We start from the raw sequence: 72,089 nt of genomic DNA, 5'->3' as shown, positions 1-72,089 counted from the left end.
GTGTGGTGATGGGGATGCTACCTCTTGGGCTGATCGTGGCCTTCCGCATCACGGTGTGGTGGTAGGATGTGGCTGCCTGACCCCTCCTTCGACCACGTCGCCCTCTCCATCGACTACGGCTTCGGTCACACTGCTAGGGTAAGCTCCGCTTTTCCCCTGCTATCTCTTCCATGTAGTGATGATGGTTGTACTGGTGGTCTCCTAATAATCTTGGTATAAACATGTGTGTGCTGGACACATATGTAGTTCTAGGTGTCACTGAATTGTGGTGCTCTGCCTATAGTGTGTAATGCTCCTGTTTGGATGATTTACGCATCCAAGAATCTAGGAGTCAGTGGTAATGGCTGTAGGTCTCTTGAATTGTGATAATTTTTGCTTATAAACTTGTGTAATGGTATGTCTTGATAGGTTCTAGTTGTTATTAGAGTAGATCAAATGTTCTACTAGATACAAGTGAGTATAACTAAGGAAATATATATGTAAGTGTTTGTAAAGTACAAGAGACGATCTTCTTGATTTAAAATCTGGTAAAACCATTTCCAGATGTTTTGGCAGATTTAAATTTTGAAGTTGGCAGTAGCTACTGGTTTATGAAATGATGCTATTGGTTTAAATACAAATGAAAATAAAAATGTTATGGTTGATGTAAAGCTAATGGTTTTAATTTTTAAGTTGGAAGTAGCAAATGCTGCAAATTTTGAAGTTGGCAGTAGCTACTGGTTTATGAAATGATGCTACTGATTTAAATGCAAATGAAAATAAATTTTTTATGGTTGATGTAAAGCTACTGGTTTAAATTCATGAAATAATGCTCATGCTCACATGTTGGCAGCAGCTACTGGTTTGAAGTTGGTAGTAGCCAGGCCTCATTGCTATGTACTACTTGGTTAGCTTGCTCTATAAGCTTGTATGCTTGTTTATGGTGGCCTGGCTGTTGGATATAGATGATCATTGATGATCCGACTTTTATTTATGTGTGGTGCAAGGTGGTGATATCGATTCCATGCATGGTTTAGAATTGATGTTGGATAATTACACTGATAAGAATATATATAGACTTGTTATCTTAGCCTAGCCCATGATGCATAGGATGAAGCACAAATTTGTAAACTAAAAATAAATAATATGACTTAGCTTTTAATTCTCTGTGATGATTGTGAACAGCACCTCTGTTCAAGACTGAGAGAAATAATCCTTCAAATCCTCCTAGGCAAGGTCTAGTTGAAGGGTAGATGGATTTGACTGCTTTTATTTATTCCCTGATGTGAGCTTGCTGGTTTGCTAGATGTGGCTTTGTTGTGGCTTTGTACTACTTGGTTGGCTTGCTCTATAAGCTTGTATGCTTGTTTATGGTGGCCTGCTTGTTGGATATAGATGATCATTGATCATCTGACTTTTATTTATGTGTGGTGCAAGGTGATGATATCCAACATGGCGTTCTTCGTTTATTTTTGGTCTTTCTTCCATTTTAGTGCCCATGATTAGAATGTTTGGTCACCTATACACTCGGGGGTGGTGCAAGCGAGCCTGGTTTCATAGTACAAATATAAATCTCTTGTGCATCCTACCTGGTCTCGCTTACACCATCCCTGAATGTTAATATTTTTTTAGACCAACAAAGTTTGAGACATATGCTATCTAGTTGATACTACTTGGCTCGTATTTGAGTTTGCATTCTTCATTAACTTTGGTCTTTCTTCCATTTTAGTGCCGATGATTAAAATTCTTGGTCACTCGCACACTTTGGGGTGGAGCCAGTGAGCCTGGTGTGATAGCACAGATATCAATCTCTTGTGCATCCTACCTGGCCTCACTAACTCCATCCCTGAATGTTAATATTTGTTTCGACCAACAATGTGTGAGACATTTATTTATTCAATCCTAGTTGGTCTTCTTTGTTTATTTTGGTCTTTCTTCGAGATAGTGCCGATGATTAGAATGTTTGGTCACCGTACACTCCGGGGTGGCGTAAGTGAGCCTGATAAGATGACAGAAATATCAAACTCTTGTGCATCGGACTTGGCCTCACTTACGCCATCCCTGAATGTTAATATTTGTTTTGACCAACAATGTATGAGGAATTTATTTATTTGATCCTAGTTGGCTCTTGTTTGTGTTGACCTTTGATGACCCACAAGTATAGGGGATCGCAATAGTCTTCGCGGGAAGTAAAACCCAATTTATTGATTCGACACAAGGGGAGACAAAGAATACTTGAAAGCCTTAACAGCGGAGTTGTCAATTCAGCTGCACCTGGAAACAGACTTGCTCGCAAGAGTTTATCACTAGTAACAGTTTATAGCAGTAGCAGTAGTGAAATAACAGCAGCAGAGTAACAAAGACAGCAGTGGTGATTTTAGTAAACAGCAGGATTAAAATACTGTAGGCACAGGGATGGATGAACGGGCGTTGCATGGATGAGAGGAACTCATGTAACAATCAAAGCAGGGCATTTGCAGATAATATTAAAACGGTGTCCAAGTACAAAGCAATCCATAGGCATGTGTTCCGTATATAGTCGTACGTGCTCGCAATGAGAAACTTGCACAACATCTTTTGTCCTACCAGCCGGTGGCAGCCGGGCCTCTACGGAATCTACTGAATATTAAGGTACTCCTTTTAATAAAGTACCGGAGCAAAGCATTAACACTCCGTGAACACATGTGATCCTCACATCACTGCCATCCCCTCCGGTTGTCCTGATTTCTGTCACTTCGGGGCCTCGGGTTCCGGACAACAACATGTGTATACAACTTGCAGGTAAGATCATAAAACAATGCATATCATGATGAAACAATAACATGTTCAGATCTGAGATCATGGCACTCGGGCCCTAGTGACAAGCATTAAGCATAACAAGTTGCAACAATATCATCAAAGTACCAATTACGGACACTAGGCACTATACCCTAACAATCTTATGCTATTACATGACCAATCTCATCCAATCCCTACCATCCCCTTCAGCCTACAGCGGGGGAATTACTCTCACATGGATGGGGAAACATTGCTGGCCGATGGAAAGGCGTCGGTGGTGATGATGGCGATGATCTCCTCCAATTCCCCGTCCCGGCGGAGTGCCAGAACGGAGTTTCTGGTCCCGAGATGGAGTTTCGCGACGGTGGCGGCATACTGGGAGGTTTCTGGCGACTTCGACTTCTCGTCTCGCGTTTTTAGATCGAAACCTTTAAGTAGTCCAGAGGAGGGCATCAGAGGGCAGCCGAGGGGGCCACACGCTAGGGCGGCGCGCCCCCTCTCCAGGCCGCACCGGCTTAGCGTCTGGGGGGCCTGGGCCTCCCACAGGCCTGCCCTTCTGGCTCCGTGATTCTTCTGGTAAAATAGGCCCTTTGGTATAAATTCCGAGGATTTTCCCAAAAGTTGAATTTCTGCACAAAAACGAGACACCAGAGCAATTCTGCTGAAAACAGCATTAGTCCGTGTTAGTTGTATCTAAAATACACAAATTAGAGGCAAAACAATAGCAAAAGTGTTCGGGAAAGTAGATACGTTTTCGACGTATCAACTCCCCCCAATCTTAGCTTATTGCTTGTCCTCAAGCAATTCAGTTAACAACTGAGTGCGATAAAAGAACTTTCACGAACACATTTGCTCATATGATGTAAATATTCTCATGACATGGAAAAGTGCTTAAGGAATTCATAATAAGATACATGCAAATAAGATCATCCAATAGCTATGTCGATCATGGAAAGGTACCAACAAATTAATAATAAGCATCATGAATCATGTCTGTCAGCAGGATTGCAATGTTCATAAAAGAGTATGATAAAGTGGTATCTCGCTTGCCCGTATTTGATCAGCAAAACATTAATGCTCAGGCACCTCTGAAGCTCATAGAAAGACTAGAAATAGAGATTATGAAAGATAAAAGCATCAAAGTTATACCACAGTCAATCATATTTTGGGACAAGCATATTATACTAAGAATGACAGTTGTGCTCTCAAGAAAGTGCTCAAAGAAAGGATGGTGACACAACATGAAAGTAAAAGATTGACCCTTCGTAGAGGGAAGCAGGGATTAACATGCGCTAGAGCTTTTCATTTTTAAAACAGGAGTAAAATTATTTTGAGAGGTGTTTTTTTGTTGTCAACGAATGGTAATGGGTACACCAACTACCTTGCCAACCAGACTTTCAAGAGCGGATCCCATGAAGGACGTTATTTCTACCAGCAAGGTAAATCATCCCTCTTCCCTTTTGTTTACACATGTACTTTAGTTTTTATTATGAGTGACACTCCCCCCAACCTTTGCTTACACAAGCCATGGCTAACCGAATCCTCGGGTGCCTTCCATCAATCTCATACCATGGAGGAGTGTCTATTTGCAAAATTAAGTTGCTTACTGATGAATCAGAGCAAAACATGTGAAGAGAATTATTAATGAAGTTATTAGTTGGGGCTGAGCACCCCGTTGCCAGCTCTTATTATGAAAGTCTGTCAAAAGTAAATGACAAGGTTGAAAGATAAACACCACATACTTCCTCATGAGCTATAAAACATTAACACAAGTTGAGAAGCATTTTGAAGGTTTAAAGGTAGCGCATGAGAATTTACTTGGAATGGTTTGAAATGCCATGCATAGGTATTTATGGTGGACACTTTGGAACAACTTGGTTTTCAGGTGTTTGGAAGCACGAGCAGCGTTCCTGCTCAGTACAAGTGAAGGCTAGCAATAGACTGGGGAGCGACAAATCAAGAGAGCAGTCACTGTCATAATCATGCTTGCGGCAAAATAAATTAACGGAGGCATAAAAGTGATACAAGAACTCTGAAGCAAAGTAAATCATCGAGGCTTAATTGACTTTTGTTCAGTCATATGCATGCGTGAGCATGTGCCAAGTCGATTCAAATGAATTATTCAAAGGAGGATACCACAATGTCATACCTATTTATGAATAAAACAATGCAAGCAAACATCCATGACATGCTGCTCATATTAATAAATTGGAGCTAAACATGAGAGATCATGAACTACTAGACTTTCTTAAATGACATATACCTCACATGAACCAACTAAGCATGCTCACATGGATGAGTATATGTACAAAAATGAAAACAAATAGAGTTCATACCAGCCTCTCACCACAGTCCAATTGTCGTAGATCGTCATTATTGCCTTTCACTTGTGTAGCTTGAATAATATGGAATGAAAACCATGCTCCAGCCACCGAAGACCATTGAACTCATAATGAACTTTACAAAACCAAAGAAGAACAGCAAATATTTTTGGTGTTTTCGAATTGGAAACAAGAACAAAAGGAAACAAGCAAACAAAGCAAAATCTTTTTGGATTTTCTTATAGCAAACCAACGATAGCAAATAAAGCAAAATAAAAGCAAGAAACCAAAATAAACACATGGTGAAGAGAAACAACAGAAATATTTTTGGTCTTTTTGTGTTTTAGGAAAGAAACAAAGCAAAAACAAGAAAATGAAAACTAGAAGAGTCGCATAAACACAAAGCAGCAGGAATTCGTCAAACTTGACAGCAGTACAGTAATCGATTTTTAAGAAATTCTTCCGCTTTTCAAATCGAAAAGTGTTCAACTAATGAAAGTTAGATAACAACCTGGGGAACGCGCAAAAAAATTGGCTTCGCAAAATAACGTTCTGGCTATTTTTGAGAATTTTTTTGGTAACAGTCCAGAATCTGTTTTCAGGCAGCATTTCCCCAAATATCATCTCCCTCTTATTAGAAAACCACTTAAAGAAACTAAACAAGTATATACAGTATCCAACAACTATAATATGCAAAGAATGAGTGATGCCGGTATACCTCACCCCAAGCTTAGGCTTTTGGCCTAAGTGGAGTTCAACCCCAGCGAGGGTCGCTGTTCCACTCCGGTGGATCATACATGGCGTAGTCATAGTGAGGTCCCGATGCAGAAGAAAAGGGTGAAGGCTCCACATGCCCAAAAAGTTGATGCGAAGAACTTGCTGCATCAGATGACGAGTCGAGGTGTTCCTCGGCCTCCTCCGTGTTGTCTCTTGCATGATGGCCTCCTCCCTCTATGTATGCATTCAGTGCACTTTCCGTGACTGACCAATCCTCCCTGCAATCAAGGTTAAATAGAACAGGTGCAGGCAATCCTACTAGTTTTTCAGTTTTCTTAGTTGTCCTCCAAGTTTTCTTGTAAAATGTTATCTTGTAAGACAGGCTACCCAAATTAGACGAATCAGAAACAAATTCATGTTTAATCATGGAGACTATATCAAGTTTCTCTATGGGAAGCTGAATATCAAGATGGTGAGGTTCTACACCATGCATAGTTAATAAACGAGAGGCAATGAGATCTCCACAAATTCTGCCCTTCTCACGGTTAGTAGCAAGTCTATAGGCTATAAAAGCACCCAAATTGTAGGTCTTATTATCTTGCAATGCAGCAGCTAGAAAAACTAAATCCTGGATAGATAATTTACTTGCATTCTTTCTAGCAAGAACACACTTAGCAATGAAATAAGCAAAGTAGTGAATAGCTGGGAGTTGAATGCTACTGATTTTACCATCATCCTCTGAGAAACTTCTTCCATGACAAATCATCTTGAAGAGGTTCAAGAGCTCTTGCGGCGATCCCTTTATCTTCTCGCATGATCCCCATTGCGGCACTCTAATTGCTGCACAAAAATCATCGAATGGCAAGTTGACAGTTTTATTATAAATTTTGTACCGAACCATGGGGTTAGATTGCGACCAATTGAACTTAAAATCCTGCACGACAGACATAGTCAATTTTGCATATTGGCATGGTTCTCCATCAACAAAATCAGCCAACCCTGCACGAGAAATTAGATTCTGAACATCTCCCAAGATTCCTGCACTTCTCATGAAATCTGTGCACGGGTAGTAAGAGGAGTATACTCCCTCTTCGCGGTTAACTCTCATGACTTGTTGCACCTCTAATTCTTGTTGGTTTAGTTGATGCCTATTCCACTCCATTTTCTGAAATTGTTCAACAAACAATATAAAATTTGATTTGGTGACATATACTTGAAGGAAACTACCATAGGAACTTGCTAGAGTACTAACCATGCATCAAAACTAGTTTCTACAACCTAGAACAAGCATGGAAGCTCACTAAACATGTTACCTACAGTAGCAAAATATTCAAGATATACTCAACCAAACAAAATTCTACTTGGATAATCGGAGGAGTCACATACCGGAGAGCAAATGTGCCAAATTTCAGACAGAAATCTGGGTTGAGCAAAGAGATCGAGAAATCTTGAGCTCTTGAGCAGAAACACGAGTGAGAGAAAGCTGGTGCGAGTTTTTTCGGGAGAGAGAAGAGAGTGGGAGGAAGAGATGAAAAAGTGGGGCAAAGGGGGACCCACACGCCAGGGTGGCGCGCCCACCTTGCTGGCCGCGCCGGCCTGTGGGGTGCCACCCTGGGGTGCCCCACTGGTCATCCCCAGGTGCTCCCAGGTGCGTCTTCGAAATATAAGACCAACGGTATAATTTTTGTGAATTTTTGAAAACTTTGAAAAATGCACATTTCTGGGTATTGAGTTTATTATTACTGGGCAGAAAAAGAATTTGAAATCTCTAATTAACTAAAGAACTTTGCAAAACAAAAATGCTACAGCAAGTAGAACAAGTGGAGGAAGAAAGAAATGTTGTTTACCTCCTCTACGCATATAAAAAGTATTTGTTAACAAGGTTGATCAAGTCTTGCCACCAAATAAATTTTACATGGCATAAGAAGAAATAAACCTCAAATCAATCATGTTACCTTGAATTGTATTGATATGGATCCAATCATAAGATTTTGATATCCTTCTTTAGGCTCATATATAGGACAATCAATAGCTCCCACTTTGATAGTTCTCACATTAGAAATAGTATTAACTCCACATACTTTATCAATCCTCTTGGGGAAATAGACAGTATGCTCCTTGTCATCAACATTGAAAGTAACTTTTCCTTTATTGCAATCAATAACAGCCCCTGCGGTGTTAAGAAAAGGTCTCCCAAGAATAATAGACATATTATCATCTTCAGGCATTTCCAACACAACAAAATCAGTTAATATCAAGCAGTTATTAGTAACTTGAACAGGAACATCCTCACATATACCAACAGGAATAGCAGTAGATTTATCAGCCATTTGCAAAGATATATCAGTAGGTATCAACTTATCTAAGTAAAGTCTCTTATAAAGAAAAAAATGCATAACACTAACACCCGCTCCCAAATCACATAGAGCAGTTCTAACATAATTATTTTTAATAGAACAAGGAATAGTAGGTATACCTGGATCGCCCAACTTCTTTGGAACTTTGCCATTGAAAGAGTAATTAGCAAGCATAGTGGAAATCTCCTCATTAGGAATTTTCCTTTTGTTAGAGACAATATCTTTCATATACTTTGAATAAGGAGGCAATTTAATAGCATCAGTCAAAGGGATTTGTAAGAATAAAGGTTTCATCCAATCGCAAAACTTATTATAGTGTTCTTCTTCCTTTGATTTTAGTTTCTTAGCAGGAAAAGACATTTGCTTTTGTACCCAAGGTTCCCTTTCATTACCATGTTTCTTAGCAATAAAATCTTCTTTAGTATACCTTTTATTTTTAGCATGCTTTTCAGGTTCATCTTCAACCTCTTCTTTATCAGAAGCATCGTTCTTATTATTATCATTATCATGTTCATTACCACTTTCAGTTTCAGCATCAGAAATAGAAATACTATTAGGATCATTAACAGGTTCAGAGGATTCTACAACATTTTTATGTTTCTTCTTCTTTTTCTTAGAAGGAGCACTAGGTTCAATTCGTTGAGAATTTTGTTCAACTCTTTTGGGATGCCCTTCAGGATATAGAGGATCCTGAGTGGAAACACCGCCTCGAGTTGTTACTTCATAAGCATGTTTCTCTTTAGAATTATTTTTTAACAAATCATTTTACACTTTAGTGAGTTGATCAATTTGAGTTTGCACCATTTGAAAATGTTTAACAAGCATCTTAACATCATTGGAGGTTCTCTCCACAATATCATGCAAATTACTAATAGCTTGAGAATTTTCCATTAGATGATTCTCTACTCTCATATTAAAATTTTCTTGCTTAACAATACAATTATCAAACTCATCTAAGCACTGAGCAGGAGATTTTGAATACGGAATATCTTCCCTAGTAAAGCGTTGAAGAGAGTTTACCTCAATCATGGATGAAGGGGGAATTATCTTACATAGATCTTCTATGGGAGGTAAGTTCTTCACATCTTCGGATTTAATACCTTTCTCCTTAAGAGATTTCTTGGCTTCCCTCATATCTTCATCGTTTAATTTAATTAAACCCCTCTTCTTCAATATTGGTGTCGGGGTTGGTTCAGGTGTAGTCCAATCATCATGATTCCGGCCTATTTTAGCCAATAATTCTTCAGCTTCGTCTGGAGTTCTTTTCCTGAAAACACAACCAGCACAACTATCCAAATATGCTCTAGACTCAATGGTTAGTCCGCTATAGAATATATCAAGTAAATCATGCTTTTCCAAATCATGTCCAGGTCGAGCTCTGATAAGAGAGCAAAATCTTGCCCATGCTTCAGGCAATTTCTCTCCATCTTCCTGGTCAAAGCTATAAATTTTCTGCAAAGCAGCATGTTGAGCACTAGCAGGAAAGTATTTCCGAAAGAAAACATCAAGCAAATCACCTGGACTTTTAATAGAACCAGGAGGCAAATTATTATACCAAGTTTTAGCATCATCCTTTAATGAGAAAGGGAAAATTTTAGCAACAAAATAAGTACGCATCTTGACATAATCAGAAAACAAGCTACTCATAGAAGAAAGTTCATTCATGTGTTCTACAGCACTTTCTTTTTCAGTACCACAAAAGGGTGTTTACTCAACAATAGCTATATGAGATAGATCAAGAGAAAAATCATAATCTTTATCCTGAATGTTTATAGGAGATGTGGCAAATTTAGGATCAGGAGATAGCTTATATCTAACAGTATGTTGTGCGAGAAACTTTTTAATTTTTCTTGCATCAGTAATAGCATTGCATTTATCAATAAAATCATCATTAAGTTCCACATAATCCTCATCAGGATCATCACTAGAATAATCAACAGACTCAGGTGAATTAACAGGTGTAGCAGCATTAGGAGTTTCAGCATTTTCAATTTGTCTAGACCTAGCAATTGTAGCATCTAGAAAGGATCCCAATGAACCACTATCATCAAGCACAGCAGAAACATTATCAATATTATGAGAGTTTTCAGATTCAGCAGAAGTACCAGCAAGTGAAGCTTGCGGCGGTGAAACAAGTTGACTTATCACAGATGGAGAATCAAGAGTAACAGAGGTACTCAGAGTTGTACCTTTTCTTGTAGTGGATGGTAATATGGCGACTTTAGGATCGCGAGATTTGCCCATGATGGAGAATTTGCAGCGAACAATATCAATCCAAGTGAACTTCCAAATAAAGCTATGCTCCCTGGCAACGGCGCCAGAAAATAGTCTTGATGACCCACAAGTATAGGGGATCGCAACAGTCTTCGCGGGAAGTAAAACCCAATTTATTGATTCGACACAAGGGGAGACAAACAATACTTGAAAGCCTTAACAGCGGAGTTGTCAATTCAGCTGCACCTGGAAATAGACTTGCTCGCAAGAGTTTATCAGTAGTAACAGTTTATAGCAGTAGCAGTAGTGAAATAACAGCAGCATAGTAACAAAGACAGCAGTGGTGATTTTAGTAAACAGCAGGATTAAAATACTGTAGGCACAGGGATGGATGAACGGGCGTTGCATGGATGAGAGAAACTCATGTAACAATCAAAGCAGGGCATTTGCAGATAATAATAAAACGGTGTCCAAGTACAAAGCAATCCATAGGCATGTGTTCTGTATATAGTCGTACGTGCTCGCAATGAGAAACTTGCACAACATCTTTTGTCCTACCAGCCGGTGGCAGCCGGGCCTCTAGGGAATCTACTGGATATTAAGGTACTCCTTTTAATAAAGTACCGGAGCAAAGCATTAACACTCCGTGAACACATGTGATCCTCACATCACTGCCATCCCCTCCGGTTGTCCCGATTTCTGTCACTTCGGGGCCTCGGGTTCCGGACAGCAACATGTGTATACAACTTGCAGGTAAGATCATAAAACAATGCATATCATGATGAAACAATAACATGTTCAGATCTGAGATCATGGCACTCGGGCCCTAGTGACAAGCATTAAGCATAACAAGTTGCAACAATATCATCAAAGTACCAATTACGGACACTAGGCACTATGCCCTAACAATCTTATGCTATTACATGACCAATCTCATCCAATCCCTACCATCCCCTTCAGCCTACAGCGGGGGAATTACTCACACATGGATGGGGGAAACATTGCTGGTCGATGGAGAGGCGTCGGTGGTGATGATGGCGATGATCTCCAATTCCCCGTCCCGGCGGAGTGCCAGAACAGAGTTTCTGGTCCCGAGACGGAGTTTCGCGACGGTGGCGGCATACTGGGAGGTTTCTGGCGACTTCGACTTCTCGTCTCTCGTTTTTAGATCGAAACTTTTAAGTAGTCCAGAGGAGGGCGTCAGAGGGCAGCCGAGGGGGCCACACGCTAGGGCGGCGCGCCCCCTCTCCAGGCCGCGCCGGCCTAGCGTCTGGGGGGCCTGGGCCTCCCCCAGGCCTGCCCTTCTGGCTCCGTGATTCTTCTGGTAAAATAGGCCCTTTGGTATAAATTCCGAGGATTTTCCCGAAAGTTGAATTTCTGCACAAAAACGAGACACCAGAGCAATTCTACTGAAAACAGCGTTAGTCCGTGTTAGTTGTATCCAAAATACACAAATTAGAGGAAAAACAATAGCAAAAGTGTTCGGGAAAGTAGATACGTTTTGGACGTATCAACCTTCTTCGTTTATTTTAGTCTTTCTTCCATTTTAGTCACTATACACTCAAGTGCGGTGCAAGCGAGCCTGTCGGGAGAGAGGAGGGATCAGAGGAGGAACCAGATGAAGACCACTTTCATCGCGATGATGCTCGTAGTGACTCTTATCTGTTTGTATCTCGAGACTTTGTATGAATTAAGACTTGTATGTAAAAATTTGTTTGAATCGAGACTATATGTGTATCTCGATCCGGCTCTAAGTAACGTGATGACGATGTTTATATTATATATGTGCAATGTACATGCTATTTATATTATATTTGTATGCTGATGTATATAATCTGTGTAGTATATGTATATTGTTGTATATAACCTGTATGTGTATAACAAGCAGTACAAAATCGTGTATACAGGTAACTAATTCTGTGGCGCACCTAAAACTAATTATGTGGCGCACCGAGAAAAGCGTGTGCCACAGAAAGTTAATATTCTGTGGCGCATGTGCTGGTGCGCCACAGAACTCCAATTTTTATGACGAGGATTATGTGGCGCATCATCCGTGCGCCACAAAATATGTATTTAGGTGTGACACAGATGAGACTTTCCCTACTAGTGATAGTGCGACGAGTGCGATATACAAGGGGTAGATGGTGTTGGGCATGGGAGAAAGTGATGGCCGTTGCGCGACAACATTTGTTTGCCATGGGAATTATCGTGAATTCATGTCGCAGCAGGTGATTGTGCCACGAAAAAGATTTGGGAAACTCTGGTTGCCACAATAGACATTTGTGTATATAATTTGCAGGAAAAGTAAACTGAAAGTAAATTGCAATAAAATAAATGGTCTTTTCATAGAAAGTTCAATCCTCTATTCATCAGAGGACAAACTTAAGTGAATGTGTTTGTGTACTTATATAAGACAAACATTCCCGAAGACGGCATGACTTTACTCATCATTTAGATTTCTAAGCAGCATGGTAAGCATCTCGTCAAGTTTCATTCTCACCGGATGGAGCCTAAATTGGGTGCAGCCATACGTATGAGCAAACACACCCCTTGCGATTGGTCCCAAGGTCAAATTAATGAACTAACTCAGGAATCATTAAGACAAATGTCCAGCCATAGCAGTAAGTTCTAAGGTCCCTGATATATAAATCCCTCTATTGCAACTCAAAGATGTGGTTTCGGTCATTCCATCCCTTCCTCCCACTCTTATCACTCTAAGGTGCAGCCCTATGAGCCTATAATGGTGAAGTAACATGCAGTCGATGTTCACACATTACCATCATAGAACCACATATAATATTAAAACTTTACCATACATTCATTGCATACTATATAGAAAAAATAATAACCAATTCATCCTATGTCCCCAGGAACATGAGGACTACTCATAGTGGGGAAACATGACACAGATCAGTGGCATATGGATTACAACACAATCTGAGAGTATAACTTCACCTCCAAATTAAGACAAGTTGTCAATCACACTCATGCAAATAACACTTACACAATATCTAGGGTTCAATCTACCACAAACTATGAGGGGAACGAGGTGGGTTTTGGAGATGGTGACGGCGCTGATGTAGATGACTCCCCCTACGCCTAGGAGGAGTGGTGACAACGATAGCTTCGATTCCCCCATCTCCGGAGTGCTCGGAGTAGCAGGATTTGCCCTCTTCCGGAGTAGGAGAGGACTTTAGCCTTCGCCGCTGCATCAACAAATATTGGAAAAAATATGGCTTGGGTTTTCTGGAGAAATGAAGGCGTCCATCAAAAGGAGGTCTGAGACAATGCTCGAGGGCCCCAAGTGCCTAGGTGGCGCGGCCTACAGGTGGGGCCACGCCACCTGGCGTCTTTTGGTCCTCGTGGCCCCCTTGCGTGATTTCAAAGTTGAGTGTCCTTCTCCTCCCGAAAATACTTACGTGGGTTTTTTCGAATTAATTGATATCCGGAAGGTCCCTAAAACATCAAAATAAGGAAAAGAGGTTTTCTGCCTCCCGGAAATTAAATACCAACGAAAGGAATTTTATAGGAAAGTCCCAGAAATCATTTAAAAATGCATGAGTAATGCTAAGACAATGCAAATAACCATAAGAACTAGTCCTGTATGATGCTATTATGATGATATAAAATGCATGTATCAATGACCATGTTCATGGCCATATTCATGGCATTGTTTGTGATAATGTGTTTATATCATACAATGTTGCCAATAAAAGTTTCTATTTTCTTTGCATAAAAAATAATTTCCCATTTTTTATGTGCATGATGACTAGAGTTTCTGCACCGCAATAGGGTAATTGCAGTACTAACATTAACAAATATATCCCTAAATATCGTTCACAATAGGTTCTACATCTTGAAACTACAAAATCCCGCAACTATGTTGTCATGACACGCAACCACTTTTCACACCCAAACAGTGGTTTGGAAATATCCTACTCAATAGGTTGCTATGGATTTACTGTAATAAAGCTGATAATTTATAACTAAGAACTAAGAAGAAGAGTTAAATAACAACTGAATGTAAACAATAAAGCCATGAACTAGCGCGAGAGAATTAATGTAATGATTACTCAAGGGAAGTGGTGTATATATAGATGATGACTCTCCAGAGTTATGCTCGTAATTTACTATACATTTGGTGGTCCCTCGAATACCATTGTTCCCTTGCCATTAGCTGCAGAGACAACTCAATTTTCCTCCCTCGTTACTTGTTAGAAACAAATCAATGAAAGATATTAAAATTATAAAGATCGGACCAAAGGCACTTAGTTCTATGGAATCCTAGGTAAATGAGCTCCTCATAAATTATCTTGGTTGTCATTGCAAGGTCAAATAATTCGTAACAAATACATATCTATACCATGTGTGGTCTGGGGAGTTGGATGTCTCCAACTACGTACAACAATGGATTAGACAACTCCAATCACTAAGATATAACATCAATATAAAATACATTGAATAAACAAATAACCGTAAGATTTTATTTCACAACACCATCCTCATGTACTAAAATAATCATAACATTAATAAAGAGGTTCAATCATATTACAATCCATCATGGAGACCGTGATGTAGAAAGAAGAAAGAGTAGCAGGGATGGCATTTGTGGCACGATGGTGGCGGTGGTCCATGGTCATGCCCCGGTGGTGGCTCCTCGGTGTTCTCATTCCACGTCCTTCCTTCAAAGTTGATGGAGATCTTGAGGTAGCACGTGGGCCATTGTGGAGGTGTGGTGGCTGTGAGGACGTTGGAGATGGAGGCAGTGAAGATGTATTGTGAGGTGTTCATTATGGCTAGGTATTCCCCACTTTATATATGCTACTAGAGGTGGGTTTGAGTTCATAGGAAGCTCCACCGCGAATAAGCACATGGGCTCTTCAGAAAAGAGACTCAGTTTGATGTTAAAAACCCAACGGAGGGTGGTATAGATATCTGGTACGATCATCATGGCCGTACGAGTGCATGTTAAAGTATCTGATCTCATTTACTATTTTAGGCATCATTTTCTTATACAAACTTAGATTTAGGTGTTATTAGATAGTGACTAGTTTTTTGATTTATATTTTGTGGGAGAAATTCATTTCCCAAGTTTCAAGGGATGTACTGAGCATTTTAAGCATGAGCAAATGGGTTCCCTGTAGAGTTATTGCGCGAGTACTACCTTTACCCTTTACCCTTTTGGTATCAATATTTGATATGTCCTAACTATTACAAGCAAACATGTATTGTGGTTATATATAAGTGAAAGTATGGTTTGGTTATCTGCATTTTTAGCCCCATTTTGCATTCCATAGTGGGGCCTCAAAATTCTAAATACGACGACTATCCAGTCGGTAGGAGAGTGGAGCACATGTGAAATGATTGTCGAAAGATCTGTGGGTCATGGAATCTAGTTTGTTAGTAAAAAATGACTGGTTCCACTGAGATTTTGGCAATGTAATATTGGGAACTATGTTTTAGTAACAACAAATAACAATATATATATATATATATAGGGTGGGAATATTCTACAACCCCCCTTAAGAGGTTGTAGAATAGTTATTCTACACCCTCCCCCCCACTAAAGACCTTCTAAACCCGACTCACCCACCAACCGATTATCCCAGCTCCACCAACACTACCCTACCCATCATCCTACCGACCCCACCCAGCCAACCCCACCACGCCTCCCGCCGACGTGGCCCCGTCCCGCTTTCTCCCGGCACCACGCCACCTATCTCAAGTCGACCCCACCCTACCCCGCCTCCCGCCGACCCCACCCCAACCCACCTTCCACTAACCGCACTCCACACCACATTTTGTTGAATCCACCCCACCCACCTCCCTCCGAACACACCTCCCGCCAGCACCACCCCACCTCAAACCGATCCCACGCTACCCCACCTCACGTTGACCCCAGCACACCCCTCCGAGCCCAACCCTCCCACGATCCGCTGACCCCAACCTATCTCCCATCGACCACCCATCCCATGTCGCGCTAACCCCACCCAGCCGACCTTGTGCGAACCCCACAAAACATTTCGCTCACCCCAACACCACCCACCTCCCACATACCCCACCATACCCCATCCCACCTCCCACATACACCACCCTACCGCCCACCAATGGAACCCCATCCACCTTCTGCCAAGCCCACACCACCTTCCATCGACTCCACACCACCCCAACTCTCTCTGATCTCACCCCACTTCCCGTTGACCCCATTTGACCCACTTTTTTTTGGAAATTCAATTCATTTTTTGAAGTTTACTTCATTTTTATGAAAGGTCTTACCATTATTGTGAAGTTCACTATATACTTTTTTGGAATTTCACTTTTTTTGGAAGTTCACTTCATATTTTCGGAAGTTCACTTCATATTTTTGGAAGTTCACTTCATTTTTTGGGAAGTTCACTTCATCTTTTTGGAAGTTCACTTATTCTTTTCTGGAAGTTCATTTTTTTTTGGAAGTTCACATCATTTTTGGAGTTCACTTCATATATTTCGGAAGTTCGCTTCATATTTTTGGAAGTTCACTTCAGTGCATGGGAAGTTCACTTCATTTTTTTGGAAGTTCACTATTTTTTGGAAGTTCGCTTCCTTTTCCGAAAGTTCACTGCATTTTTCGAAGTTTACTTAATTTTTTTTTTCAAGTTTGCTCAATATTCGGAAGTTCACTTCATTTCTTTGTAGGTTCACATTTTTTGGCATTCAGGTAATCTTTTTTGAAAGTTTTCCTCGTTTTAAGGAAGTTCACAACCAAAAAATCAAAATTCAATACTAAGAACTACATCGCGATAGGAAGTTCACTAGCGTATACCATGGAGTTCACATGAGTGTATTCAAAAGTTCACACATGGTTGCAGAATATTTATTCTACAACTGCTTATGAGTCAAAGTTCAATAAACAAAAGTAAATAACGATCGGAAGTTCACTAATACATATAGGGCGGTTCACACATGTGTATTAGGAAGTTCAAAAGTGGTTGAAAATAGTTATTTTAGAACAACTTAAAATGAAAGTTCAATTCCCAAAACTAGATCGCGACACGAAGTTCACTAACACATACCTCGTAGTTCACATGCTTCTATGGGGATGTTCAGAAGTGGTTGAAAAATAGTTATTCTATGCTTAAAATGAAAGTTCAATACAAAAACGACATCTCAATCGGAAGTTCACTAGCACATAAAAAGGAAGTTCACGTGCATGTATGGGGAAGTTCACTCTGGTTGAAATAGTTATTTTACAACTGCTTAAAAATCAAAGATCAATACCCAAAACTACAGCGCGGTCGGAAGTTCACTATCACATATCGAGAAGTTCACACACATGTATGAGGAAATTTCTCAAGTGGTTGAAAAATAGTTATTCTACAAGTGATTTAAAATCAAAGTTCAATAACTGAAACTACATCGTGATCGGAAGTTCACTAGCACATACCTGGAAGTTTCACATGCATGTATTGGGAAGTTCAGAAATGGTTGAAAATAGTTATTCAACAACTGCTTAAAAAACAAAGTCAATACCCAAAACTACATCGCGATCAGAAGTTCACTAGCACATACCTGGAAGTTCACGTGCATGTATGGTGAAGTTCACAAGTATTCAAAAATGGTTGTTTTGCAACTGATTAAAAACCAAAGTTCAATACCCAAAACTTCATTGCGGCCGGAAGTTCACTAGCACATAGCTGGAAGTTCAAATGTGTGTATCGGGAAGTTCACAAGTGGTTGAAAATAGTTATTTTACAATTGGTTAAAAATCCAAGTTCAATACCTAAACCTATATCGCGCTCGGAAGTTTATTTCAACATATCAGGAAGTTCACGTTTATGTATTGGGAAGTTTACAAGTTTTTGAAAAATAGTTATTCTGCAATTGCTTAAAAATGAAAGCACAATACAAAAATTACATCGCGATCGGAAGTTCATTAGCACATATAGGGAAGTTCACATGCATGTATGGGGAAGTTCACAATAGTTGAAATAGTTATTCTACAACTCCTTAAAAATCAAAGTTCAACACCTAAAACTACATCGCGATCAGAAGTTCAATAACACATATCGAGAAGTTCACACACATGTATGGGGAAGTTCACAAGGTAGTTACTCTACAAATCGATTTTAAATCAAAGTTAAAAACCTAAAACTACATCGCGATCGGAAGTTCACTAGCGCATACCTACAAGTTCACATGAATGTATGGGGAAGTTCAGAAATGGTTGAAAATAGTTATTCTACGACTGCTTAAAAATGAAAGTTCAATACCCAAAACTACATCATGATCAGAAGTTCAGTAGCACATACCTGGAAGTTCACATGCATGTATGGGGAAGTTCACTAGTTGTTGGAAAATGGTTATTCTGCAACTGATTAAAAACCAAAGTTCAATACCCAAAACTACATCACGATTGGAAGTTCACTACCCCATACCTGTAAGTTCAAATGCATGTATTGGGAAGTTCACGGGAGGTTGAAAATAGTTATTTTACAATTAGTTAAAAATCTAAATTCAATACCTAAACGTACATCGCGATCAGAATTTCACTTCCACATATCACGAAGTTCACGTTTATGTATTCGGAAGTTTAGAAGTGGTTGTAGAATAGTTATTCTACAACCGGTTGTACAATAGTTGGATTATATATATATACATATATATATATTGAGAAGATGATAGCGAACTGAGTGTCCGACTGATCAGAACTAATAGCCTAGGCTCATTCACTAGTAGGGAAAGCGTCATCACTGGCGCACCAAAATACCTATTATGTGGCGCATGGGCGGTGCGCCACAGAAACTTCGCCACAAAAATCAGGTTTCTGTGGCGCACCAGTGCTTTGGTGCGCCACAGAAACATGTGTGCCACAGAACTAGTTTTCAGTGCGCCAAAGAATTTTCTCATATTATACACGATTTTGTGCTGCCTGCTATACACATACAGGTTATATACAACAATATACATATATTATACATATTATATACATAAATATGCAGATATAATATAAATAGCATGTACATTGCACATATATAATATAGACATCATCATCACATTACTTAGAGCCCGATCGAGATACATATATAGTGGCAAGTGTCAGATGTTTTACATACAACTCTTAATTCATACAAATTTCACCATTTCGAGATACAAAGTGGTCTTCATCCGGTTCCTCCTTTGCTCCCTCCTCACTACTCGCCAGGCTCGCTTGCATCGGGGTCTTCATCCGGTTCCTGGAAGAAAGACCATATAATCAATAAATGCCTCATACATAGTTGGTCAACACAAATATTAACATTCAGGGATGGCGTAAGTGAGACCAAGTCCGATGCACAAGAGATTGATATTGGTGATATCTTACCAGGCTCACTTACGCCAACCCCGAGTGTACGGTGACCAAGCATTTTAATCATCGTCATTTTGAAAATACCAAAGAAAATGGAATGACAAGGACCTCATACATTGTTGGTTGAAACAAATATTAACATTTAGGGAAGGCGTCAGCAAGGCCAAGTAGGATGCACAAGAGATTGATATTTGTGTCATCGCACCAGGCTCACTGGTGCCTCCCCCAAGTGACCACAAAATTTAATCATCGGCATAAAATGGAAGAAAGGCCAATGCAATTAAGAAGTGCCAACTCAAATAAGAGGTAAGTAGCTAATATGAATTAAATGGAATGCCTCATACTTTGTTGGTCGAAACAAATATTAACATTCAGGGATGGGGTCAGCGGAGCCAAGTAGGATGCACAAGAGATGAATATTTGTGCCATCACACCCAGTTCACTGGCCCCACCCTAGAGTGCACAAGTGACCAACCATTCTAATCATCGGCCAATGCAATTAAGAAGTGCCAACTCAAATAAGAGACAAGTAGCTAGTATGAACTAAATGGAATGCCTCATACTTTGTTGGTCGAAACATATATTAACATTCCGCGATGGTGTCAGTGAGGCCAGGTAGGATGCACAAGAGATTGATATTTGTGCCATCACACCAGGCTCGCTGGCGCCACCCCGGAGTGTATAGGTGACCAAACATTCTAATCATCGGCACTAAAATGGAAGAAAGAGCCAAGTGGTATCAACTAGATAGCATATTCCTCATACTTTGTTGATCGAAACAAATATTAACATTCAGGGATGGAGTAAGTGAGGCCATGTAGGATGCACAAGAGATTGATATTTGTGCCATCACACCAGGCTCACTTGCTCCACCCCCGAGTGTACGAGTGACCAAACATTCTAATCATCGGCACTAAAATGGAAGAAAGAGCCAAGTGGTATCAACTAGATAGCATATGCCTCATACTTTGTTGGTCGAAACAAATATTAACATTAAGGGATGGCGTAAGCGAAGCCAAGTAGGATGCACAACAAACTGGTATTTGTGCCATCACACCAGGTTCACTCACGCCACCCCAGAGAGTAGTGATCGACCAAATATTCTAATCATCGGCAAGCACAAAAACACCACCAAACCAGCAACCATGGTGACATAAGTCAAGATGCTCAAACACACATAGCATGGAGCAGATGCTCCAAAGGGATTATTCATCACTTGGTATAGACCAAGTGATGCTGGCAAAAGAGAGGCCAAGCAAGAACCAGTAAATCCAGTAAGTGATAGATATGCCACAAGCAAGAACACATAGCATATCTCAGCTAACCAGATGAGACAAGTCTTGGTAGCCAGCTGAATCACCTAGCACCACCTAGCCTTTTAAAGCCATCAGAAACTGTCCAGTTTCTTCAAAGGATACCACAGTGACATTTATTTACATGATCCCCTAGTGTGGATATCTCTATTTTCATCAAAACCAACCAAATGTCCAACTTTGAGATGCAACCCGCAACACAAACAAGGAAGCAATACCAAGTGAGCAAGTCTTCATTACCTTGTACAGGTTCAGAAAGAAATTAGTAAAGGACCTATTTTTATTTGTAGAAAACCATCAGATAAATGAACCTGGTATGATTAAATCATACCACTGGTTATTTTTTTCAACATCAGAAGCATCAGTGTCAATCAAAATATTGATCACCTACTGATTAACAGGCCACTTTCCAAACCTACACTACCAACACATTTGGAGAGCATAATGACATACTGCGCAGTTCATTGTATCCAGATAATCCAATGGCAATCTTGGTGATCAACCATTGTCATTGAAAGCCATGCCAAACTATACTTTAAAATCCAATTTGAAGAGCAAACAAGCAGTAGCAAGATATACTACTGAATATCACTCAATCCAATAATATAGAGGAAACCAACTTAGCACATGCATATTTAATCATTACATAAATAGTTCATATAAAGGCAGTATCATTACACAGTTAAGCATCACATCATTACTGCTTAAGCTAATGAGCAAGAGCATTTGTTCTTGCTAAAGCAATAGTTCCAGCAAGAACCACATGCACAACACCCACATTAGCTCACAGAAACTATCCATATGCAGGCAACAAAGTAATTTATTCAAATACTGCACATGAGCAGCATCACTGAATCGAAGAAACTAGCAGCAATGCATCCAGAGCAACAACATCAATGCATCCAGAGCAGCAGCAATGCATCTAGAGCAGCAGCAGCACAACCTAGAAGCACGAGCATTTCGTCGAGCACTTTGTGCTCGCGCAGGAGAGGAAGAGGGAGGGGAGGGGAGAAAGCTCACCGACGACAGGGGTGGAGGAGGACGTTGATGACAACGGAAGGGGTGGAGGATGCGGCGGCTCCTCCTCCTTGACGTGGCGTCGACCCCTCCTCCTTGATGCGGCAGCCCCTCCTCCTCCACGCCGGAGCGGCTTGTGCTGCTGGTGGCGGGGATGGGTGGAGCCTGGCGGCATGCGGCCCTCGCGGAGGAAGGCAGCGGCAACGACAGCGCTCACCATGGAAGGCGGGGGCGCGCGGCGGTATAGGGAGAGGAAGAGAGGGGTACGCGCGAGTGAGGGGTACGGCAGCTATATAAGCGCGCAATTTCTGTGGCGCACCAGAACCTGTGCGCCACAGAATCACTTATTTATGTGGCGCACCAGAAGTCGTGCGCCACGGAATCACTTATTTCTGTTGCGCACCTTGTCCTATGCGCCACAGAAATAACGACACCAATTATTGGTGGTGGCATGATGTGGGCCCCACCTTATTTCTGTGGCGCATGGACTAGCAGTGCGCCACAAGAGTAAGCTATTTTTGTGGCGCACTGTGACTCGTGCGCCACAGATATTGTTTCTGTGGTGCATATGAAGATGGTGCACCACAGAAATAAGATCTCATCTATAAGGTTTTTCCTACTAGTGATTTTTTCGATAAAGAGTATATATTAAAATAGTGGAGATACCAACTACATGCAACACTGCATTGCCCTAGTGGCATTAAAGATGCACACATCAAAAAAAAAAAAACCTACAAAAAAGGTCTTGTTAGAGTGATATATTCCTTAAAACAACAATACTAACACCACCAAAACCATCAAGATAACATCAAAGGTCCAGCTTCTCTGTAAGAGACGCCTCCAAGAAGGAAACGGTGCACAAGCACCGTCGTCGTCTGATTATAGATCTAAGGTTTTCAGCTTGAAGAAAGTCCTCGCTCTGAAAATAATTCCTTCAACACAAGGATACTGTCAATCACAACCAAGTAAGGCCATACCTTGGATTTTCTCCCTGAAAGGTAAGACTATGAACTTCTCATGTGCAGTCGCCCCACTTGCATGCCGCTGCTCAAATTCTTGAATCACCAATCCAATTTCTCATTGCCACCGAGACTCGAACCACCCTTTCTAGTCCTGAGATCTCCGCATCCTTGGCATTCTCTGCCAGCACCATGGAACAAGAATGTGCCCCATGATATTAGCAGCCATCCGAGCTTCAAAGTGTTCCGTCTGAACCCAAACAGTTAGAGTAAAACACTGGTGCACATGTGGCCCAATTTCTCCCAGTCTAGCAATCTCCAGGCATGAATCGCCCAGTGAAATTCGCCTGCGGAGCTTTCCCGAACATGCCACTGCAACTAGATCAATTAAGATATGCATCGGGCAGATCTTTGTCTTGACGTGAGAGAAACCCTAAGACCACCTCCTTTATTCGACCCAAGCCAGTAGCCCCCACGTCACTATCCGGAAGTATAGGAGAAGATGGTCTTGCCCGCCACACAGTAGTAGCCCGCGAGGATCAAAGCACGCAGCTGCTGCCGCAGCCACAGGCGCAGATCAGATCCAAGCTAGACCTGCTGCAGCCCCCGTCCACCATGGCAGCAGTACATGCGCCGCCCCCACGACACCTTCTCCTCCACATGCCGCCAACCGCATGCGCCCGCTGCCATGAGCCACTACTCCGCCTCACCGCCATTGCATGGCTCTTGAGCCCTCTACCGTTTTGGCGAGACGGGTGGCGACGGCCAGGGGTGCGGCCTGAGAGTGTGGCGGCTAGGGTTTCGGTCGGAGCATCCGCAATTTCCCAAGCGGGAGCGACATGGGAGGGTCTCCTGTAAACATGCCAGGGATGTTGAGTTGTTGTAGCTCGCTTTATCACGAATAGTCCCCTAGCCAACTAATGGTGCAATAATCATGTGTCGATGAGAAAAAATAGTCATACCTCCAACGAACCCACTTTCCCCCCGCCGTCTTCTCCATCGGTCCATCACGTAGGCGTAGCATTGGGCCTTTCGATTCTCCTCTCCTTCTCTGCCTCTTTGCTGTTACACGTACCGGTGTAGACGTTGCTTCCGCTCCTTGCTCCCGCAACGCACCCAGCTATTTTTAATCCCACCTGCTCCCGTAAACGGAATGTATCTTGAGCCCCAATCCATTGCAGCGCACACAGACAAACACTGACACACATTCACTCTTCACTCCTCGGCTAGCTTGCTTGAGGCCTACTTGATCGTGTCTCCATCGTCTTCGCCCTCCCCTCGTACGTGCGCAGTTCTCGGCACGCTTCCCCATATATACCCCGGCCGGCCTCCGCGACCAGGATAGATAGATACACAGGCAACGAACCAACTATCACACACTTACGAGGTAGTTCTATCGCCAGTTGCTCGTTCGGCCGAGCTCGACTGCTCGATCGAGCCAGTGCCGGCCAGGCCAGGCGAGCAAATGGGACGGCAAGCGGGCACCGGCGGCGGCCAGCAGAAGCTGCGCAAGGGGCTGTGGTCTCCCGAGGAGGACGAGAAGCTCTACAATCACATCATCCGCTACGGGGTCGGGTGCTGGAGCTCTGTGCCCAAACTCGCCGGTACGTTCAACTCTTCTGTCTTCTAGCTCTTCAGTTTCGTGAACGTGTGATCGGTTCTCACCGGCGTTGGTGCCCAATTCAGGTCTGCAGAGGTGCGGCAAGAGCTGCCGGCTGCGGTGGATCAACTACCTGCGCCCCGACCTGAAGCGGGGAAGCTTCTCGCAGCAGGAGGAGGACGCCATCATCGGCCTGCATGAGATCCTAGGGAACAGGTACATTAATGTTTAGCAATGTGAAATTGGACAATTATCGAGTCGACAGGTGGCCTGATCGACGAGTTAAACGGAATCAATGCAGGTGGTCGCAGATTGCATCTCACTTGCCGGGCCGGACGGACAATGAGATCAAGAACTTCTGGAACAGCTGCCTCAAGAAGAAGCTGCGGCAGCGCGGCATCGACCCGAGCACCCACAAACCCCTCTCCGGCGCGGCTGGGGCGGAGCTGCACCAGGCGTCGTCGAAAGACCAGAAGCCACAGGCCGCCGCCGCCGACGGCTTCGCCCTGAAGCTGCAGCAGGTGTTCGACCCGTTCCCGGCGGCCGACGCCTTCGGCGGCGGCTTCGTGGGGCTGTACGACGAGCACCTCGGCGGCAAGGTCGACGCGGCCGGGTTCGTGGACTACAGCAGCGTGCTTGACGTGTCGGAGAACCTGGGCTACGGCGAGAGCTCCAGCAACAGCAGCAACTGGAACTGCCAGCCGGAGGCGAGCAATGCGCTGGAGCCGGGCGAGGCGCTGCAGTGGGCCTCCGAGAGCAAGGTGGAGCCTTTCATCGGCAGCTACGACGACGCCGCCGGCGAGGAGGGCGCGCTGGAGCACAAGTTCGAGCTGCCCGGCCAGCAAGAGGCGCATTTTGACTTCAACCTCGAGTACTTTTGAGCGAGGCGTCTCTGCGTTTAGCCGTTGCCGTATATATACACACATAATTTTTACTGCACAATTGCGCGCATGCAAGACCAACCCGTGGGAGATTAGAGGCTGTACTTTGTTAATCTTCTCTAGTCCCTGCTCCTTTAACAATATTGTCCCTTTGAGGTTCTCTCTCTTTTTTGTGGCTTTTCCATGGCTAAAATAAGAGGTTATAGAAATGTGAAGGCTGTGTAGTTTACTATATACGAGATTATTTTGTAAGAAGAAGTCTCTTGCTCTACTCTTTTGCTACCACTTGGAAGATCGTGTGCTGTGTTTTCCTCTCCTGAAGAAGAAACTATCATTGGCTCTTACCAATTGCTTTGGCAGGTCGCCATCCTGTTCCTAGCCTTTTCTTGATTTGTGTCTCACGAAACTACGAAAGCAAATGAGAAAGAAAGATGCTATACTCGGAGGGTGCCATGCGGGTCAACTTCAGTGATTTGTTTGGGAACAGTAAATCTCGCTCAATGATTTCGTGGCGTTATTAAATGCTGCTGTTAGCTTCAAACCCAATTTTTCTCTAAAGGGTCCCCTTCGCTAAAAGGTGCTTACTTACGTGAATAATTAGCCCCATGACACCGAATAATTGATCAAGCGGTGTTGGTAGAGAAAGAGGGAAACAGAGGGACGAGTGGAACTAAAGAAAGACGCTAACCACCTTGCTGCCCATCAACGAAACCGGACGTGCCAGTTTATCATTATTTAATTTTGTACCGACAGTTTTCGGGCCGTAATGCAGAGGTAGGAGAGCATCCCACCGTCGCCCCAAATATTCTACAATAGCTTCTGGTGCCTATACGAAAATAACAGTGGAGCGTCCTGAATATTCGACCAGCAATTTCACATCAGCCCCGATCCATATGGACGGCCGGTATAGGGGGAAGAAAATCTTATGCGACCCGGGTCGTACAGCCCAGGTCGCTGGACCAACTCCCAGGTAAGACACGTGGCTTTTCGAATCTTAAAGCAATGCTGAACTGATCCCCTTGTTAGCAGACTCGATTCTGGACTAGCTAGGCAGACCAACTCGCACGTCAGAATCGATTTCCCTTCAAAGCAATGCGGAAGCATAGACACCATGGAAGCTCGCCCCGGGAACGGATCCACCGGCGCTCCACCCTGTCATCCACTGACCGGATCGTCATGCCGCCGGCAGCTCGCCCCCGGCAACGCAACCACCGTCATCCACTGACCGGCTCGTGCCGCCGCCGGCGTATAGGGAACCCTCCTAGGCGTACCTGCTCGTTGCATCGCTGGCCGGGCGGCCACCCTCATCGACGCCGGCTGAGCGCTCCCCTGTGCTTCCCTCGTCGGCCCTCTAGGAAGGAATTCTTTCGGGAACGGAGAAGTTCAGGAATAGATCGGGAATCGCAGTTTTGGTAACTGCTACGGCTTTTCAGAATCAGTTCATCGTTGCTTTGAGATTAGCACATCCACGTGTCATGTTGGGGAGTTGGTCCAGCGACCTGGGCTGTACGACCCTGGTCGTATAAGATTTTCTTCCGGTATAGGGCACCGGCAAGCGCGACAGAGGGAAAATAGGCAGACGGATGTCACACGGCAGCGACCTAAACTACTAACTTGCCTCTCATCACCGGCCGTCTTCGCTCTTGCTCGCCTCCTCACTCGCAAATCACCCCAAAAATCATCGTCGCCGCCCCTGTTCCGCCGCACCGACACTTTCGAGTCGTCTACAGATCACCTGTGCTGCCATCCCACTTAGCCTACTGCTCGTGATGTCGTTCGGAAGCGGTCGCCGCTTTGGCCTGGTCTTTAGGAATGACGGTGAGACGGCCATCAAGTCCTTTCCTAGGCGATGCGACTCTTTGCCAATTTGGTGCCTTTTTCGCCGATCTAGTGTAGGATTTATGGTTTCACTAGCTTAAATTGGTACCATTTTGCCTGATTTGTAGTATTCTAAGGTGGATTATACCCCTAAGACCATCACCAATCCAACATTCTGCGGGCTCGCCGACGAAGTTGACGAGTGTTGCCGCATACACCGGCGTCTCCCGGAGAAAGCCGACACTAGTAGAAACAAGGGCTTTGGTTTTTTGCTCCAAAGAGCTTTTGCACCGGATTTGGCACGAACTGGTGCTAAAGGGGTCATTAGCACTGGTTCGTGCGGTCTGGACGTCCAGGGGACTAGCCGCGGCATTAGCACCGGTTTGTGTAGGACCTTTTGCACCGGTTCGTAACACGAACCGGTGCAAAAGGGTTGGCGTCAGCCGCGAACTCTTTTGCACCGGTTCGTGTTACGAACCGGTGAAAGGTCTACCCTTTTGCTCGTAACACAAACCGGTGCAAAAGGTTTTTCTGCTCCCCACGCACCTTGATACGTCTCCGACGTATCGATAATTTCTTATGTTCCATGCCACATTATTGATGATATCTACATGTTTTATGCATACTTTATGTCATATTTATGCGTTTTCCGGAACTAACCTATTGACGAGATGCCGAAGGGCCAGTTCCTGTTTTCTGCTGTTTTTGGTTTCAGAAATCCTAGTAAGGAAATATTCTCGGAATTGGACGAAATCAACGCCCAGCATCTTAGAATCCCACGAAGCTTCCAGAACACCCGAGAGCCGCCAGAGGAGGGCCCTGTGGGCCCCTGACGACAGGGTGGCGTGGCCCAGGCCTTGGCCGCGCCCCCCTAGTGTGTCATCGCCTCGTCAACCTTCCGACTCCGCCTCTTCGCCTATATAAAGGTCCCTGACCTAAATCTTCAATACGAAAAAAGCCACGGTACGAGAAACCTTCCAGAGCCGCCGCCATCGCGAAGCCAAGATCTGGGGGACAGGAGTCTCTGTTCCGGCACGCCGCCGGGACGGGTAAGTGCCCTCGGAAGGCTCCTCCATCGACACCACCGCCATCGTCATCACCGCTGCTGTCGCCCATGAGGAGGGAGTAGTTCTCCATCGAGGCTCGGGGCTGTACCGGTAGCTATGTGGTTAATCTCTCTCCCTATGTACTTCAATACAATAATCTCATGAGCTGCCTTACATGATTGAGATTCATATGATGATGCTTGTAATCTAGATGTCATTATGCTAGTCAAGTGGATTTTACTTATGTGATTTCCGGAGACTCCTTGTCCCACGTGTGTAAAGGTGACAGTGTGTGCACCGTGTGGGTCTCTTGGGCTATATTTCACAGAATACTTATTCACTGTTATGAATGGCATAGTGAAGTGCTTATTTATATCCCTTTATGATTGCAATGTGTTTTGTATCACAATTTATCTGTGTGCTACTCTAGTGATGTTATTAAAGTAGTCTATTCCTCCTGCACGGTGTAATGGTGACAGTGTGTGCATCGTGTAGTACTTGGCGTAGGTTATGATTGTGATCTCTTGTAGATTATGAAGTTAACTATTCCTATGATGGTATTGATGTGATCTATGCCTCCTTTCATAGTATGAAGGTGACAGTGTGCATGCTATGTTAGTACTTGGTTTAGTTGTGTTGATCTGTCGTGCACTCTAAGGTTATTTAAATATGAACATCGAATATTGTGGAGCTTGTTAACTCCGGCATTGAGGGTTCGTGTAATCCTACGCAGTTAGTGGTGTTCATCATCCAACAAGAGAGTGTAGAGTCTAGCATCTATTTATTTATTCTGTTATGTGATCAATGTTGAGAGTGTCCACTAGTGAAAGTATAATCCCTAGGCCTTGTTCCTAAATACTGCTATCGCTGCTTGTTTACTGTTCTACTGCATCTATACTGTCCGTAATATTACCACCATCAACCACACGCCAGTCCTGGGCAGCAAAGCACTTTTCTGGCACCGTTACTACTGCTCATACTTATTCATACCACCTGTATTTCACTATCTCTTCTCCGAACTAGTGCACCTATTAGGTGTGTTGGGGACACAAGAGACTTCTTGCTTTGTGGTTGCAGGGTTGCTTGAGAGGGATATCTTTGACCTCTTCCTCCCTGAGATCGATAAAACTTGGGTGATCCACTTAAGGGAAACTTGCTGCTGTTCTACAAACCTCTGCTCTTGGAGGCCCAACACTGTCTACAAGAATAGAAGCTCCCGTAGACATCAAGCACTTTTCTGGCGCCGTTGCCGGGGAGGAAAGGTAAAAGGCACTCATACTCCGGTTCCGGGTAACAGTACTTTTCTGGCGCCATTGTGTGTGTGCTCGAAGCTATTTCCTTTAGATCCTGCAATTGCATCTTTTTGTTTCTTGTTTACACTAGTTAGGCATAATGGACAACAATGAGCTTCTTATTCTATTTCCTGATTTAAGACATGGATGGTTTGATGCGAAAATTAAAAAACCCATGGAATATATTAGTATGAACACTTTGAACACTATTGTTGCTAATGCTATGGAAAATTCTAAGCTTGGGGAAGCTGGTTTTAATGAGCTTGATATTTTTAGTCCCCCAAGCATTGAGGAGGAAATTTACTTTGATGATACTTTGCCTCCTATTTATGATGATTATAATGATAGTAGTCTTTTGGTACCGCCTGTTATGGAGGATAAATTTGATTATGATTACAATATGCCTCCTATATTTGATGATGAGAATAATAATGATAGCTACTTTGTTGAATTTGCTCCCACTACAATTAATAAGAATGACTATGCTTATGTTGGGAGTAGTAATAATTTTATGCATGAGACTCATGATAAGAATGCTTCATGTGATAGTTATATTGTTGAGTTTGCTCATGATGCTACTGAAAATCTTTATGATAGAGGACAATATGGTTGTAGAAATTTTCATGTTACTAAAACACCTCTCTTTTTGCTGAAAATCTTGAAGCTGCACTTGTTTTATCTTTCTATGCTTGTTGCATTATGCTTCTTGAATTTGTTTATGTACAAGATTCCTTTTCATAGGAAGCATGTTAGACTTAAATTTGTTTTGAATTTTCCTCTTGATGCTCTCTTTTGCTTCAAATACTATTTCTTGCGAGTGCATCATTAAAACTGCTGAGCCCATCTTAATGGCTATAAAGAAAGAACTTCTTGGGAGATAACCCATGTGTTTATTTTGCTACAGTAATTTTGTTTTATATTTGTGTCTTGGAAGTTGTTACTACTGTAGCAACCTCTCCTTATCTTAATTTTTTTGCATTGTTGTGCCAAGTAAAGTCTTTGATAGTAAGGTTCATACCAGATTTGGATTACTGCGCAGAAACAGATTTCTTGCTGTCACGAATCTGGGCCTAATTCTCTGTAGGTAACTCAGAAAATTATGCCAATTTACGTGAGTGATCCTCAGATATGTACGCAACTTTCATTCAATTTGAGCATTTTCATTTGAGCAAGTCTGGTGCCTCAATAAAATTCGTCTTTACAGACTGTTCTGTTTTTGACAGATTCTGCCTTTTATATCGCATTGCCTCTTTTGCTATGTTGGATGGATTTCTTTGTTCCATTAACTTTCAGAAGCATTGTGCAATGTCCAGAAGTGTTAAGAATGAATGTGTCATCTCTGAACATGTGGATTTTTGATTATGCACTAACCCTCTAATGAGTTTGTTTTGAGTTTGGTGTGGAGGAAGTTTTCAAGGGTCAAGAGAGGAGGATGATACAATGTGATCAAGAAGAGTGAAAGCTCTAAGCTTGGGGATGCCCCGGCGGTTCATCTCTGCATATTTCAAGAATACTCAAGCATCTAAGCTTGGGGATGCCCAAGGCATCCCCTTCTTCATCGACAAATTATCAGGTTCCTTCTCTTGAAACTACATTTTTATTCGGTCACATCATATGCACTTTACTTGGAGCGTCTGTTTGCTTTCGTTTTTGTTTTTGTTTGAATAAATGCTTGTGTGGGAGAGAGACACGCTCCGTTGGTTCGTATGAACACATGTGTTCTTAGCTTTTAATGTTCATGGTGAAGGATGAAACTGCTTCGTTAATTGTTATATGGTTGGAAACGGGAAATGCTACATGTAAGTAATTGGTATAATGTCTTGAACAATGTGATACTTGGCAATTTTTGTGCTCATGTTTAAGCTCTTGCATCATATACTTTGCACCTATTAATGAAGAAATACATAGAGCTTGCTAAAATTTGGTTTGCATAATTGGTCTCTCTAAGGTCTAGATAATTTCTAGTAAAGAGTTTGAACAACAAGGAAGACGGTGTAGAGTCTTATAATGTTTACAATATGTCTTTTATGTGAGTTTTGCTGCACCGGTTCATCCTTGTGTTTGTTTCAAATAAACCTTGCTAGCCTAAACCTTGTATCGAGAGGGAATACTTCTCATGCATCCAAAATCCTTGAGCCAACCACTATGCCATTTGTGTCCACCATACCTACCTACTACATGGTATTTCTCCGCCATTCCAAAGTAAATTGCTTGAGTGCTACCTTTAAATTTCCATTCTCTACCTTTGCAATATATAGCTCATGGGGCAAATAGCCTAAAAACTATTGTGGTATTGAATATGTACTTATGCAGTTTATCTATTATTAAGTTGCTTGTTGTGCGATAACCATGTTCCTGGGGACGCCATCAACTACTCTTTGTTGAATATCATGTGAGTTGCTATGCATGTCCGTCTTGTCTGAAGTAAGGGAGATTTACCACTAAAATGGTTAGAGCATGCATAATGTTAGAGAAGAACATTGGGCCGCTAACTAAAGCCATGATCCATGGTGGAAGTTTCAGTTTTGGACAGATATCCTCAATCTCATATGAGAAAATTAATTGTTGTTGAATGCTTATGCATAAAAGAGGAGTCCATTATCTGTTGTCTATGTTGTCCCGGTATGGATGTCTAAGTTGAGAATAATCAATAGCGAGAAATCCAATGCGAGCTTTCTCCTTAGACCTTTGTACAGGCGGCATAGAGGTACCCCTTTGTGACACTTGGTTAAAACATATGCATTGCGATGATAATCCAGGTAATCCGAGCTAATTAGGACAAGGTGCGGGCACTATTAGTATACTATGCATGAGGCTTGCAACTTGTAGGATATAATTTACATAACACATATGCTTTATTACTACCGTTGACAAAATTGTTTCTTGTTTTTCAAAACCAAAGCTCTAGCACAAATATAGCAATCAATGCTTCCCTCTGCGAAGGGCCTTTCTTCTACTTTTATGTTGAGTCAGTTCACCTATTTCTCTCCATCTCAAGAAGCAAACACTTGTGTGAACTGTGCATTGATCCCTACATACTTGCATATTGCACTTGTTATATTACTTTACATTGACAATATCCGTGAGATATACATGTTATAAGTTGAAAGCAACCGCTGAAACTTCATCTTCCTTTGTGTTGCTTCAATACCTCTACTTTGAATTATTGCTTTATGAGTTAACTCTTATGCAAGACTTATTGATGCCTGTCTTGAAAGTACTATTCATGAAAAGTCTTTGCTATATGATTCATTTGTTTACTCATGTCATTTACCATTGTTTGGATCGCTGCATTCATTACATGTGCTTACAATAGTATGATCAAGGTTATGATGGCATGTCACTCCAGAAATTATCTTTGTTATCGTTTACACTTTCGGGACGAGCAGGAACTAAGCTTGGGGATGCTGATACGTCTCCGACGTATCGATAATTTCTTATGTTCCATGCCACATTATTGATGATATCTACATGTTTTATGCATACTTTATGTCATATTTATGCGTTTTCCGGAACTAACCTATTGACGAGATGCCGAAGGGCCAGTTCCTGTTTTCTGCTGTTTTTGGTTTCAGAAATCCTAGTAAGGAAATATTCTCGGAATTGGACGAAATCAACGCCCAGCATCTTAGAATCCCACGAAGCTTCCAGAACACCCGAGAGCCGCCAGAGGAGGGCCCTGTGGGCCCCAGACGATAGGGTGGCGTGGCCCAGGCCTTGGCCGCGCCCCCCTAGTGTGTCATCGCCTCGTCGACCTTCCGACTCCGCCTCTTCGCCTATATAAAGGTCCCTGACCTAAATCTTCGATACGAAAAAAGCCACGGTACGAGAAACCTTCCAGAGCCGCCGCCATCGCGAAGCCAAGATCTGGGGGACAGGAGTCTCTGTTCCGGCACGCCGCCGGGACGGGGAAGTGCCCCCGGAAGGCTCCTCCATCAACACCACCGCCATCTTCATCACCGCTGCTGTCTCCCATGAGGAGGGAGTAGTTCTCCATCGAGGCTCGGGGATGTACCGGTAGCTATGTGGTTAATCTCTCTCCCTATGTACTTCAATACAATAATCTCATGAGCTGCCTTACATGATTGAGATTCATATGATGATGCTTGTAATCTAGATGTCATTATGCTAGTCAAGTGGATTTTACTTATGTGATTTCCGGAGACTCCTTGTCCCACGTGTGTAAAGGTGACAGTGTGTGCACCGTGTGGGTCTCTTGGGCTATATTTCACAGAATACTTATTCACTGTTATGAATGGCATAGTGAAGTGCTTATTTATATCCCTTTATGATTGCAATGTGTTTTGTATCACAATTTATCTATGTGCTACTCTAGTGATGTTATTAAAGTAGTCTATTCCTCCTGCACGGTGTAATGGTGACAGTGTGTGCATCGTGTAGTACTTGGCGTAGGTTATGATTGTGATCTCTTGTAGATTATGAAGTTAACTATTGCTATGATGGTATTGATGTGATCTATGCCTCCTTTCATAGTGTGAAGGTGACAGTGTGCATGCTATGTTAGTACTTGGTTTAGTTGTGTTGATCTGTCGTGCACTCTAAGGTTATTTAAATATGAACATCGAATATTGTGGAGCTTGTTAACTCCGGCATTGAGGGTTCGTGTAATCCTACGCAGTTAGTGGTGTTCATCATCCAACAAGAGAGTGTAGAGTCTAGCATCTATTTATTTATTCTGTTATGTGATCAATGTTGCGAGTGTCCACTAGTGAAAGTATAATTGATGACCCACAAGTATAGGGGATCGCAACAGTCTTCGAGGGAAGTAAAACCCAATTTATTGATTCGACACAAGGGGAGACAAAGAACACTTGGAAGCCTTAACAGCGGAGTTGTCAATTCAGCTGCACCTGGAAACAGACTTGCTCGCAAGAGTTTATCGAGGTAACAGCTTTTATAGCAAGAGGTAGTGAAATAACAGCAGCAGAGTAACAAAGACAGCAGTAGTGATTTTAGTAAACAGCAGGATTAAAATACTGTAGGCACGGGGACGGATGAACGGGCGTTGCATGGATGAGAGAAACTCATGTAACAATCATAGCAGGGCATTTGCAGATAATAATAAAACGGTGTCCAAGTACAAAGCAATCAATAGGCATGTGTTCCATATATAGTCGTGCGTGCTCGCAATGAGAAACTTGCACAACATCTTTTGTCCTACCAGCCGGTGGCAGCCGGGCCTCAAGGGAAACTACTGGATATTAAGGTACTCCTTTTAATAGAGTACCGGAGCAAAGCATTAACACTCCGTGAACACATGTGATCCTCACATCGCTACCATTCCCTCCGGTTGTCCTGATTTCTGTCACTTCAGGGCCATCGGTTCCGGACAGCGACATGTGTATACAACTTGCAAGTAAGATCAATAAACAATGAATATCATGATGAAACAATAACATGTTCAGATCTGAGATCATGGCACTCGGGCCCTAGTGACAAGCATTAAGCATAACAAGTTGCAACAATATCATCAAAGTACCAATTACGGACGCTAGGCACTATGCCCTAACAATCTTATGCTATTACATGACCAATCTCATCCAATCCCTACCATCCCCTTCGGCCTACAGCGGGGGAATTACTCACACATGGATGGGGGAAACATGGCTGGTTGATGTAGAGGCGTTGGCGGTGATGGCGGCGATGATCTCCTCCAATTCCCCGTCCCGGCGGAGTGCCAGAACGGAGACTTCTGGCTCCCGCGACTGAGTTTCGCGATGTGGCGGCGTTCTGGAGGGTTTCTGGCGACTTCGACTTCTTCCCGTGTGTTTTTAGGTCGAGGCCGATAAATAGTCCGAAGGAGGGCGTCGGAGGCCGGCCGAGGGGGCCACACCATAGGGCCGCGCGGGCCCCCCCTAGGCCGCGCTGCCTTATGGTGTGGGGCCCTCGGGCCTCCACCTTACTTGACCTTCTGGCTCCGTCAGTATTCTGGGAAAATAGGGCCTTCTGCATAAATTCCGAGGATTTTCCCGAAAGTTGGATTTCTGCACAAAAACGAGACACCAGAACAGTTCTGCTGAAAACAGCGTTAGTCCGTGTTAGTTGTATCCAAAATACACAAATTAGAGGCAAAACAATAGCAAAAGTGTTCGGGAAAGTAGATACGTTTTGGACGTATCAACTCCCCCCAAGCTTAGCTTATTGCTTGTCCTCAAGCAATTCAGTTAACAACTGAGCGATAAAAGAACTTTCACGAACACATTTGCTCATATGATGTATATATTCTCATGCTATGGCTAATACTTAAGTAGTTCATAGTGAGATACATGCAAATAAGATCATCTAACAGCTATGTCAATCATGAAGAGGTACCAACAATTAATAATAAGCATCATGAATTATGTATATAAGCAGGATTGCAATGTTCATAGGAGAGTATGATAAAGTGGTATCTCGCTTGCCTGTATTTGATTGGCAAAATATAAATGCCCGGGCACCTCTGGAGTTCATAGAAAGACTAGAAGTAGTGATTGTCAAAGATAAAAGCATCAAAGTTATACCACAATCAATCATATTTTGAGACAAGCATATTATACTAAGAATGACAGTTGTGCTCTCAAGATAGTGCTCAAAGAAATAATGGAGACACAACATAGAAGTAAAAGATTGACCCTTCGCAGAGGGAAGCAGGGATTAACATGCGCTAGAGCTTTTCATTTTTGAAATCAGGAGTAAAATCATTTTGAGAGGTGTTTGTTGTTGTCAACGAATGGTAATGGGTACACTAACTACCTCGCCAACCGGACTCTCAAGAGCGGCTCCCATGAATTATTTGCATATTTATGTGACACTCCTTCCAACCTTTCTTACACAAACCATGGCTAACCGAATCCTCGGGTGCCTGCCAACAATCTCATACCATGAAGGAGTGCCTTTTTATTTTAGTTTTATTATGATGATGACACTCCCCCCAACCTTTGCTTACACAAGCCATGGCTAACCGAATCTTCGGGTGCCGTCCAACAATCACAAACCATGGAGGAGTGTCTATTTAGGTTAATTAATTTGGGACTGGGAATCCTGTTGCCAGCTCTTTTTGCAAAATTATTGGATAAGCGGATGTGCCACTAGTCCATATGAGAGTCCATCAAAAGTAAATGACAAGGTTGAAAGCTAAACACCACATACTTCCTCATGAGCTATGAAACATAAACACAAATTGGGAAGCATTTTGAAGGTTTTAAAGGTAGCGCATGAGAATTTACTTGGAATGGTTTGAAATGCCATGCATAGGTATTTATGGTGGACACTTTGGAACAACTTGGTTTTCAGGTATTTGGAAGCACGAGCAGCGTTCCCGCTCAGTACAAGTGAAGGCTAGCAATAGACTAGGGAGCGACAAATCAAGAGAGCAGTAACTGTCATAATCATGCTTGCGGCAAAATAAATTAACGGAGGCATAAAAGTGATACAAGAACTCTGAAGCAATATAGATCATCGAGGCTTAATTGACTTTTTGTTCAGTCATATGCATGCGTGAGCATGTGCCAAGTCGATATAAATGAATTATTCAGAGGAGGATACCACAATGCCATACTTACTTATGAATAAAGCAATGCAAGCAAACATCCATGACATGGTACTCATATTAATAGATTGGAGCTAAACATGAGAGATCATAAACTACTAGACTTTCTCAAATAACATATACCTCACATGAACCAACTAAGCATGCTCACATGGATGAGTATATGTACAAAAATGAAAACAAATAGAGTTCATACCAGCCTCTCACCACAATCAGATTGTCGTAGATCGTCATTATTGCCTTTTCACTTGTATAGCTTGGATAATATGAAATGAAAACCACGCTCCAGCCACCGAAGACCATTTAACTCATAAAGAACTTTACAAAACCAAAGAAGAACAGCAAATATTTTTGGTGTTTTCGAATTGCAAACAAGAACAAAAGGAAACAAGCAAACAAAACAAAATCTTTTTGGGTTTTCTTATAGCAGACTAGCAATAGCAAATAAGCGAAACAAATGCAAGAAACCAAAGCAAACAAATGGTGAAGAGAAACAACAGAAATATTTTTGGTCTTTTTGTGTTTTGGGAAAGAAACAAAGCGGAAACAAGAAATAGCAAACTAAAAGAAACACAGAAAAACGAGATGGCAGAAATCTGCCAAAACCTGACAGCAGTACAGAAATCGATTTTTACAAAAATCTTACGTTGCTCAGCTCGAAAAGTGTTCAACTAATGAAAGTTAGATAACAACCTGGGGAACCTGCACAAAAATTGACAGCTCAAAATAACGTTCTGGCTGTGCGCACGAATTTTTCTAGTAACAGTCCAGAATCTGTTTTCAGGCAGCACTTCCCCAAATATCATCTTCCTCTCATTAGAAAACCACTCAAATGAACAAAACAAATATGTATAAGTATCCAGCAATCAAAATATGCAAAGAATGAGTGATGCCGGTATACCTCCCCCCAAGCTTAGGCTTTTGGCCTAAGTGGAGTTCAACCCCAACGAGGATCGTTGTTCCTCGCCGGTGGATAATTCATGGAGTAGTCATAGTAAAGTTCCTGTGCAGAAGAAAAGCGTGGAGGCTCCACATGTCCAACATGTTGATGCGAGGAACTTGCTGCATCGGATGATGAGTCGAGGTGCTCCTCGACCTCCGTGTCGTCTCTTGCATGTTGGCCTCCTCCCTCTATGTGTGCATCCAGTGCACCTTCTGTGACCGATCAATCTCCCCACTATCCTCTGAGAAACTCCTTCCATAGCAAATCATCTTGAAGAGGTTTAAGAGTTCTTGCGGCGATCCCCTTATCTTCTCGCATGATCCCCATTGCGGTACTCTAATTGCTGCACAAAAATCACTGAATGGCAAGTTGACAGCTTTATTGTAAATTTTATACTGGACCGTGGGGTTAGATCGCGACCAATTGAACTTAAAGTCCTGCACAAAAGACATAGTTAATTTTGCATATTGTCTTGGCTCTCCTTCAACAAAGTCACTCAGCCCTGCACGAGAAATTAGACTTTGAACATCTTCAAATATTCCCGCGCTTCTCATGAAATCTGCACATGGGTAGTAGGAGGGGTATACTCCCTCTTCACGGTTCACTCTCATAACTTGTTGGACCTCCAATTCTTGTTGGTTCAATTGATATCTATTCCACTCCATTTTCTGAAATTTTAACAAACAATATAAAAATTTGATTTGGTGACATATAATCAAGGGGAACTACTATAGGAACTTGCTAGAGTACTAATCATGCATCAAAACTAGTTTATACAACTTAGAACAAGCATGCAAGCTCACTAAACATGTTACCTACAGCAGCAAAATATTCAAGATATACTCAACCAAACAAAATTCTACTTGGATAAGCGGAGGAGTCACATACCAAGGAGCAAATGTGCCAAATTTCAGCAAGAAATCTGGGCTGAGCAAAGAGATCGAGAAATCTGGAGTTCTTGAGCAAAAACGCGAGTGAGAGGAACCTGGTGCGAGTTTTTTCGGGAGAGAGAAGATGCTGGGAGAAAGAGATAAAGTAGTGGGGCAAAGAGGGGCCCACACCACAGGGTGGCGCGCCCACCTCCTTGGCCGCGCCGGCCTGTGGTGTGGCACCCTGTGGTGCCCCACAGGTCATCCTCTGGTGCTCCCAGGTGCCTCGTCGAAAAATAGGACCAACGGTATAATTTTTGTGAATTTTTGAAAACTTTGAAAAATACACATTTCTGGGTATTTAGTTTATTATAACTGGCCAGGAAAATTTTGAAATCTCCAATTAACTAAGGAACTTTGCAAATTAAAAGTGCTACAGCAACTAGAGCAAGTGGAGGAAGAAAGAGATGTTGTTTACCTCCTCTATGCATATAAAAAGTATTTGTTAACAAGGTTGATCAAGTCTTGCCACCAAATAAATTTTACATAGCATAAGAAGAAATAAACCTCAAATCAATCATGTTACCTTGAATTGTATTGATATGGATCCAATCACGAGAGTTTGATATTCTTCTTTAGGCTCATATATAGGACAATCAATAGTTCCCACTTTGATAGTTCTCACATTAGAAATAGTATTAACTCCACATGCTTTCTCAATCCTCTTGGGAAAATAAACGGTATGCTCCCTATCATCAACATTGAAAGTAACCTTTCCTTTATTGCAATCAATAACGGCCCCTGTGGTGTTAAGAAAAGGTCTCCCAAGAATAATAGACATATTATCATCTTCAGGCATTTCCAACACAACAAAATCGGTTAATATCAAGCAGTTAGTAGTAACTTGAACAGGAACATCCTCACATATACCAACAGGAATAGCAGTAGATTTATCAGCCATTTGCAAAGATATATCAGTAGGTATCAACTTATCTAAATAAAGTCTCTTATAAAGAGAAAAAGGCATAACACTAACACCGGCTCCCAAGTCACATAGAGCAGTTTTAACATAATTATTCTTAATAGAACAAGGAATAGTAGGTATACCTGGATCGCCCAACTTCTTCGGAACTTTGCCATTGAAAGAGTAATTAGCAAGCATAGTGGAAATTTCCTCATTGGGGATTTTCCTTTTGTTAGTAACAATATCTTTCATATACTTTGAATAAGGTGGCAATTTAATAGCATCAGTCAAAGGGATTTGCAAGAATAAAGGTTTCATCCAATCACAAAATTTATTATAGTGTTCTTCTTCCTTTGATTTTAGTTTCTTAGCAGGAAAAGGCATTTGCTTTTGAACCCAAGGTTCTCTTTCATTACCATGTTTCTCAGCAATAAAATCTTCTTTAGTGTACTTTTTATTTTTAGCATGCTTTTCAGGTTCTTCTTCAACCTCTTCTTTATCAGGAGTATCATTCTTATCATTATCTTTGTCATGTTCATTACCACTTTCAGTTTCAGCATCAGAAATAGAAATACTATTCGGATCATTAGCAGGTTCAGAGGATTCTACAACATTTTTATGTTTCTTCTTCTTTTTCTTCTTAGAATGAGCACTAGGTTCAATGCGTTGAGAATCTTGTTCAATTCTTTTGGGATGCCCTTCAGGATATAGAGGATCCTGGGTAGAGACACCACCTCTAGTTGTTACTTCATAAGCATGTTTCTCTTTAGAATTATTCCCTAACAAGTCATTTTGCACTTTAGTGAGTTGATCAATTTGAGTTTGAATCATATGAAAATGTTTAACAAGCATCTTAACATCATTGGAGGTTCTCTCTACAATATCATGCAATTCACTAATAGCTCGAGAATTTTCCATTAAATGATTCTCTACTCTCATATTAAAATTTTCTTGCTTAACAATATAATTATCAAACTCATCTAAGCATTGTGCAGGAGGTTTCGAATACGGAATATCTTCCCTAGTAAAGCATTGAAGGGAGTTTACCTCAATCATGGATGAAGGAGGAATTATCTCACATATATCTTCTATGGGAGGAAGATTCTTCACATCTTCAGATTTAATACCTTTCTCCTTGAGAGACTTCTTGGCTTCCCTCATATCTTCATCATTTAATTTAATCATACCCCTCTTCTTCAGTATCGGTGTCGGGGTTGGTTCAGGTGTAGACCAATCATCATGATTCCGGCCTATTTTAGCCAATAATTCTTCAGCGTCTTCTGGAGTTCTTTTCCTGAAAACACAACCAGCACAACTATCCAGGTATGCCCTAGACTCAATGGTTAGTCCACTATAAAATATATCAAGTAAATCATGCTTTTCCAAATCATGATCAGGCCGAGCTCTAATAAGAGAGCAAAATCTCGCCCAAGCCTCAGGCAATTTCTCTCCATCTTCCTGGTCAAAATTATAAATTCTCTGCAAAGCTATATGTTGAGCACTAGCAGGAAAGTATTTACGGAAGAAAACATCAAGCAATTCTTTTGGACTTTTAATAGAATTAGGTGGCAGACTATTATACCAAGTTTTAGCGTCATCCTTTAATGAGAATGGAAAGATTTTAGCAACAAAGTAAGTATGCATCTTGACATCATCAGAAAACAAGCTACTTAGAGTAGATAACTCAATCATGTGTTCAACAGCACTTTCTTTTTCAGTACCACAAAAGGGTGTTTTCTCAACAATAGCTATATGAGATAAATCAAGAGAAAAATCATAATCTTTATCCTTAATGTTTATAGGAGATGTGGCAAACTTAGGATCAGGAGACAGTTTATATCTAACAGCATGTTCTGCAAGCAACTTTTTAATTTTTCTTGCATCAGTAGTAGCATTGCATTTTTCAATAAAATCATCATTAAGCTCCACATAATCTTCATCAGGATCATCACTAAAATAATCAAGTTCAGGTGAATTAACAGGTGTAGTAGCATTAGGAGTTTCAGTATTTTCAATTTGTCTAGACCTAGCAATTGTAGCATCTAGAAAAGATCCCAATGAACCACTATCATCAAGCACAGCAGAAATATTATCAATATTATGAGAGTTTTCAGATTCAGCAGAAGTACCCGCATGTGAAGCATGCGGTGGTGAAACAAGTTTATCAATCACAGATGGTGAATCAAGTGTAGCGGAGGTACTCAGAATTGTACCTTTTCTTGTAGTGGATGGTAATATGGCGATCTTACAATCGCGAGGTTTACCCATGATGGAGAATTTGCAGCGAACAATATTAATCCAAGTGAACTTCCAAATAAAGCTATGCTCCCCGGCAACGGCGCCAGAAAATAGTCTTGATGACCCACAAGTATAGGGGATCGCAACAGTCTTCGAGGGAAGTAAAACCCAATTTATTGATTCGACACAAGGGAGACAAAGAACACTTGGAAGCCTTAACAGCGGAGTTGTCAATTCAGCTGCACCTGGAAACAGACTTGCTCGCAAGAGTTTATCAGTAGTAACAGTTTTATAGCAGTAGCAGTAGTGAAATAACAGCAGCAGAGTAACAAAGATAGCAGTAGTGATTTTAGTAAACAGTAGGATTAAAATACTGTAGGCACGGGGACGGATGAACAGGCGTTGCATGGATGAGAGAAACTCATGTAACAATCATAGCAGGGCATTTGCAGATAATAATAAAACGGTGTCCAAGTACAAAGCAATCAATAGGCATGTGTTCCATATATAGTCGTGCGTGCTCGCAATGAGAAACTTGCACAACATCTTTTGTCCTACCAGCCGGTGGCAGCCGGGCCTCAAGGGAAACTACTGGATATTAAGGTACTCCTTTTAATAGAGTACCGGAGCAAAGCATTAACACTCCGTGAACACATGTGATCCTCACATCGCTACCATTCCCTCCGGTTGTCCCGATTTCTGTCACTTCGGGGCCATCGGTTCCGGACAGCGACATGTGTATACAACTTGCAGGTAAGATCAATAAACAATGAATATCATGATGAAACAATAACATGTTCAGATCTGAGATCATGGCACTCGGGCCCTAGTGACAAGCATTAAGCATAACAAGTTGCAACAATATCATCAAAGTACCAATTACGGACGCTAGGCACTATGCCCTAACAATCTTATGCTATTACATGACCAATCTCATCCAATCCCTACCATCCCCTTCGGCCTACAGCGGGGGAATTACTCACACATGGATGGGGGAAACATGGCTGGTTGATGTAGAGGCGTTGGCGGTGATGGCGGCGGTGATCTCCTCCAATTCCCCGTCCTGGCGGAGTGCCAGAACGGAGACTTCTGGCTCCCGCGACGGAGTTTCGCGATGTGGCGGCGTTCTGGAGGGTTTCTGGCGACTTCGACTTCTTCCCGTGCGTTTTTAGGTCGAGGCCGATAAATAGTCCGAAGGAGGGCGTCGGAGGCCGGCCGAGGGGGCCACACCATAGGGCCGCACGGGCCCCCCCAGGCCGCGCCGCCTTATGGTGTGGGGCCCTCGGGCCTCCACCTTACTTGACCTTCTGGCTCCGTCAGTATTCTGGGAAAATAGGGCCTTCTGCATAAATTCCGAGGATTTTCCCGAAAGTTGGATTTCTGCACAAAAACGAGACACCAGAACAGTTCTGCTGAAAACAGCGTTAGTCCGTGTTAGTTGTATCCAAAATACACAAATTAGAGGCAAAACAATAGCAAAAGTGTTCGGGAAACTAGATACGTTTTGGACGTATCAATAATCCCTAGGCCTTGTTCCTAAATACTGCTATCGCTGCTTGTTTACTGTTCTACTGCATCTGTACTGTCCGTAATATTACCACCATCAACCACACGCCAGTGCTGGGCAGCAAAGCATTTTTCTGGCGCCGTTACTACTGCTCATACTTATTCATACCACCTGTATTTCACTATCTCTTCGCCGAACTAGTGCACCTATTAGGTGTGTTGGGGACACACAAGAGACTTCTTGCTTTGTGGTTGCAGGGTTGCTTGAGAGGGATATCTTTGACCTCTTCCTCCCTGAGATCGATAAACCTTGGGTGATCCACTTAAGGGAAACTTGCTGCTGTTCTACAAACCTCTGCTCTTGGAGGCCCAACACTGTCTACAAGAATAGAAGCTCCCGTAGACATCAAGCACTTTTTTGGCGCCGTTGCCGGGGAGGAAAGGTAAAAGGCACTCATACTCCGGTTCTGGGTAACAGTACTTTTCTGGCGCCATTGTGTGTGTGCTCGAAGCTATTTCCTTTAGATCCTGCAATTGCATCTTTTTGTTTCTTGTTTACACTAGTTAGGCATAATGGACAACAATGAGCTTCTTATTCTATTTCCTGATTTAAGACATGGATGGTTTGATGCGAAAATTAAAAAACCCATGGAATATATTAGTATGAACACTTTGAATACTATTGTTGCTAATGCTATGGAAAATTCTAAGCTTGGGAAAGCTGGTTTTGATGAGCTTGATATTTTTAGTCCCCCAAGCATTGAGGAGGAAATTTACTTTGATGATACTTTGCCTCCTATTTATGATGATTATAATGATAGTAGTCTTTTGGTACCACCTGTTATGGAGGATAAATTTGATTATGATTACAATATGCCTCCTATATTTGATGATGAGAATAATAATGATAGCTACTTTGTTGAATTTGCTCCCACTACAATTAATAAGAATGACTATGCTTATGTTGGGAGTAGTAATAATTTTATGCATGAGACTCATGATAAGAATGCTTCATGTGATAGTTATATTGTTGAGTTTGCTCATGATGCTACTAAAAATCTTTATGATAGAGGACAATATGGTTGTAGAAATTTTCATGTTACTAAAACACCTCTCTTTTTGCTGAAAATCTTGAAGCTGCATTTGTTTTATCTTTCTATGCTTGTTGCATTATGCTTCTTGAATTTGTTTATGTACAAGATTCCTTTTCATAGGAAGCATGTTAGACTTAAATTTGTTTTGAATTTGCCTCTTGATGCTCTCTTTTGCTTCAAATACTATTTCTTACGAGTGCATCATTAAAACTGCTGAGCCCATCTTAATGGCTATAAAGAAAGAACTTCTTGGGAGATAACCCATGTGTTTATTTTGCTACAGTAATTTTGTTTTATATTTGTGTCTTGGAAGTTGTTACTACTGTAGCAACCTCTCCTTATCTTAATTTTTTTGCATTGTTGTGCCAAGTAAAGTCTTTGATAGTAAGGTTCATACCAGATTTGGATTACTGCGCAGAAACAGATTTCTTGCTATCACGAATCTGGGCCTAATTCTCTGTAGGTAACTCAGAAAATTATGCCAATTTACGTGAGTGATCCTCAGATATGTACGCAACTTTCATTAAATTTGAGCATTTTCATTTGAGCAAGTCTGGTGCCTCAATAAAATTCGTCTTTACAGACTGTTCTGTTTTTAACAGATTCTGCCTTTTATTTCGCATTGCCTCTTTTGCTATGTTGGATGGATTTCTTTGTTCCATTAACTTTCAGAAGCATTGTGCAATGTCCAGAAGTGTTAAGAATGAATGTTTCATCTCTGAACATGTGGATTTTTGATTATGCACTAACCCTCTAATGAGTTTGTTTTGAGTTTGGTGTGGAGGAAGTTTTCAAGGGTCAAGAGAGGAGGATGATACAATGTGATCAAGAAGAGTGAAAGCTCTAAGCTTGGGGATGCCCCGGCGGTTCATCTCTGCATATTTCAAGAAGACTCAAGCATCTAAGCTTGGGGATGCCCAAGGCATCCCCTTCTTCATCGACAAATTATCAGGTTCCTTCTCTTGAAACTACATTTTTATTCGGTCACATCATATGCACTTTACTTGGAGCGTCTGTTTGCTTTCGTTTTTGTTTTTGTTTGAATAAATGCTTGTGTGGGAGAGAGACACGCTCCGCTGGTTCGTATGAACACATGTGTTCTTAGCTTTTAATGTTCATGGCGAAGGATGAAACTGCTTCGTTAATTGTTATATGGTTGGAAACGGGAAATGCTACATGTAAGTAATTGGTATAATGTCTTGAACAATGTGATACTTGGCAATTGTTGTGCTCATATTTAAGCTCTTGCATCATATACTTTGCACCTATTAATGAAGAAATACATAGAGCTTGCTAAAATTTGGTTTGCATAATTGGTCTCTCTAAGGTCTAGATAATTTCTAGTAAAGAGTTTGAACAACAAGGAAGACGGTGTAGAGTCTTATAATGTTTACAATATGTCTTTTATGTGAGTTTTGCTGCACCGGTTCATCCTTGTGTTTGTTTCAAATAAACCTTGCTAGCCTAAACCTTGTATCGAGAGGGAATACTTCTCATGCATCCAAAATCCTTGAGCCAACCACTATGCCATTTGTGTCCACCATACCTACCTACTACATGGTATTTCTCCGCCATTCCAAAGTAAATTGCTTGAGTGCTACCTTTAAATTTCCATTCTCTACCTTTGCAATATATAGCTCATGGGACAAATAGCCTAAAAACTATTGTGGTATTGAATATGTACTTATGCACTTTATCTCTTATTAAGTTGCTTGTTGTGCGATAACCATGTTCCTGGGGACGCCATCAACTACTCTTTGTTGAATATCATGTGAGTTGCTATGCATGTCCGTCTTGTCTGAAGTAAGGGAGATTTACCACTAAAATGGTTAGAGCATGCATAATGTTAGAGAAGAACATTGGGCCGCTAACTAAAGCCATGATCCATGGTGGAAGTTTCAGTTTTGGACAGATATCCTCAATCTCATATGAGAAAATTAATTGTTGTTGAATGCTTATGCATAAAAGAGGAGTCCATTATCTGTTGTCTATGTTGTCCCGGTATGGATGTCTAAGTTGAGAATAATCAATAGCGAGAAATCCAATGCGAGCTTTCTCCTTAGACCTTTGTACAAAGTGCATAGAGGTACCCCTTTGTGACACTTGGTTAAAACATATGCATTGCGATGATAATCCAGGTAATCCGAGCTAATTAGGACAAGGTGCGGGCACTATTAGTATACTATGCATGAGGCTTGCAACTTGTAGGATATAATTTACATAACACATATGCTTTATTACTACCGTTGACAAAATTGTTTCTTGTTTTTCAAAACCAAAGCTCTATCACAAATATAGCAATCAATGCTTCCCTCTGCGAAGGGCCTTTCTTCTACTTTTATGTTGAGTCAGTTCACCTATTTCTCTCCATCTCAAGAAGCAAACACTTGTGTGAACTGTGCATTGATCCCTACATACTTGCATATTGCACTTGTTATATTACTTTACATTGACAATATCCGTGAGATATACATGTTATAAGTTGAAAGCAACCGCTGAAACTTCATCTTCCTTTGTGTTGCTTCAATACCTCTACTTTGAATTATTGCTTTATGAGTTAACTCTTATGCAAGACTTATTGATGCCTGTCTTGAAAGTACTATTCATGAAAAGTCTTTGCTATATGATTCATTTGTTTACTCATGTCATTTACCATTGTTTGGATCGCTGCATTCATTACATATGCTTACAATAGTATGATCAAGGTTATGATGGCATGTCACTCCAGAAATTATCTTTGTTATCGTTTACCTGCTCGGGACGAGCAGGAACTAAGCTTGGGGATGCTGATACGTCTCCGACGTATCGATAATTTCTTATGTTCCATGCCACATTATTGATGATATCTACATGTTTTATGCATACTTTATGTCATATTTATGCGTTTTCCGGAACTAACCTATTGACGAGATGCCGAAGGGCCAGTTCCTGTTTTCTGCTGTTTTTGGTTTCAGAAATCCTAGTAAGGAAATATTCTCGGAATTGGACGAAATCAACGTCCAGCATCTTAGAATCCCACGAAGCTTCCAGAACACCCGAGAGCCGCCAGAGGAGGGCCCTGTGGGCCCCAGACGACAGGGTGGCGCGGCCCAGGCCTTGGCCACGCCCCCCTAGTGTGTCATCGCCTCGTCGACCTTCCGACTCCGCCTCTTCGCCTATATAAAGGTCCCTGACCTAAATCTTCGATACGAAAAAAGCCACGGTACGAGAAACCTTCCAGAGCCGCCACCATCGCGAAGCCAAGATCTGGGGGACAGGAGTCTCTATTCTGGCACGCCGCCGGGACGGGGAAGTTCCCCCGGAAGGCTCCTCCATCGACACCACCGCCATCTTCATCACCGCTGCTGTCTCCCATGAGGAGGGAGTAGTTCTCCATCGAGGCTCAGGGCTGTACCGGTAGCTATGTGGTTAATCTCTCTCCCTATGTACTTCAATACAATAATCTCATGAGCTGCCTTACATGATTGAGATTCATATGATGATGCTTGTAATCTAGATGTCATTATGCTAGTCAAGTGGATTTTACTTATGTGATTTCCGGAGACTCCTTGTCCCACGTGTGTAAAGGTGACAGTGTGTGCACGGTGTGGGTCTCTTGGGCTATATTTCACAGAATACTTATTTACTGTTATGAATGGCATAGTGAAGTGCTTATTTATATCCCTTTATGATTGCAATGTGTTTTGTATCACAATTTATCTGTGTGCTACTTTAGTGATGTTATTAAAGTAGTCTATTCCTCCTGCACGGTGTAATGGTGACAGTGTGTGCATCGTGTAGTACTTGGCGTAGGTTATGATTGTGATCTCTTGTAGATTATGAAGTTAACTATTGCTATGATGGTATTGATGTGATCTATGCCTCCTTTCATAGTGTGAAGGTGACAGTATGCATGCTATGTTAGTACTTGGTTTAGTTGTGTTGATCTGTCGTGCACACTAAGGTTATTTAAATATGAACATCGAATATTGTGGAGCTTGTTAACTCCGGCATTGAGGGTTCGTGTAATCCTACGCAGTTAGTGGTGTTCATCATCCAACAAGAGAGTGTAGAGTCTAGCATCTATTTATTTATTCTGTTATGTGATCAATGTTGAGAGTGTCCACTAGTGAAAGTATAATCCCTAGGCCTTGTTCCTAAATACTGCTATCGCTGCTTGTTTTCTGTTTCTCGCATCTGTCTTGTCCGTAATATTACCACCATCAACCACACGTCAGTCCTGGGCAGCAAAGCACTTTTCTGGCGCCGTTACTACTGCTCATACTTATTCATACCACCTGTATTTCACTATCTCTTCGCCGAACTAGTGCACCTATTAGGTGTGTTGGGGACACAAGAGACTTCTTGCTTTGTGGTTGCAGGGTTGCTTGAGAGGGATATCTTTGACCTCTTCCTCCCTGAGATCGATAAACCTTGGGTGATCCACTTAAGGGAAACTTTCTGTTGTTCTACAAACCTCTGCTCTTGGAGGCCCAACACTGTCTACAAGAATAGAAGCTCCCGTAGACATCACACCCCCCCCCCTGGATCTCCTTTCTTAACATTGTAAAATAGAAAAGAAAATGATAGAAAATTCAAAAAATAAAATCTTTTGAGATTCATGTATGTTATGCAACCTACTATTAGGGAAAATTATTCATGTATATTATGCAACCTACTATTAGGGAAAATTAACAAATTTGAATTTTCACATTTATTGTAAAAAATGTTTGAAAAATGGTAAAACCGCATTAACTTCGTATAATATATCAAAATCATCGTGGGAAAAAGTTACATCCGAATTCACCGGGATTTACCCAGTTAGCTAAATTTTAGATTCTGAAAATTCCAAATGAAAATATGAAAGTAGGAAGATTTTAGCTTTTTTCCAGAAATTTAGGATTTTGTATTTTTTTTATATTAAAATTAATAATTGCAACCTGCATAAAGATTGCTATTACTTTTAGCAAATTACTAGGAAGCATAGGCGCGGCGGCACGCCACGCCCGTGATGCTAATATTTTGCCATACATAGTTCATCTTAAATACTTTGTAGTGTGCATTTATGGTCTCCTTCGATCTTGCTCTGGCGTTGGAGGAATTACATCTTTTAATGTTGTCACGAAGCCAACGACATCTTTTATTTTATAAGAGAAGGTGCCATTAGTATGACTACAAAAGGACTATAAGGGACAAAAAAACAGTGAGTAAAATCTGAAGCATACACCAGACAAAAATGTATTATATCTTACTGTGCCTCTAAGATTCTAAACGGCTTTGCACTATATGAAACCCAAAGAAATTTCCAAGGCTCTAGGACAACTTTGTGTATCTTTCTGCGTTGAGCAATTTTGATTATATATTGTTCATCCACTGTCTTGTACTTTTTTGTGTGCATTTGTGCCGATGAAAATATCCAAAGTATATCGTAAATCTTCCTTTAGATGTTCATTGAACTTGTTCGGTTGACGGGTATAAGCCCTTCTGCTGTGTTTCCCTATGGTAAGAACAAAACTACAATATCAACATCTTGAAAAAAATAAAAACAAAACCTAGGATTTGCAGACTATCCAAATACATAAATAGGGCTACTAAGGAGAGGCAGAGCATAGCAAGATCAAGACTGGGCGATAGCCCATTCAACCCAAATGAGGAAAGATGGTTTAGGGCCACTTCTTTTGGGCTTATGCTTATGATTAAGCCGGCTTATAGGTTTCGGTGGATAGAAACTACGGTGGGGAGAAACTCCTAGAAACCACTCCTCCTATTCTTTTGGGCTTCTCAAATTTTGGCTTATTTATTGTGTTAAGTTGTGAAACGTCTAAAACACCCCTCAATAGGAATTGTGTCCAGGTCAATTCATAATACCACCAGAAACGAGAAATAAATCGAACAACCGTGTATGTGCATTCAAGCTAGACCAGCATTTATCCGATTGCAGATTGCAGTAGTAATCATGGCGTTATTGCAGCAGAATTAATTTCTGAATCATGGCGTTGGAGGCCAAGAACGATGTGCACAGAGTGGTGTGTGCGGAGTTCAGGGGCCAGCTACCTGCTGCACCGCCCCAGCTGCCGCTGAATCACAGTCAGCCTCTCTGGCTCCATCCTTCCGCTCGCCACCGGTTGATCGGTCGTCATCGGCGCCACTCTGCGGCTGGACAGGCGTGCGTCGGTCCGTGCGACGATTGGAGAGCGGGGAGGGAAAAGGAACACGGGAATGCAGCGGGGCCGGCGATGAGGTGTGCACCGCCGGAGCGACGGGGACGGCGGCGAGGTATGCGCTGCCGGAGCGGCGGGAACGGTGGAGGGCATGGCGCCGGGATACGGGACGCAGGGATAGAGCGATGCGGGTCGGGGTCCTCACAGGCAGGCACATTTTTTTTTCACTTGCCCAAGCGTTATTCTCTACGATGGCATTCCCACAGTAAATAGAAGCAACAAAAGGGACAAATCTCCTTGCCGGTTCGGCTTTGATCGAAGAAGCTCGGGAAACTGTCTAGAAACTGCTCGCCAGCAGTTTCTCGGTAGAGACAGGATTTGGGCTTCACGGTGGGGGGAAACTGCCCAGAAATTTTCCCTTCTTTTGGGCTTTAGCTTCCTGGGACCTATAAGCTGAGCTAGAAGCCCAAAAGAAGAGGCCCTTATACCTACACCGCTATGTTAAAAGCCCACTTAAGTACTAACCCAACACAGACGCAGATTCGTTCCCGATTCAGCAAGTCGGTCATTGTTGTCGCTTTCTTGTTCCTTCTCCTGTGCTTCACTGCCCGTTCTGGAGGCATCCATGACACTGGACCGCTAGTTCAGTGCAGTAGCCAGTGGGACAGCTGCTGGCCTCCTGCCGGTGAGTAAGCAATGGATGGGCGGAGGTAGCAGCCGGAGACAGTCGACCCGGCGAGCGGCGACCTCGTCCAACACGGAGCCTAGCGGCCACTATCCATTCCCCAATTCCACCAAGTCCCCCCACTCCCCAGCAGGCGCAAGCGAGGTAGGAGCTAGCAGCGGCGATCCAGTGACCCAGTCCACATCTCTTCTCGATCTTCTCTGATTTTGCTGCTTCCGTGCTGAAACCTGCAAGGCTGCAAGTGCAAGGCTACAGCAGTACATTTGCTCTAGTAAATCGCCGTCACGACTACACAACTGAGGTAATTCAGTTTACCCAAATCGCTTAGTCTCGATATCAATTTCCCTATTAGCTATATAGGAACTAAAATTATGTGTTAGAAATTTGGCAACATGAATAATTCAACCCATTGTTCTTTATAAATTGCAATTTAGGTACAAAATAGGAAAAACTAAGTAGTGGTTTTCGTGACGCAGTATATGCTGGGATTTACAGTAGTAGGTATGACACCATAGAAATTATGTTTCTATTTAATTGTAGTAGAAGCTGAGCCATCGTAGATAGATTTGAACTAAGTTTATGACACTAAGTAAATCAAGGAGCAAAAGGTAGAGGAAAAGAACAACCATGACACTCCCCAGCATAAGAATCTCAGACTGTTAGTTGTACTGAAGCTTTCTTTTGTTAGTCAGCATGGTAAACAAAAAATGGAGAGTTGTAAGCGAAAGAAATCTCATAGACGCAGGAGATCACTGTAAAGCAGCTTTTCTGGAACAATAAGAAGCAACATAAGAGCAACAAATAGAAAGGAAAACCTCTGCTATATTTGTCCACTACAGCCATGTACAACATACAATACAGTGAATAAAACTAAAGAAGGTAACCTTTAACACATTAGCTGAAAAAGTACAGAGAAGAGTACACTGTCTATATGGTTCTTCTGTCTAGCCTAACTCCATTATGTTTGGAAGGAATCCATTTCTCGGAGATCGTTTGAGCACCCAAAATCTGCAAACATCAGCTGCAGGAACTTCAGGTTGAGATAGTCCTGATTCTACACTTAATACCAAGTAGTTAACTTGTCCTCGCTACTTAGTAATGGAATTTTTCAAAGTAAACAATGAAGATATACCCACACATATTGACATACCTAGGAATCTTCTATCTGACATGTCATCTGAGATCAATATTACATAATTAAAATTGAAAGGATACATACTATAGATATCTCAAGCGACCAAGCATAGTCCATTGCTTGATAAAACTTATGAACACAGAGATTGATCAACCCACCATTGTAGAGAATTGCTAAACGCTAGGCAACAATGTAAGTATTCCACTATGCCTGAAGGAGAAGATAGAGACATTAAAAGATGCTAATTCAGAAGGACCGGAACCAGATCACTAAATCAAGCAGACCTTGATTTTCTCTTTCCATGAACAACCTGTGCAATATAAATCTTTTCACTGGTTGGTACATCAAAAGGTCGTATACTTACCACTAGTGTTGCTACTCTGTGTCTGCTTCTCCCCTGATTGTATTATTCCTTCTGCTTCAATAACATGACATGTGAAGGAAGGATCTCTCGCTTTATGAGTGGTTGATGGAGAGAAGAGATACGATGCGAGAGCCCATATCCGTGCTCGAATGAAGCTGCAGAAAAAAAAGGCAAAGAAAGAGGACACAAAGAGGATTCAGGGAGCTTGCGTCTTCGATGTCGTCAGCAAGCTCTTGTTGGTGCAAGAAGCGGAAGATGAGAGAAATCGGTAGGACAAATCAAGCAAAGCGCAGATGAACTGGTATGTTATTTTTCTCTGTATAGCCTGTCCTGAAGTAACACATGTTGAAATCTGTAACCATAATTATATAACATCACAGGAACTTTGGTTCTGTCCACTGCTGCTACTGGCTAGATCTGAACTAAAATTAGCACATTAAACTGGAGAGGAAAATCTAGAAGAAGAGAACAATTATAACACCCTGAAACACTTTTCCAGTACCATACCTTTGGTTCACTTGTTTCAGATTTGCACTGCTAAGCTGAAAAATAAAAGATAAGCCAATATTCCAAACATCAAGAATGGACCATCTTGTTACCTAGTTGATGAGTGTATCTTCAGGATAAGCCAATTTTACGATAGTAATGTATAAGGAGTGGTTGGTAAAGCCTTTGAACCACAGAATGAGACACTACTTTTGTAATATCCATTATTGTAAAAACCGGTAACTATGAATATGAACTTGTACCGAAAAAGGGAAAACATGCCGTCCCATTTGTATATGAAACTAAAACGGAAGGCACCAAGTAAATCGATGTCAGATGCTCACTGCAGAACAATGGAGTAAAATTATGCATGACTTCCCAAATCTGAACCCAAACAGCAGCATAAGGCTAATTGTTTATGCCCAGCTGCATTGATTAAGGAAAATGTTAGAAAATAGATTAATGAAAGGCTTGAGTGAATTAAAATTAAAAGAGTTGATTGACATTTAGAATGTATCCTATGTCAAACAACTACATATGAAACCTAACGTGATTAGGGATTGCTATATAGAAGAAGAGATCATTCTATGAATGCACAGGCCTGATAAAGATCAATTATATTTTAATATGCGATGATGTATTCTGTATAAATAAAATAAAGATATGTAAGAAAAAATATAGTGTATGTACAAAGAAGCCAAAATCAAAACAGTAAATATTTGAGTGAGATCTACCATAAATTTCAACACATACCTTTGTTGATTTAGTGAAGCTAGGGAAATTGATTGTTAGAGATGGCCCACTCATAGGTAATCATCTAAGCTCAACCTCCCAGTAATATATCGTGTTTAAACTACTAATCCTAAACTCAAAACGGGATTAGTACTTTTTTCATATTTTTCACGTAAGTGCATGAATTTGGGAAGAAAAAAAACAGCCATCACACCATAGCAGATTATATAGGGAGGTGTGCATGAAAAAAATAAAACCTTATTATTGTTCATCTGATGATGATAGGTAGACATGATACCTTTCAGAAATATAAGCTAACACATGGTTTTTGTTTCTCTTTACTTTTTGAAAGATTGCAGTCAACTGAGAGTTCACAAAAATAGTAGTAAGACTGGGTGATAGCAATAACAAAAATTTGTAAAGTAAAGTATATGGAGATCACCTGAAAGCATCTTATTTGAAATCAGTAAACTTTGATTTGTGTCACACTATCTAGACATACACATTACGTTGTTACCTTGTGATACTGCTGCAGGGGTATGTTCTGATATGAACTTTGTTGATCTCATCACTAAATCGGAAGGGCCACCATATCAGTCGGAGGGATTTGTACATGAACAATGACACACCTCAAGAAATTAACCTAGAAGCAAATAGAAAGAGAAGAAGGTAAAGCTGTGGGCATAGACCTGCTCTTCAGGCTGCTGTTGCTCGGCCAGCCAGCAAGGAACGGAGCGCTCCGTGGTGCTCACCCAGACCCCGGCTGTTCCTTTTACCACCCAAAGCTAGTAGCAGAGCCAGGGACCCTTTGGTGGCAAGAGGTAGCCAGACCCATGGTGCGGCTCCGTCCTTGCATCTCCCTGCTGGGCGTCCCGCCTCCATGCCTACCCCCATGTCCCTCGGGATATCGCGCAAGTGCCAAATCAGCATGAGGTAAGACGGAGCGCCTAGGCGATGATTGGGATGTCGGAGCAAGATTCGACCCATGGCACGGCCGTCGCTGGCGGTTGCCTCTGGATGCCGATCTCCGCGTCCTCGGCTCTCGCGGTGCGGGACGTTGGAGGCGGGGTCGATCCACGGCACGGCCGACGTCTGCCGCTTGATGCCGTTCTGGAGTCCCAACTCATGCAGCGATCGATGAAGCCCATGCAGCCGCCGTTATACCATCTCCTCTCCAACCTCTGCCTCCGAGGCTTGCAACCTAGATGAAAACTGGAGGAAGAAAAGGAGGTGCCAAAGGAGAGGCGGCGGGGCGGCGGTGGAAATCCAGAGGAGGGAGGAGAGATGCGAAACTTTCCGGAAAACAATATCTGGTCAAAGCGGTGGGAGAATCGGGCAGGATCTTTTCTCTCTCGTGGGCCGTTCTGGGTGACCGGCAACCGGAAACCACCGGACGTAATAAACAGCAAAAAATAAAGCGTGAATTTGCAGTTACACATACAGATAAGGAAACAACCGTGCACAAACATACGTGTCACCCAACGCCCCGAAGGAAAGTGAGAGAAATTAGCACATCTACAGTGCCCAAACTAATATGGACCCTCTAATCTGATTAGCTTTTATATAGGGTATAATAAGATTTTCAAATTTTTAGGTTTTAGATTTGGCAAAAAGAATTAAAAAATTGAAAAATTGAAAATAATTAAAAATAATACAAATTATAAAGTTAGTGTTTATTTATTTATTTAAGATTATTATTACAACATTGCTTTGGTTTATTAAAATAATTATTTGAAATTCGAACAATAAAGAAATATGACATCGACCGACATGTTAATATGATTGATATGATACTAGTATCACATACATGCGCGCAAAGCACTTGGATGCGGGATGGAAAGAAACTTGGAAGTTAAGCGTGCTAGTGCTAGAGTAGTGGGAGGATGGGTAACCGAGCGGGAAGTTTGAGCACGAGTAAGTAATTGGACTAGAGATAATGGTAGTTAGAGACTAAACTTGTGAAATAACTAAAATATTAGAAATTCTGAAAAAAGAAAAAAAAGGGAGTAGAAAATAATTCGAAAAAATGGGGGTAGCGGGGTTCTACCGCGGCAGCGTTCTGGGGTGTTTTTCTGCCGCGGCAGACCCTTTAGCACCGGTGCTAAAGGTCCTTCCGCTCGGACGCTCGGCAACCGCCACGTGGTGCACCCTTTAGCACCAGTTCGTAACTGAACCGGTGCAAAAGGGGGGGGGGGGGGGGGGTTGCACCGGATTGTTTGGACCGGTTGGGCATCCGGTGCATATAGCCCTTACCAACCGGTGCAAAAGGACAATTTTCCACTAGTGCGATGGGACGAAACACAGGTTGGTGGTTCTACGCCTACTCACATCGTAATTTAAAAGCTAGTATGTTTTGATACATTCTAATCGATCTAGGATCACAGAATATTATGTACTTATAGTGTAATTTTACCAATTATAGTGTTCATAATTTCCTCCTCAAAATAGGTTTTCGCCCCGCTATATTAATATAGCAACACCAATACAAGATAGAGACCACCGCTGGGGCAAACAGCACATCAAAGCCCAAAAGAAAACATAAGAAGAAGAAAAGAGGAAAACAACGTCGACAAAGCCGGATCGACGAAAACAGTGATGATCCGCAACCGCTGCGCCTGATACGTCTCCGACGTATCGATAATTTCTTGTGTTCCATGCCACATTATTGATGATATCTACATGTTTTATGCACACTTTATGTCATATTCGTGCATTTTCTGGAACTAACCTATTAACAAGATGCCGAAGTGCCGATTCTTTGTCTGCTGTTTTTGGTTTCAGAAATCCTAGTAACGAAATATTCTCGGAATTGGACGAAATCAACGCCCAGGGTCCTATTTTGCCACGAAGCTTCCAGAAGACCGAAGAGGAGACGAAGTGGGGCCACGAGGCAACCAAACCCTGGGGCGGCGCGGCCCCTGCCCTGGCCGCGCGGCCCTATGGTGTGGGCCCCTCGTGCCGCCTCCTGACCTGCCCTTCCGCCTACTTAAAGCCTCCATCGCGAAACCCCCAGTACCGAGAGCCACGATACGGAAAACCTTACTGAGACGCCGCCGCCGCCAATCCCATCTCGGGGGATTCAGGAGATCGCCTCCGGCACCCTGCCGGAGAGGGGATTCATCTCCCGGAGGACTCTACGCCGCCATGGTCGCCTCCGGAGTGATGTGTGAGTAGTCTACCCCTGGACTATGGGTCCATAGCAGTAGCTAGATGGTTGTCTTCTCCCCATTGTGCTTAATTGTCGGATCTTGTGAGCTGCCTAACATGATCAAGGTCATCTATCTGTAATTCTATATGTTGCGTTTGTTGGGATCCGATGAATAGAGAATACTTGTTATGTTGATTATCAAAGTTATGTCTATGTGTTGTTTATGATCTTGCATGCTCTCCGTTATTAGTAGATGCTCTGGCCAAGTTGATGCTAGTAACTCCAAGAGGGAGTATTTATGCTCGATAGTGGGTTCATGTCTCCGTGAATCTGGAGGGGTGACAAGAACCTCTAAGGTTATGGATGTGCTGTTGCCACTAGGGATAAAACATTGGTGCTATGTTTGAGGATGTAGTTACTGATTACATTACGCGCAATACTTAATGCAATTGTCTATTGTTAGCAACTTAATACTGGAGGGGGTTCGGATGATAACCTGAAGGTGGACTTTTTAGGCATAGATGCATGCTGGATAGCGGTCTATGTACTTTGTCGTAATGCCTAATTAAATCTCACAATACTCATCATAATATGTATGTGCATGGTCATGCCCTCTTTATTTGTCAATTGCCCAACTGTAATTTGTTCACCCAACATGCTGTTTATCTTATGGGAGAGACACCTCTAGTGAACTGTGGACCCCGGTTCAATTCTCTATACTGAAATACAATCTACTGCAATACTATTTTACTGTTTTCTGCAAACAATCATCTTCCACACAATACGGTTAATCCTTTGTTACAGCAAGCCGGTGAGATTGACAACCTCACTGTTTCGTTGGGGCAAAGTACTTTGGTTGTGTTGTGCAGGTTCCACGTTGGCGCCGGAATCTCTGGTGTTGCGCCGCACTACATCCCGCCGCCATCAACCTTCAACGTGCTTCTTGACTCCTACTGGTTCGATTAAATCTTGGTTTCTTACTGAGGGAAACTTGCCGCTGTGCGCATCACACCTTCCTCTTGGGGTTCCCAACGGACGTGTCAACCACACGCATCAAGCAAATTTCTGGCGCCGTTGCCGGGAAATCAAGACACGCTGCAAGGGGAGTCTCCACTTCCCAATCTCTTTACTTTGTTTTTATCTTGCTTAGTTTTATTTACTACTTTGTTTGCTGCACTAAACCAAAATACAAAAAAAATTAGTTGCTAGTTTTACTTTATTTGCTATCTTGTTTACTATATCAAAAACACAAAAAATTAGTTACTCGCATTTACTTTATCTAGTTTGTTTTATTTATTACTGCTAAAATGAGTAATCCTGAAATTGAAGTTCGTACGTTTAAGCAACGAGGGGGAGAATGTTTAAGAGATGCTTGGTATAGAATTAGTGATGCCCATAATAGGTGCACTAAGAAACACTCCACCACTATCTTACTCAGGAATTTTTATGTTGGTATCTCTAGCTGGAATAGGTATGTTCTTGATAGTCTCGCGAAAGGTAACTTCCTAAGTACTCCTGCATTAGAAGCTAGCTGCATTATTGAGAGTCTATTTGGAATACCCCCTGTTGATGAAGTTAAAACTGAAATCTCTCTTGAAGATGTTATGAAAAAATTGGAAACCTTAGAGAAAAATTTTCCAAGTATTGAAGCTAAATTGGAAATGTTACTTGATAAAACTGATGAACTTGATAAATCCTTAGGAGGAATTGATGAAAGAATTAGTGTCCTAGGAACTTGTGTTGTCCATGACGATCAAAGCAATAGGATTGACGAACTTGAAAAAGCTATGGGAACCTTGGGTTCAACATTTTCTTCTCTTAAATATAAGGAGAAATCTTATGTGGGTAAGGAGCAAAAGTTTATGTATGTCTCTAAAGTGCCTAAACCAAAGAAGTATTATTATAGGCCTAAAATTGACAAAGCCCTTAGTGCCACTACGGATGGGGGAGCTCATAATAAAGATGCACCACCCTCCGATAATACTTGATACACACTTTCTGCGCCTAGCTGAAAGGCGTTAAAGAAAAGCGCTTATGGGAGACAACCCATGGTTTTTACTACAGTACTTTGTTTTTATTTTGTGTCTTGGAAGTTGTTTACTACTGTAGCAACCTCTCCTTATCTTAGTTTAGTGTTTTGTTGTGCCAAGTAAAGTCGTTGATAGTAAAGTTCATACTAGATTTGGATTACTGCGCAGAAACAGATTTCTTTGCTGTCATGAATCTGGGCTGTTTTCTCTGTAGGTAACTCAGAAAATTATGCCAATTTACGTGAGTGATCCTCAGATATGTACGCAACTTTCATTCAATTTGAGCATTTTCATTTGAGCAAGTCTGTGGCCTCGATAAAATTCGTCAATACAAACTGTTCTGTTTTGACAGATTCTGCCTTTTATTTCGCATTGCCTCTTTTGCTATGTTGGACGAATTTCTTTGATCCATTAATGTCCAGTAGCTTTATGCAATGTCCAGAAGTGTTAAGAATGATTGTGTCACCTCTGAACATGTTAATTTTTATTGTCCACTAACCCTCTATTGAGTTGTTCTAAGTTTGGTGTGGAGGAAGTTTTCAAGGATCAAGAGAGGGAGATGATACAACATGATCAAGGAGAGTGAAAGCTCTAAGCTTGGGGATGCCCCGGTGGTTCACCCCTGCATATTCTAAGAAGACTCAAGCGTCTAAGCTTGGGGATGCCCAAGGCATCCCCTTCTTCATCGACAACATTATCAGGTTCCTCCCCTGAAACTATATTTTTATTCCATCACATCTTATGTGCTTTTCTTGGAGCGTCGGTTTGTTTTTGTTTTTGTTTTGTTTGAATAAAATGGATCCTAGCATTCACTTTGTGGGAGAGAGACACGCTCCGCTGTAGCATATGGACAAGTATGTCCTTAGGCTCTACTCATAGTATTCATGGCGAAGTTTCTTCTTCGTTAAATTGTTATATGGTTGGAATTGGAAAATGATACATGTAATAAATTGCTATAATGTCTTGGATAATGTGATACTTGGCAATTGTTGTGCTCATGTTTAAGCTCTTGCATCATACACTTTGCACCCATTAATGAAGAAATACATAGAGCATGCTAAAATTTGGTTTGCATATTTGGTCTCTCTAAGGTCTAGATAATTTCTAGTATTGAGTTTGAACAACAAGGAAGACGGTGTAGAGTCTTATAATGTTTACAATATGTCTTTTATGTGAGTTTTGCTGCACCGGTTCATCCTTGTGTTTGTTTCAAATAACCTTGCTAGCCTAAACCTTGTATCGAGAGGGATTACTTCTCATGCATCCAAAATCCTTGAGCCAACCACTATGCCATTTGTGTCCACCATACCTACCTACTACATGGTATTTCTCCGCCATTTCAAAGTAAATTGCTTGAGTGCTACCTTTAAAATTCCATCATTCACCTTTGCAATATATAGCTCATGGGACAAATAGCTTAAAAACTATTGTGGTATTGAATATGTACTTATGCACTTTATCTCTTATTAAGTTGCTTGTTGTGCGATAACCATGTTTCTGGGGACGCCATCAACTATTCTTTGTTGAATATCATGTGAGTTGCTATGCATGTCCGTCTTGTCTGAAGTAAGAGAGATCTACCACCTTATGGTTAAGCATGCATATTGTTAGAGAAGAACATTGGGCCGCTAACTAAAGCCATGATCCATGGTGGAAGTTTCAGTTTTGGACATATATCCTCAATCTCATATGAGAAAATTATTAATTGTTGTTACATGCTTATGCATAAAAGAGGAGTCCATTATCTGTTGTCTATGTTGTCCCGGTATGGATGTCTAAGTTGAGAATAATCAATAGCGAGAAATCCAATGCGAGCTTTCTCCTTAGACCTTTGTACAGGCGGCATAGAGGTACCCCTTTGTGACACTTGGTTAAAACATGTGCATTGCGATGATCCGGTAGTCCAAGCTAATTAGGACAAGGTGCGGGCACTATTAGTATACTATGCATGAGACTTGCAACTTGTAAGATATAATTTACATGATACATATGCTTTATTACTAACGTTGACAAAATTGTTTCATGTTTTCAAAATCAAAGCTCTAGCACAAATATAGCAATCGATGCTTTTCCTCTAGGGAGGACCATTCTTTTACTTTCATTGTTGAGTCAGTTCACCTATTTCTCCCCACCTCAAGAAGCAAACACTTGTGTGAACTGTGCATTGATTCCTACATACTTGCATATTGCACTTATTATATTACTCTATGTTGACAATATCCATGAGATATACATGTTACAAGTTGAAAGCAACCGCTGAAACTTAATCTTCCTTTGTGTTGCTTCAATGCTTTTACTTTGAATTATTGCTTTATGAGTTAACTCTTATACAAGACTTATTGATGCTTGTCTTGAAGTACTATTCATGAAAAGTCTTTGCTTTATGATTCACTTGTTTACTCATGTCATATACATTGTTTTGATCGCTGCATTCACTACATATGCTTTACAAATAGTATGATCAAGGTTATGATGGCATGTCACTCCAGAAATTATCTTTGTTATCGTTTTACCTGCTCGGGACGAGCAGAACTAAGCTTGGGGATGCTGATACGTCTCCGACGTAACGATAATTTCTTGTGTTCCATGCCACATTATTGATGATATCTACATGTTTTATGCACACTTTATGTCATATTCGTGCATTTTCTGGAACTAACCTATTAACAAGATGCCGAAGTGCCGATTCTTTGTTTTCTGCTGTTTTTGGTTTCAGAAATCCTAGTAACGAAATATTCTCGGAATTGGACGAAATCAACGCCCAGGGTCCTATTTTGCCACGAAGCTTTCAGAAGACCGAAGAGGAGACGAAGTGGGGCCACGAGGCAGCCAAACCCTAGGGCGGCGCGGCCCCTGCCCTGGCCGCGCGGCCCTATGGTGTGGAACCCTCGTGCCGCCTCCTGACCTGCCCTTCCGCCTACTTAAAGCCTCCGTCGCGAAACCCCCAGTACCGAGAGCCACGATACGGAAAACCTTACTGAGACGCCGCCGCCGCCAATCCCATCTCGGGGGATTCAGGAGATCGCCTCCGGCACCCTGCCGGAGAGGGGATTCATCTCCTGGAGGACTCTACGCCGCCATGGTCGCCTCCGGAGTGATGTGTGAGTAGTCTACCCCTGGACTATGGGTCCATAGCAGTAGCTAGATGGTTGTCTTCTCCCCATTGTGCTTAATTGTCGGATCTTGTGAGCTGCCTAACATGATCAAGATCATCTATCTGTAATTCTATATGTTGCGTTTGTTGGGATCCGATGAATAGAGAATACTTCTTATGTTGATTATCAAAGTTATGTCTATGTGTTGTTTATGATCTTGCATGCTCTCCGTTATTAGTAGATGCTCTGGCCAAGTTGATGCTAGTAACTCCAAGAGGGAGTATTTATGCTCGATAGTGGGTTCATGTCTCCGTGAATCTGGAGGGGTGACAAGAACCTCTAAGGTTATGGATGTGCTGTTGCCACTAGGGATAAAACATTGGTGCTATGTTTGAGGATGTAGTTACTGATTACATTACGCGCAATACTTAATGCAATTGTCTGTTGTTAGCAACTTAATACTGGAGGGGGTTCGGATGATAACCTGAAGGTGGACTTTTTAGGCATAGATGCATGCTGGATAGCGGTCTATGTACTTTGTCGTAATGCCCAATTAAATCTCACAATACTCATCATAATATGTATGTGCATGGTCATGCCCTCTTTATTTGTCAATTGCCCAACTGTAATTTGTTCACCCAACATGCTGTTTATCTTATGGGAGAGACACCTCTAGTGAACTGTGGACCCCGGTTCAATTCTCTATACTGAAATACAATCTACTGCAATACTGTTTTACTGTTTTCTGCAAACAATCATCTTCCACACAATACGGTTAATCCTTTGTTACAGCAAGCCGGTGAGATTGACAACCTCACTGTTTCGTTGGGGCAAAGTACTTTGGTTGTGTTGTGCAGGTTCCACGTTGGCGCCGGAATCTCTGGTGTTGCGCCGCACTACATCCCGCCGCCATCAACCTTCAACGTGCTTCTTGACTCCTACTGGTTCGATTAAACCTTGGTTTCTTACTGAGGGAAACTTGCCGCTGTGCGCATCACACCTTCCTCTTGGGGTTCCCAACGGACGTGTCAACCACACGCATCAAGCAAATTTTTGGCGCCGTTGCCGGGGAAATCAAGACACGCTGCAAGGGGAGTCTCCACTTCCCAATCTCTTTACTTTGTTTTTGTCTTGCTTAGTTTTATTTACTACTTTGTTTGCTGCACTAGACCAAAATACAAAAAAAATTAGTTGCTAGTTTTACTTTATTTGCTATCTTGTTTATTATATCAAAAACACAAAAAATTAGTTACTCGCATTTACTTTATCTAGTTTGTTTTATTTATTACTGCTAAAATGAGTAATCCTGAAGTTGAAGTTCGTACGTTTAAGCAACGAGGGGGAGAATGTTTAAGAGATGCTTGGTATAGAATTAGTGATGCCCATAATAGGTGCACTAAGAAACACTCCACCACTATCTTACTCAGGAATTTTTATGTTGGTATCTCTAGCTAGAATAGGTATGTTCTTGATAGTCTCGCGAAAGGTAACTTCCTAAGTACTCCTGCATTAGAAGCTAGCTGCATTATTGAGAGTCTATTTGGAATACCCCCTGTTGATGAAGTTAAAACTGAAATCTCTCTTGAAGATGTTATGAAAAAATTGGAAACCTTAGAGAAAAAATTTCCAAGTATTGAAGCTAAATTGGAAATGTTACTTGATAAAACTGATGAACTTGATAAATCCTTAGGAGGAATTGATGAAAGAATTAGTGTCCTAGGAACTTGTGTTGTCCATGACGATCAAAACAATAGGATTGACGAACTTGAAAAAGCTATGGGAACCTTGGGTTCAACATTTTCTTCTCTTAAATATAAGGAGAAAGCTTATGTGGGTAAGGAGCAAAAGTTTATGTATGTCTCTAAAGTGCCTAAACCAAAGAAGTATTATTATAGGCCTAAAATTGACAAAGCCCTTAGTGCCACTACGGATGGGGGAGCTCATAATAACGATGCACCACCCTCCGATAATACTTGATACACACTTTCTGCGCCTAGCTGAAAGGCGTTAAAGAAAAGCGCTTATGGGAGACAACCCATGGTTTTTACTACAGTACTTTGTTTTTATTTTGTGTCTTGGAAGTTGTTTACTACTGTAGCAACCTCTCCTTATCTTAGTTTAGTGTTTTGTTGTGCCAAGTAAAGTCGTTGATAGTAAAGTTCATACTAGATTTGGATTACTGCGCAGAAACAGATTTCTTTGCTGTCACGAATCTGGGCTGTTTTCTCTGTAGGTAACTCAGAAAATTATGCCAATTTACGTGAGTGATCCTCAGATATGTACACAACTTTCATTCAATTTGAGCATTTTCATTTGAGCAAGTCTGGGGCCTCGATAAAATTCGTCAATACGAACTGTTCTGTTTTGACAGATTCTGCCTTTTATTTCGCATTGCCTCTTTTGCTATGTTGGATGAATTTCTTTGATCCATTAATGTCCAGTAGCTTTATGCAATGTCCAGAAGTGTTAAGAATGATTGTGTCACCTCTGAACATGTTTATTTTTATTGTCCACTAACCCTCTATTGAGTTGTTCTAAGTTTGGTGTGGAGGAAGTTTTCAAGGATCAAGAGAGGGAGATGATACAACATGATCAAGGAGAGTGAAAGCTCTAAGCTTGGGGATGCCCCGGTGGTTCACCCCTGCATATTCTAAGAAGACTCAAGCGTCTAAACTTGGGGATGCCCAAGGCATCCCCTTCTTCATCGACAACATTATCAGGTTCCTCCCCTGAAACTATATTTTTATTCCATCACATCTTATGTGCTTTTCTTGGAGCGTCGGTTTGTTTTTGTTTTTGTTTTGTTTGAATAAAATGAATCCTAGCATTCACTTTGTGGGAGAGAGACACGCTCCGCTGTAGCATATGGACAAGTATGTCCTTAGGCTCTACTCATAGTATTCATGGCGAAGTTTCTTCTTCGTTAAATTGTTATATGGTTGGAATTGGAAAATGATACATGTAATAAATTGCTATAATGTCTTGGATAATGTGATACTTGGCAATTGTTGTGCTCATGTTTAAGCTCTTGCATCATACACTTTGCACCCATTAATGAAGAAATACATAGAGCATGCTAAAATTTGGTTTGCATATTTGGTCTCTCTAAGGTCTAGATAATTTCTAGTATTGAGTTTGAACAACAAGGAAGACGGTGTAGAGTCTTATAATGTTTACAATATGTCTTTTATGTGAGTTTTGCTGCACCGGTTCATCCTTGTGTTTGTTTCAAATAACCTTGCTAGCCTAAACCTTGTATCGAGAGGGATTACTTCTCATGCATCAAAAATCCTTGAGCCAACCACTATGCCATTTGTGTCCACCATACCTACCTACTACATGGTATTTCTCCGCCATTCCAAAGTAAATTGCTTGAGTGCTACCTTTAAAATTCCATCATTCACCTTTGCAATATATAGCTCATGGGACAAATAGCTTAAAAACTATTGTGGTATTGAATATGTACTTATGCACTTTATCTCTTATTAGGTTGCTTGTTGTGCGATAACCATATTTCTGGGGACGCCATCAACTATTCTTTGTTGAATATCATGTGAGTTGCTATGCATGTCCGTCTTGTCTGAAGTAAGAGAGATCTACCACCTTATGGTTAAGCATGCATATTGTTAGAGAAGAACATTGGGCCGCTAACTAAAGCCATGATCCATGGTGGAAGTTTCAGTTTTGGACATATATCCTCAATCTCATATGAGAAAATTATTAATTGTTGTTACATGCTTATGCATAAAAGAGGAGTCCATTATCTGTTGTTTATGTTGTCCCGGTATGGATGTCTAAGTTGAGAATAATCAATAGCGAGAAATCCAATGCGAGCTTTCTCCTTAGACCTTTGTACAGGCGGCATAGAGGTACCCCTTTGTGACACTTGGTTAAAACATGTGTATTGCGATGATCCGGTAGTCCAAGCTAATTAGGACAAGGTGCGGGCACTATTAGTATACTATGCATGAGGCTTGCAACTTGTAAGATATAATTTACATGATACATATGCTTTATTACTACCGTTGACAAAATTGTTTCATGTTTTCAAAATCAAAGCTCTAGCACAAATATAGCAATCGATGCTTTTCCTCTAGGGAGGACCATTCTTTTACTTTCATTGTTGAGTCAGTTCACCTATTTCTCCCCACCTCAAGAAGCAAACACTTGTGTGAACTGTGCATTGATTCCTACATACTTGCATATTGCACTTATTATATTACTCTATGTTGACAATATCCACGAGATATACATGTTACAAGTTGAAAGCAACCGCTGAAACTTAATCTTCCTTTGTGTTGCTTCAATGCTTTTACTTTGAATTATTGCTTTATGAGTTAACTCTTATACAAGACTTATTGATGCTTGTCTTGAAGTACTATTCATGAAAAGTCTTTGCTTTATGATTCACTTGTTTACTCATGTCATATACATTGTTTTGATCGCTGCATTCACTACATATGCTTTACAAATAGTATGATCAAGGTTATGATGGCATGTCACTCCAGAAATTATCTTTGTTATCGTTTTACCTGCTCGGGACGAGCAGAACTAAGCTTGGGGATGCTGATACGTCTCCGACGTAACGATAATTTCTTGTGTTCCATGCCACATTATTGATGATATCTACATGTTTTATGCACACTTTATGTCATATTTGTGCATTTTCTGGAACTAACCTATTAACAAGATGCCGAAGTGCCGATTCTTGTTTCTGCTGTTTTTGGTTTCAGAAATCCTAATAACGAAATATTCTCGGAATTGGACGAAATCAACGCCCAGGGTCCTATTTTGCCACGAAGCTTCCAGAAGACCGAAGAGGAGACGAAGTGGGGCCACGAGGCAGCCAAACCCTAGGGCGGCGCGGCCCCTGCCCTGGCCGCGCGGCCCTATGGTGTGGGCCCCTCGTGCCGCCTCCTGACCTGCCCTTCCGCCTACTTAAAGCCTCCGTCGCGAAACCCCCGGTGCGAGAGCCACGATACGGAAAACCTTGCGAGACGCCGCCGCCGCCAATCCCATCTCGGGGGATTCAGGAGATCGCCTCCGGCACCCTGCCGGAGAGGGGATTCATCTCCCGGAGGACTCTACGCCGCCATGGTCGCCTCCGGAGTGATGTGTGAGTAGTCTACCCCTGGACTATGGGTCCATAGCAGTAGCTAGATGGTTGTCTTCTCCCCATTGTGCTTAATTGTCGGATCTTGTGAGCTGCCTAACATGATCAAGATCATCTATCTGTAATTCTATATGTTGCGTTTGTTGGGATCCGATGAATAGAGAATACTTGTTATGTTGATTATCAAAGTTATGTCTATGTGTTGTTTATGATCTTGCATGCTCTCCGTTATTAGTAGATGCTCTGGCCAAGTTGATGCTAGTAACTCCAAGAGGGAGTATTTATGCTCGATAGTGGGTTCATGTCTCCGTGAATCTGGAGGGGTGACAAGAACCTCTAAGGTTATGGATGTGTTGTTGCCACTAGGGATAAAACATTGGTGCTATGTTTGAGGATGTAGTTACTGATTACATTACGCGCAATACTTAATGCAATTGTCTGTTGTTAGCAACTTAATACTGGAGGGGGTTCGGATGATAACCTGAAGGTGGACTTTTTAGGCATAGATGCATGCTGGATAGCGGTCTATGTACTTTGTCGTAATGCCCAATTAAATCTCACAATACTCATCATAATATGTATGTGCATGGTCATGCCCTCTTTATTTGTCAATTGCCCAACTGTAATTTGTTCACCCAACATGCTGTTTATCTTATGGGAGAGACACCTCTAGTGAACTGTGGACCCCGGTCCAATTCTCTATACTGAAATACAATCTACTGCAATACTGTTTTACTGTTTTCTGCAAGCAATCATCTTCCACACAATACGGTTAATCCTTTGTTACAGCAAGCCGGTGAGATTGACAACCTCACTGTTTCGTTGGGGCAAAGTACTTTGGTTGTGTTGTGCAGGTTCCACGTTGGCGCCGGAATCTCTGGTGTTGCGCCGCACTACATCCCGCCGCCATCAACCTTCAACGTGCTTCTTGACTCCTACTGGTTCGATTAAACCTTGGTTTCTTACTGAGGGAAACTTGCCGCTGTGCGCATCACACCTTCCTCTTGGGGTTCCCAACGGACGTGTCAACCACACGCATCAGCGCCCTCCGGAGAATTCCCACCACAATCTTGGCCCTCCGAAGCGCCGCATACCAAAGCAGCACCTTCAAGAAGGGATGCGACGATGACGACGCTGCTGCCCGGACAAATCCTAGGGTTTCCCCCGATATGCGGGAGGGTTGTGGGTAGGGGAACCCCGACGCCCCTCAAGAAGGAAGGCGTCGCCCGCGAGCGTCACCGCGTCGGTGTCGGCCATCCGACAAGGATTTCTCCCGTCCCCCAAAGAACCACGACCCGGACACTCCATCACACCCCGCCAATCTTGCCGTCCACCAACGCGCGCCAGCACGATCTTGCAATCACCATTGCCGTCTCACCGTGGCCCAAAGACGACGACCGACGAAACCGGGAGGAGACATCCCGAGCCTAGGAGGGTCTGGACAGCAGCCACGCGGGAGGGCACAACCTCCACCGCCAACCTGCGGCGACAGACCGGACGCAGCTACAGGAGCATACCAGGACCCTCTGGCCCGGCCGAGCCCGGCGGGCTCGTGAAGCTCCCGTGGCCGCGCTGCAGTCCGCACGCCGCCGTCCTAACCGTCCTCAGCCGGAGCATCTCCATCGGCCGCCGGGAGCAGACGCACCAGATCTGGCCCGTCCAAGCCCAGATGGAGCCCAAAGGGCCCCGATCTGGGCCAGGAGGCGCCGCCGCTGGCCACCGCGCCGCCCCGCTGCCAAGTGGCCGCGCCGCCGCCGTCGACCCACCCGGAGCTGCGCCACCCGAGGAGCGCCGCCGCCGGAACCTGGTCCACCAAAGCGCACCGCCGCCGGATGAGGGAGCCCCCGCGCCTCCACACCATGCGCGCGGGTAAGGGCATGGCCGCCGCCGGCGGCACCGCGCGGGCTTTGCCCGGCGGCCCGCGCCGACGGCGACGGTGGGGGAGGAGGAGAGGCGGGCCTAGACGCTAGGGTTGCGTGGGTCGCCCCGAGTCCGCCCGCGGGGACGGACGGGGACGAAGCGTTTTTTCGTGTTCATAATTTCTATCCGTGTGATCTTATAAACCGTGGCTTTGTTTGTTGGGTTAGTCCCTAGTGGCCTGCAATAGTGCAACGATACATGGGAAAGAGCTGAAGGGAGAGAAGAAGAGGCTACGATGCATGTTGTTTGATCATTTAATACTTAATGGTCGGAATAGGAAAAAGATAAAGAAGATCATGCAAATTTGTGAAGATTGAATGGTGTTGTCATTTGTGGCACGGTAAACCTAGAGATGTAACAACTAACAACTAGGCAAAGAAAAACTTTTTGAGACAGCCTATTAGGGAGCATCGCTGTGCGTAGACGGCTCTAACCAGTGCTCGACACCCTCAAAACGCGGCTTGTCCAAGGCTGTTGCCCGTTGAGTTGAGATGCTATGAGTCTGGTCAGATTTGTCGTGGCGCGCAGAGCTGTGCTATGATGATGCGATATCTTGCTTGACGCCAAGACTCTGACCGTGGCTAGCGACATGAACACGTACTGCATCCAGATTTGAGCGGTCGTAAGAAACGGAGAGGCCATTCGTATAACAGGATCAAGGGAGGGTGACGCACGGCACGGATGAATGGTGGCCATGCGTTGCATGCTACTCCCTCCATTCACAAATAAGTGCACTTCTAGCGTTTGTACTAAGTTAAATATTTTAAGTTTTGACAAACCGTGAAAAAAAAGTAACAACATATATAATAAGATTTTGGTATAATTTGAAACTACATTTCAAAACGAATCTCAGGATACTAAGTTAGTGTCATAAATGCTGCTAGTTTTCCCTATACATTTGATCAAAGTTTAAAGAGTTTGAGTAAACACAAAACCTAGATGTACACTTATTTGCGGACGGAGGGAGTAAGCTAGAGCAGTGCCTGGCACGTTGGTTTTGGCTGTCACCGTATAAAAGCAGACCACCAAACTCCTGATCTGACATTTCGATCTTACCTGTGTGTCACGCACCGGGATGATTAGCAGCAACCTGTGGACCAGGCGGCCGGGGCATTATGGCGAGAGAGCAGGAGACCACGAGGAACAAACGCGACGCAACACATCGGAGCGACGTGGCTCTCGGCTGCTCACTGCCACGTGTGGCAGGGGAACCGCGCTGTTCTGCCGCCGGTACGGCATTGGCGCGATCTAGCCTGACCTGGCAGGGTTCTTACCGGGCCTCGATTTTGACGAACACGAAATAACTTGCTATGAAAAAGAATTCATAAACTAACATATTTTCTTGGCTCCGGACCGGACGGAGCTAAGCTCCATAGCTCAACGCCGGCTGAGATGGCGCCGTTCCACCATGACGCTACGCGGCGCTAAGGCCACGCAAACGTGGCGGACAACGGTCATGGTGGGACTTGCAACTAGGAAGCTTGGCTCCGTCTAGAACGATATCGTGCTATGTAGTTTGGCTCCGTCCACGATGGAGCCATGCCCCTTGGATGGAAATAACAACCAGGCCCCACCTATTCTTTTTGTCCAATTAATTTTCCCCATTCTTCCTCTTTTTATCCAATTAATTTCGTGGATTGGGTGTTTTTTTCACAAATGCTGAAACCCTAGATCTTCCATTTGAAAGTTTATGTCTTATGAATTGACCAATGGTGGCTAGTTAGACGGTTAAACATTAGGTTTTAAAATTGGTTCTTAGAGTTCGGATTTTCAAAGATTTTGATGCATTTCGATTGTTATCATTATTTTTTAGATGCCAAGAATTGTGAATGTTCATTGATACCTTCGATCTGGATTATGGATTGTAGTATATAAGTTTTTTTCCTAGAAGACCTAGGTTTGATCGAACCTTGGGAAGCACTTCCAAATGGTGTAAAGAAAACATCTACAAGACTTGCTAGTTTAGTTTATCTTCAGTTTACCGGATCTATCTAGTTTACTTTTAAGAGGGTTGTGTTCAATGATGGAAATATGTCGGGGTTAAGGTTTCACCTGCAGCTATGCATACATATATATAATTGAAGCACGTATGTGTAACAAATAAAATAGAGATAAGAGATTTGTGAGTAGCACATCCGTAAATACTCTTGCCCCTAAAGGCAGAGGTGACAAAGCCTAATGATCCAATCACTATTTTTACAGCCGCAAGCAACAACAGTTATTAAGTAAATGAATACAGATCAAAATCTTAAGCTAGATGATTGTGCCATGATCCCGAATGAATCACTAAACATGTACCGTTACTTTCCCCTTTCTGTCAATGAAGTTTCGCGGTAGCACGCCGTTCTTCACTCATCCCACCTCTTTCCTTGATCGACTCGAATGATATGGGTACCTGCAGATCATCAAGACAAGGCAAAGAGACAAGGATATAAGATTGCAAAACTCCTATTCAATCCTT

General features: G+C 42.3%; 1 protein-coding gene and 1 long non-coding RNA gene across 2 annotated transcripts; both read left to right on the top strand.

Moving 5' to 3' along the window:
* The first annotated feature begins 24,175 nt into the window (after positions 1-24,175).
* Positions 24,176-25,695, top strand: LOC127343512 (myb-related protein Hv33). The gene is made up of 3 exons (XM_051369640.2): positions 24,176-24,584; positions 24,667-24,796; positions 24,882-25,695. Exons 1-3 carry the CDS (start codon positions 24,446-24,448, stop codon positions 25,459-25,461), a joined length of 849 nt encoding a protein of 282 aa, XP_051225600.1. The 5' UTR covers positions 24,176-24,445; the 3' UTR covers positions 25,462-25,695.
* Positions 25,696-51,450: 25,755 nt separating this feature from the next.
* On the top strand, positions 51,451-53,496 carry LOC127343511 (uncharacterized). The gene is made up of 2 exons (XR_007877305.1): positions 51,451-51,906; positions 53,182-53,496. It is a non-coding gene; the product is annotated as an uncharacterized lncRNA (long non-coding RNA).
* The last annotated feature ends 18,593 nt before the right edge of the window (positions 53,497-72,089 follow it).

This window comes from Lolium perenne, chromosome 3, assembly GCF_019359855.2.
Source record: "Lolium perenne isolate Kyuss_39 chromosome 3, Kyuss_2.0, whole genome shotgun sequence".
NCBI classification, from domain to species: domain Eukaryota; kingdom Viridiplantae; phylum Streptophyta; class Magnoliopsida; order Poales; family Poaceae; genus Lolium; species Lolium perenne.
This window is presented reverse-complemented; position numbering and strand designations above follow the sequence as displayed.

What these genes read in the sequence shown, in the direction of transcription:
- LOC127343512 (XM_051369640.2), top strand. Translation starts at nt 24,446, where the DNA reads ATGGGACGGCAAGCGGGCACCGGCGGCGGCCAGCAGAAGCTGCGCAAG. An exon ending in CTCTGTGCCCAAACTCGCCG is followed by an intron (nt 24,585 to 24,666) that starts GTACGTTCAACT and finishes TGCCCAATTCAG; the next exon opens with GTCTGCAGAGGTGCGGCAAG. An exon ending in CATGAGATCCTAGGGAACAG is followed by an intron (nt 24,797 to 24,881) that starts GTACATTAATGT and finishes GAATCAATGCAG; the next exon opens with GTGGTCGCAGATTGCATCTC.